General features: G+C 39.8%; 2 protein-coding genes across 2 annotated transcripts; one reads left to right on the forward strand and one right to left on the reverse strand.

Annotated features, from left to right (window-relative positions):
* Positions 1 to 6,377: 6,377 nt before the first annotated feature.
* On the forward strand, positions 6,378 to 28,203 carry kcnk10a (potassium channel, subfamily K, member 10a; the record flags this gene model as incomplete). The annotated part of the gene is made up of 7 exons (XM_081378424.1): positions 6,378 to 6,432; positions 8,426 to 8,808; positions 16,685 to 16,802; positions 18,111 to 18,271; positions 19,593 to 19,785; positions 26,418 to 26,560; positions 27,547 to 28,203. 7 exons carry the CDS (start codon positions 6,378 to 6,380, stop codon positions 28,201 to 28,203), a joined length of 1,710 nt encoding a protein of 569 aa, XP_081234550.1.
* Positions 28,204 to 54,241: 26,038 nt separating this feature from the next.
* On the reverse strand, positions 54,242 to 56,452 carry LOC308698471 (B2 bradykinin receptor). Its single transcript, XM_081378568.1, has 2 exons — positions 56,367 to 56,452; positions 54,242 to 55,759 (listed from the first exon to the last, which is right to left on the reverse strand). Exon 2 carries the CDS (start codon positions 55,750 to 55,752, stop codon positions 54,688 to 54,690), a length of 1,065 nt encoding a protein of 354 aa, XP_081234694.1. The 5' UTR covers positions 55,753 to 55,759; positions 56,367 to 56,452; the 3' UTR covers positions 54,242 to 54,687.
* Positions 56,453 to 72,089: the final 15,637 nt, after the last annotated feature.

A 72,089-nucleotide genomic window follows, 5' to 3' on the forward strand; every position in this document is an offset into this window, starting at 1 on the left:
CTTTGTTCTGTTCTGAAGTCTGAGTTTATGTCAAAGTTCTAGTTAATTTAATAAAAACACCGTTGCACTTGGATCCTGCTTCTTGCTTCCTGCTCTGCATCGTAACAGAATAACTCACCAAAAATGGATCCAGCAACTGTGAGTAACCAGGCCCTAAGGAGATTCCTTGCTACTCTTTTTCAAGATGGCCAGCCCATGGAAAGGTATGTGAAGGACTTCTGGGCTTGCTGCCATTTAGCGTCACTAGATGACGTCCAGCTCATGGATCTGTTCTGGAGCGGTCTGGACGAGGATATTGCTCAAATGATGCCAGAGGACTATACCGGCTGGACGCTAGAAAGGTATATTGACCTGGCCCTTTTCCTGAGTAATTCGTCATTTGCTGTGGGCATGGAGGAGAAGCTTCGTGAACCCGCAGTATCTCTTCAGCCTGTTCTTCACGTCACGCCAGCCATCAAGCTAGTCACCGGATCGGTCTATTATCGTCCAGGACTGGTATCCAGTGTGGCCGATTCCCCGCTGAGGTCAGTACGTGTTGCCATAAGGGCCATCGTGCAGGAGTCTTGTCCTGCCGAGACTATCCTGCATAAATCATGTTTCACCGAGACCTTCCTGCCTGAGTATCTTCCTGCCGAGCCTGCACTTCACGCCAGTCCAGCCGAGCCTGCACTTCACGGCAGTCCAGTCAAGCCTGCACTTCACGCCAATCCAGAGCTGTGTTCACCGCTGGTCCTGCCTAGCACCGAGCCTTCACCGCTGGTCCTGCCCAGCACAGAGCCTTCACCGCTGGTCCTGCCCAGCACAGAGCCTTCACCGCTGGTCCTGCCCAGCACAGAGCCTTCACCGCTGGTCCTGCCCAGCACAGAGCCTTCACCGCTGGTCCTGCCCAGCACAGAGCCTTCACCGCTGGTCCTGCCCAGCACAGAGCCTTCACCGCTGGTCCTGCCCAGCACAGAGCCTTCACCGCTGGTCCTGCCCAGCACAGAGCCTTCACCGCTGGTCCTGCCCAGCACAGAGCCTTCACCGCTGGTCCTGCCCAGCACAGAGCCTTCACCGCTGGTCCTGCCCAGCACAGAGCCTTCACCGCTGGTCCTGCCCAGCACAGAGCCTTCACCGCTGGTCCTGCCCAGCACAGAGCCTTCACCGCTGGTCCTGCCCAGCACAGAGCCTTCACCGCTGGTCCTGCCCAGCACAGAGCCTTCACCGCTGGTCCTGCCCAGCACAGAGCCTTCACCGCTGGTCCTGCCCAGCACAGAGCCTTCACCGCTGGTCCTGCCCAGCACAGAGCCTTCACCGCTGGTCCTGCCCAGCACAGAGCCTTCACCGCTGGTCCTGCCCAGCACAGAGCCTTCACCGCTGGTCCTGCCCAGCACCGAGCCTTCACCGCTGGTCCTGCCCAGCACCGAGCCTTCACCGCTGGTCCTGCCCAGCACCGAGCCTTCACCGCTGGTCCTGCCCAGCACCGAGCCTTCACCGCTGGTCCTGCCCAGCACCGAGCCTTCACCGCTGGTCCTGCCCAGCACCGAGCCTTCACCGCTGGTCCTGCCCAGCACCGAGCCTTCACCGCTGGTCCTGCCCAGCACCGAGCCTTCACCGCTGGTCCTGCCCAGCACCGAGCCCTCACCGCTGGTCCTGCCCAGCACCGAGCCCTCACCGCTGGATCTGCCCAGCACCGAGCCCTCACCGCTGGATCTGCCCAGCACCGAGCCCTCACCGCTGGATCTGCCCAGCACCGAGCCCTCACCGCTGGATCTGCCCAGCACCGAGCCCTCACCGCTGGATCTGCCCAGCACCGAGCCCTCACCGCTGGATCTGCCCAGCACCGAGCCCTCACCGCTGGATCTGCCCAGCACCGAGCCCTCTTCCCCGCTGGTTCCGTCCAGCTCAGAGTCTTCAGAGCCCTCTTCCCCGCTGGTTCCGCCCAGCTCAGAGCCCTCAGAGTCTTCTTCCCCGCTGGTTCCGCCCAGCTCAGAGCCCTCTTCCCCGCTGGTTCCGTCCAGCTCAGAGTCTTCAGAGTCTTCTTCCCCGCTGGTTCCGCCCAGCTCAGAGTTTTCTTCGCCGCTGGTTCCGCCCAGCTCAGAGTTTTCTTCGCCGCTGGTTCCGCCCAGCTCAGAGCCCTCTTCCCCGCTGGTTCCGCCCAGCTCAGAGTTTTCTTCGCCGCTGGTTCCGCCCAGCTCAGAGCCCGGGACTTTACCCAAGTATTTTTTGGGGGGGGGGCCAAAGGACTCCGTCCTGGCCACTCGAGGGTTCGTCTGCGCCCTGGCCGCCTGAAGGTTCGTCTCCTCCCTGGCCGCCTGAAGGGTCGTCTCTGCCCTGGTTGCCTGCACAGCCTGCGCCTCCATGGCCGTCTGCACAGTCTGCTCTGTCCTGGCCGTCTGCATGTCCTGCTCCACCCTTGTCGCCCACGCTCCACGGCCCAGGCCCGCCTTGCCTATATCCTGTTCCCGGTTCCCAGTGCGGGCCTGACCCTCCGCCCCTCCCCCAAGACCGCCTCCGCTTCACCGCCCTCCTGAACTTTTTGTTTTTTATGGGCGTCGGGAGCCGCCCATAGGGGGGGGGGCTATGTCACGGTGTGGGTTTTGTGTCTTGTTCTTGTCTGTCATGTGTTCCCCTGTCTTTGCATGTTTAGCTTTCCCCTGTTATGTTGATTAGTCTTCCCAGGTGTTTCTTATTTACCACACCCCCTTGTTATCTTGTTTAGCTTGGTTGTCTGTGTATTTAAGCCCTGTGTGTTAGTTCAGTCATTGTGAGTTATTGATGTTGTGAGGTTGCATGTTCTTTGTTCTGTTCTGAAGTCTGAGTTTATGTCAAAGTTCTAGTTAATTTAATAAAAACACCGTTGCACTTGGATCCTGCTTCTTGCTTCCTGCTCTGCATCGTAACAATTATGAGGAAATTAAACAGTTTTTTGACCTTTGATGCATGTAAACCTTTTGTAGGAGACTCCAAAACAACATTAAGAAACTTTAAAATAGCATAATAGGGGTTAAGTTATTAGCTAATAGTTATTAGTTAAGTTATTAGTTAATAGCATAAGTTATTCCTTAATGTGTAAAATGTTTACTACTGAGTGCAGCTTTAACAGTTCTTATTTTATTTAAACTACTGAGTGCAGCTTTAACAGTTCTTATTTTTTATAAACATTTTAAATTTTTAACTTTTAATTTCATCAGAAGATATGACTCATGCAATTACATCTAGATTAAGTTTCATTTGTAGTTATCCTTTTCCATGTTTCAGGTAAACATGAGCATAAACATAAGCACCTCAGCCATTTTGAGGAATTACTAGAAGCTCTCTGTTTCTCCATGGGATGGCAGCAAACATGGTATTACTACAGAGGAACAGAGATTTCCAGAGATCCTTTGATATATACCATAAGAGCTAGCAAACCACTTAGCAGTAACATTCCTCAATCACTAGTCTAGTGTGTGGTCATGTATATGACAATCCCCCACTTGAACATATATCACCATATCCAATCATTCATATCCCTCTAACTGTCCTTAGAGCTGCAGTATGAATATAAACACCACAAATGAAACAAGATTTAAAATAAACAACAAAAACAACAACAAAAAAAAAAAAACTTAGATTTATCATGGCAAAGAAGACATTAACAAATCGTGACAAGAGGTACCAAGGATAATAGACGTCGCCCTGCCAGGTCACACATATTCATCTTGTCTTATTTCAGGTGTTTGCCATCAAGTTTTGATCATATATGATTACGATTTATATATATATATATTTTAATGTTGCTCTAAATGCATGTTACACCTTTTAAAGGGATGGTCAACTTGATCATCTTTTTATTCATTAAGTGTACTGTTTTTGAACAATAGAATGTACTTTTATTTATTTTATTTTTTTTTTTTACAGCCATTTTCTTAAATCTTAAATTGTACTCGGAACACAATCTAAGTTCTTGCACTTTATTTAAAATATCCTAAATTAGGATATTTTACTTTAATTTAATGTTTTTTTTTTTTTTTTTTTTTTTTTTGGTGGCTGCCAGTCATTTGACCTTTTTGTTTGTTTGTTTGTTTGTTTGTTTTACAATTTTTTATCTCTTTTTTTTTTTTTTTTTTTTTTTTTTACAGTGAATGCGTTTGATCATAATAATCCAGGAAGTACCTGTGAAGTGACACTGTTTTTCTGTAAAACATTTAATGATTTTTAATCTTTTATTTAATATAATATTAATATTAATTATAATAATTTATATTTTATAATTAATAATTTATTATTATTAATTACAATTATTAATTAATTTTAATCATTAATATTATAATTTATTTAAATAAGGATATTTTACTTTATGATGTTGTGACAAATATATATCTATAATAAATGTATGTGAGCTTTTTGGTCTATATTTTGATGTGTGTGTATCTTCATTTTTCATTATTCTATCATCTGTTTTTGGATAGTAATAACAGTAAATTATACATAATTGCAAGTAACTAACTAATTAACTCTAAACCAACCCCTAACTGTAACGCTAAGTACATGTAGTTAATTAATATTACTCAGTACTTAAAATAAATATAAAAAAATATATAAATATATATAAAATTAATAACTATTTAAAAATGTTAATCATATTTCAAAATATTGTTATACTTCAAGATCCATTCCCATATTGGCCATGTATTGAGCACTGAGTATTTATTATGTAAGATGATGACTTCATATTTGTTTTCAGTGCTGTAATGCCGAATGAACAGATGGAGTCAGTGCTTTACAAGTTTTCCTCTCCTGTTTCCAGGATAATCTTATGTTGTCATGGAAGCAGTTGCATTTCTGCCTGCATGGATAAGAAGCTTGACTGTTCACAATCTACCAGGCTGTAAAAATGACACTACTCTTGGCTGAACTTCATAGCATACAGCATGAATATTCTCTGGCTACACACCACCAAATGGCGCAACAGTGCAGTATATCGGGTGAGGTAAGAGAGGCATCAGGCTATAGCTGGAGTCTTATGTGTTGTGACTCCATAATGCTATGGCAAGCTGTTTTAGCATTTATTCTTTTAAACTAGCCAGTATTCATTTTTGTTACTAGAACTTTTTATATACAGTATATATATATATATATATATATATATATATATATATATATATATATATATATATATATATATATATATATTACTAAAAATAAATCCTTATCGGCTTTCAAAACAGAGTGCATACATATGGGTTTATTCCTTGCGCTGTTTTTATTTTAGATCATTTCCTGGATTAATGCCCAAAATTCCTCTGAAAATAAACACACAACGTCCAATGTTAAAAAAGCAGCATATACTCATGAAACATTAAGTCAGAAATTCAAATCAAAATCAAACCAACTGTAAACTTGGCATATAAATAAATAATAAATCAAACTTAAATAAATCAGCTAAATAAAAATCACATGCACTGCATAAAGCTGATGTTGACCCGTGGCTTTGAAGCCAACATTTTTAAATGATTGGTTAAAAAGCCCATAGTTAAATTCACCATTGTGTTGGTGTTATTCACTTGAGGTGCCAAATACTTTTTCCTGTAGCCTATAGGAAGACTGACCATTTTTTTTAAACTAAAAGCAAAATACAACAACAGTAATTTAAATAACAAAAATCTTATTGTAATATGTAATATCTTACTTTACTGTACACGTTACAGCAATTATTTATCATGCTCCCACAATTAATTGCATAAAATACAGCAATACTGTAAAAAAAAAAAAAAGAAAAAAAAAAGAAAAACAGTAACTAATTGAAAATATTTACTTTTAACTTTTACAGTGTATGTTATGGGAAACAGAGGATTTTCCAGCTGCCAATGTGAAATAGAGTGCCGATTAAAACATTTAGGTAAAAGGGTAAAAGTAGGATTACTTTTTATTAATTAAAAATAAACACTAATAACATAAAACTGAAACAACAAGCCAGTCTATAAATGTTAAACCGGCTTGCCACATACTGCGGCTATAGAGAAAAGCCTTCTCGATGTATAGTCCATTTGCGAAGCGCTCACAGGATGCCCCCAACCGCGCGTGGACTTCTGCTGCACCTTCACCGTCCACCTCACACACAAAGAGTCTCTGACGCGCGGGAAATGGTGCAATTGGCAAAAGGCGGAGTGATCTGGAACTCTTAAGTGCCATGAAGAGACAGAGGCAGATTCATCCCAGTCAAGCAGCACATCCCTCTACACGCCTGAAGATGAAGATGATCTCATGCTTGCGCCCCTTTACCTCCCTGTCTCGTTTAAAAACAATGTCTTCAAGGAAATTCGCTGCATGATTCCACAATTACGCAGTATCTCCTGAATTATCGCCTTTCTTCATCAAACGAGATCATTTCATGAATTAAACTGCAACCCAAAATGAAATTTCCAACGGAAAACCCAAGGAAACCAGGGAACTGGAACCCTCCACCAGGTAGGTATACATTTCGTTTCCAAAATGCATTTCCATTGCGATATTGTTCATGCCGCATTTTAGACAGAAGTTATAATAAGCATAATGAAGCATCCACGCGCTCTGGCAGCCAGTTGTCATGTAGAGGGATTTAAGAACCCAACTGATTCAATCAAAAGCACTTTAACCAGGATGCGCAAAATGATGATGGAGTAGCCTACCAATGGGTGAGGTATTGACTGTGATCAGTTTGTTCTGCATTGTCAAAGGTTTAACGTCTCTAATAATGGATTTCATTCTGCCCATCTCAGTTTATCAGTGGACACCTTCATTAATATTCACATCCACGCGTGTCAATCACAACATTGCTTCATGCTCTAGGTCTTCCCCACAAGATAAATCACAATCACGACGTGACCGAGAGACCTGTATGGTTGATGTTTGCTGCGATAGTTTAGCAGGATGGAAGAGGAAGAAATAATAGAGACGTATAAGAAAATAACCTGCGATCTTAAACAGAGGCTCGTCATTACGTGTCTAGTCTGCGAGTACTATGCAGAGATACGAGCTATGCATAATGAAACGCGGGGGACACGCGCATTACCTAATCTACTATACCCCCCCCCCCCCAAAAAAAAAATCTCACATATTTACGAAACGGCGTTTATATAATTATCCGCGTTTCAGATAAATGTCATACAAAGTTATAAACATAGTTATGACCTTTCTGAAAAATTTGAATTAGTCAGACTTATTAAAAGTGTTAATTTTCACGTAATAATTTGCCCTGAATGTTTAGGGGAGAAAAATCAGAAGGTATAGGGTCAAAGTAGCTTGTAAACAACCGATCGGATTGTCAGTGAATTATTGCGGTCATCCTGCAGGGATTGTCCACATAAACAGCGGTGCACATCATATTGCAGCCGAAAGCATTGCCTGACTACAAGAAAGTTGAGGGGAAATTATTTGATGCTTACTCTTCATATGTGCTTCGTGTGATTAATGCATTTTTTGGTTTATTGATTCAATTTAATTTATTTACAGTACCACCTCCACAAGATGATTTTAGATTATTTATTTTATTTTATTTTATTTTTTAATATGCATATTAGCAGTATTCTTATGTTTTTACCTGTTTAATGTGTTAGTGAATGTAGTCGGTCGTAAACAGTATAGCTTTGTTGCTCCACCCTGGTGCTGCCTCTGCTTTCTACTGTAATGGGTTTTCAGAAACCGAACAGAAGTGTGTGTGCAGGCATGTGTGTATGTGTGGGTATGCAGCACTGATAATGAACACAAGAGGAAAGCAAACCCTAAACTCAAAAAGTAAATTATATTTGATTCTAATTTTTGGTTCTTGAATAGGCTAATTTTTCCAGTGGATAAATGACAATGTAAATCATTGGTCAGGTAAATCGCAGGTCTGTTTGGATAGGGTGATGGACAGCAGGGAAAATAAAATAAAATAAAATACAAAAATAAATCATCATATAACAGTGCTTTTGGGATAGCAAATAGCATAGATTTATCAGCTTTTAAAAATGGATCAACATATTTTGTTGATCCTGGAATAACATTTCTGTCTGAAAATCTAAGTTTGTACAAACATTTTTGTTCACTGTGTACTTGGTATTCAATGTCAAATCTGTGTGAACGTCATTTCACCAAGTAGCCTACAGCATGTTCCTGGATCGCTGTCTATGTTGATCCTGGAACAACATTCCAATCAACCAATCAGATGTGAGGGACAATTTTACAGTTTATCAAGTTTAGGCTTACTACCAGGGTTAGGTGCTTCTACATGAGTGTTGTTCACCTATATTTCCCTCTGATTTTAGGGACAACTTATGGGTAGGATTAGGTTTAGGGGTAGGGATAGGATGAGGACTAAATTTTCGGACAGAAATTTTACTTGGCAAAATCACGATGCTGTGAAATCTGAGTCCTAAAGCAAAACCAGTTGAGAATCTTTGCTGTAAATTACATAACAGAATATTGTCTTTCTTTCCAACAGTGCCAGTGCAGACCAACCTGGTGCCGCCAAAGAATGTCCAACCAGGGATGTTGCAGTCCAGTTTGGTGCAGGCCAGTGTGGCCACCATGCAGAACCCCATGGGGTGCTCATTACCCCGCCTTTCTGTCTCCCGACCTGCTAGTATGGTGGCCAGCATGGAAGCGGTGGCGGACGGCTCAGCCCTCCTCACAGTCATGAAGTGGAAGACTGTCCTAGCCGTGTTTGTGGTGGTGGTAGCGTACCTGGTCGCTGGCGGTCTGGTGTTCAGAGCCCTGGAGCAGCCCTTCGAGAGCAACCAAAAAGACACCATCACTTTGAAGAAGTCCGCCTTCCTGCAGAAACATCCCTGCGTGACCCCCCTTGAGCTGGAAGAGCTCATCAAGGTAAAACTGTTGCTTGTCTGTAGTAGAGCTCAGGCATCCCTAGTGGGATCTCAGATCTAGTGTAACAATATAGCTTCATCGATCTGTCTGACATGTGAGCTTCACTCATGCAATAGACCGGGGCACAGCGGTTGGACAATGCTAAATGGAGCAACCGACGAAAATAAATGTAAAGATATCAGAGCGGACTGATTTATGACAGCAAGACGTTGAAGTGTTTGATGAATAGTGCCCATGATGGCAGTAATCAATCTGTTTTGCAGCACTGAAGCAATGTGCAAAGTCCGTTCTGGTCTTTAATGGTTCCCACTTACCGAGCCTACTTTAACACGACTTTTCAGGAATGTGCTCAGCAATAAAACAGCAGAGATTTATGGGGGAAACATTGCAAACCCTGCAACCTTTCAATCTCTGAATCCTGAGTAATATATTTTTATCAGGTCTATGATGTGATGTCTAATGGTGTAACAAAAAAGATTTTTCATTCCTGCAAAGCTGATTTATGATTGACTTTCCCCCTCTCACATCAAGGGTTCAAGGTTTTGCTGATTAGCATGAACCCATTTGCCCCTGCTGGTAGATGATGTAACTACATCCCCTTGGCTGCAAAGAGCATCTTTCTCCTTAGTCCAAGTATTCTTACCAAAAAAACATTTTCAAGTAGTATTTAAATTGCAAATCTTTATTAATATTTACTTAATCTTAATATTTATTAATATTTACCAGTCTGTTTCTTTTTCGGAGTCTCTTAAAAGCATTTTCCCTGTCTGCTGTCTTTGACATCACAGCTTAGGATAGAGAAAAGCTCCTTAAAAGTAGTCCTTAAAGTCCCCCTGTGGTGAAAATCAAGCTTTTAATGTTGTTTATGTCTATGTGCTGTTTTTAATATGCTTTAAGTCAAACCATGTACAAATTTATAAGTCAACACCATTGCTGAGTATGTTTTCCTTAAAACTGCAATGAACCAAAGACAGTCTCAAAAACACGGTTTGAAATCACTGGTGTTTCTGACGTCACAAACTACCATGTAACCAATCACGTCAATGTGTGGATCTTTGAGCTGGTGTGAGCGAGTGGAGGTGGGGCTAATTTGCATATTCATAGAACCACATATACTAAATGAGGCAAGGGTGTACAGTTACATTCAAGCTATCTTAAGGCATAAAAAAAACATTTAAATATGTCATTTTGGTAATCAAAGTTGAGTTTTAAGGGATGAAATTATTGACTACAGGGGGACTTTAAAAGTTCTGTGCCTTATTTCAAGTCTTCTGGTGACATATGATTGTGACGGTTGTTGCTTAAGTTAAGAGACACACAAAAACAAATATGTTGTCATCACAGACTCCACGCGATCACGTTGAAATTACATTCCGGATCTGCAGTGAAATCATGATCACCCCACCTGGTCCCCCCAAGCCGTGGGCTCAGGACAAAAGGTCAAGTTGTCCTCCCTTTTCAGCAGCCCAGTCTGTATGCATTTCCTTCTTCTGTGGAACACAAAAAATTATTTTCGAAGAATGTTGTAAACCAAACAACATTGAAGCTTATTGACTTCTATTATATATATATATATATATATATATATATATATATATATATATATATATATATATATATATATATATATATATATATATATATATATATATATATATATATATATATATATATATATATATATTATATATATTTTTTTTTCTTTCTTTTTTTTTCTCAAACTATTTTCTTCTGTTCCACAGAAAAAAAAAAAAAAAAGCCACACTGTTTCAGAATGAAATGAGGCTGAATAAATGAAGACAGAATTTTCATTTTGGGTAAACTATTGTCACGCGTTGCTGCAGTGAAGCACACGTCTCGCATATGACCAAAATCCAATAATCCAGAACAAGAATATTCAGGAGAACTAGCAACACTGAACAATGAACAGAAAGAGCTCAAGGCTTAAGTACTCAGGGAGGGTAATCAACTGAACAGAAACGTGTGTGGAACTAATTAACAAAAAAGAAACTAACTAGGGAACACAGGCAGGCAAAACAGGTACAGAACACAGTGAAAATAAAACCAACATTGATTTAAGCAAAGCTATTGTATGCCTTCTGAAGACCCAACACACTCTCATGGCAGTTCTTAAATATTTTTACGTTTTGGTGAATTCATACAATCTCATTTGTACTTTGAATGAATGTTAGGATTAGGGATAAGATAAGGGTTGGACCTTCATGCTTAGTTTATTTATTTTTTTAATTAAATCAATTTCTTACACTCCCTACTTACACATGCCTATTTAATATTTTATTATAGTAAAGGTGGGGGGATACTTGTCCATGTAATCTGTTTATAGCTTGGTTTACAAGGATCAGGTTTTGCTGCTTGACAGAAGCAGTTTATTTGTCTTGCAATGCGTCACCTTTTGCTAGTCCTGAGGTTTTCAGGGACCAGTGCTCACACTGCTCCTCATAAAACAAGGAAAATGGCGCCCAAGTGCAGAGACCTTCCAGATATTGACTCTGGTTCTGTTCCAATACCAAGTGAGCTGCCTACATAGACAGCATTGTAAGGCATCATAGGCACCCTCACAAAGGAAAGCCTGTTCTAAAGGATATGTTCTTCCTGGCAAATGCTAAAGCATTTGATATATGTGACCCTGGACCACACAACCAGTCACATGGATCAATTTTTGAAAGTTATACATCTTCTGAAAGTGGATTAAATAAGCTTTCCATTGATGTATGGTTTGTAAGGATACGACGCTATTTGGCCGAGATACAACTATTTGATAATCTGGAATCTGAGGGTGCAAAAAAAATCGAAACATTGAGAAAATCACCTTTAAAGGTGTCCATTTATGTTTGCGATTGTTGCTGCATTCACTCACAAAAAATAAATGTTTTATATATTTACGGTAGGAAATTTACAAAATATCTTCATGGAACATGATCTTTACTTAATATCCTAATGATTTTTGGCATAAAAGAAAAATCAATAATTTTGACCCATACAATGTATTGTTGGCAATTGCCACAAATATACCTGTGCGACTTGTGACTGGTTTTGTGATCCAGGGTCACATATATCAATTAATTAATAATTAAATGTCCGGTGAGTTGCGTTAAAAGATTAATGCTCGGGTTTGAACATAATGTACCATCTTCACTAAACCCTATTCTAAAAATGAACCGATAGTGTTAACAAAAGCAAACGTGAGATAAAAACACACTTGCTGAAGCAACCATGGCATTTTAGCTTGAGGTGACAAACAATGAGTTGTACCAAACAAGTTTATTATATCAGCCATACATATGGAGCTGTTTATTTGAGACAAATGTCAAATTGTATTAGTTTCTTAATCATGCACTATGGTAAAAGTGTTTTGAGGTCATAACTTGCAAATAAGGTGCAAATAACTGCCGGGAAATACGTCTTTATTAATTGACAATCTGCCCTTGTAACCATAATTTGTGTCGAAGGGAAACAAGTTGCTGGTGTTTTACTGCCACTGGTGTTCATTTCAGCTGGAAACTGCAATGAATTTAATGTACGTTTTTGGAGTTTTGAAAAATGGTAGACATTTTTCCAATGACATACTACTTGTCTTGTAGTCTACATGGTAAACATATTTAAAAACTAGCTCATCAAGTTAGCATTTTGATTGTACAACCCCAAACACAAAAAATCTTAATTCATTATCGGATTTACTGGAATCCATTAACAAGTCCTAAGATATTTTGGTCACACTTTAGATTAGGGTCCAATTCTCATTATTAACTAACTATAAACTATGACTTTTGCCTCAATAAACTCCTAATAACTGCTTATGGTAGTTGTTGAGTTTAGGTATTGGGTAGGGATCGTATGATTCAGGGATGTAGAATATGGTCGTGCAGAGTAAGGCATTAATATTTGCTTTATAAGAACCAATAAACAACCAAAAGGCTAGTAATAGGCATGCTAATAACTAACTAGTTACTAGTGAGAATTGGACTTTAAACTAAAGTGTTATTTTAAAAGTTATTTTCCGATATTTTCATACAATTCAGATCAGCGTCTGAAACAATATTTACGATACAAGCAGCTGCAATACTCTGTCAATGTCTAACTATTCTGCCACTTTTTATTATTCACTCCACGGGTTACGATACCAACACTGACTGTGAAATAAAGTGCTCCCGCTGGAAGACCATTTGTTTAAGTACACATTCTAAATTCAGGAATTCTGATTGTCTTGAGTAGTCAATGTTGTTGTGCAGTTCTGGTCTGGTTTGATTTTGGCTCTAAAATGCTAAGGATTTTTTTTTTCTCTCTCTGGATGTCCTTGAGATTAGAAGCCAAATTAAAGGACCAGAGTCTTATTTGATAGATGAGTGATGATAATCATCCAGCTCCGCAGATAAAGAACAATCAAGTCTTAAAAGCATCTGTTGGGGAATCTTGATCTTTTTGCACTAATGGGGCTCCATCAGGAGTATGGGCAGGGGAAAACGTGAAGCCCGCCCATCGCAGTGCTCACTGGAATGACTGAGGCGGGGAGGTTAAAAACCATAATTGAATCAATAACCTGAAACCCTAATTTAATCTAGAACCAGCAGCATTTGAAAGCTTTGTAACAAAGCACCATTTCAAAATAGCCTCACTGACTCCAGAAGAGAATGAGAGAGGCGTATATGACATCGGCTTCTGCTGTTGAATGTTGTTGGAATGCTGAAAGACAAAGAAAATGGAAAACAGATATGCAGCAAGAGATGTAACTTGTGGTTTTGCTGATTATGAATGCTGCAAAGCGTCGATGATTCAGGCTAGCGGCGTTTGGATTAGCTGAATGTAAGCTGTTGCTTTCGCTCAGCTCGGGCTGCGAGCTGTGCATATGTACTGCAATCTGGCAGTGATGTAACTGGAGGTGAAGAATTTGAAGAAATGCCAAAGCACTTATTCGAGCTGTGCATCAGACAGAGCATGAACACTGAAAAGGTGTTTTCAGCTAAAATGGCCAGGAGGTGTTCAAGCATTGGTGGACTGTATGTTCTCTGTCTGGTCTGCAGCTCTAGGAATTGCTTTGGCATTTGCTAAGATTCTTCACCTCCAGTTACATAACTCTACTTGCAGAGAAAATTAAATAAAATATTCAATTACATTTGCCTTTATACTGTAATTTCTCCTACTTACTACACCTCTGATACTGACCAAAAAAACAGAATTACATCTTTTATCCAAATGGCTTGAAATTGTTCACTACTAGAATCAAACAAACAATATAAACATATAAATGATATATAGGAACGATTTGGAAGGGAAATACTCACGGAACCTTTTAAGAAATGTACTGTAACGGTACATTTCCCCCTAAAACCAAAAGACTAAAAATAATAACAAAGAAATAAAATAAATAAATACATAAATAAATTAATACATATTTTTTAATGATGATGCATATAACACTATAAATACTTGAGAATGAGACTTTATATTTTGTTTAGAGTTATGAGAACTGGAATTTCTTTTTTTTTTTTTTTTTTTTTTTTACGTTTGGGGTAAAATATCTTATGGATAAATAATATCCTTAGTGAATCTCATGATGTCCAAGTCATGTTTTACAACAAAAATCTGAAGAAAACAATATTCATATACTGTATTTGAAAGAGATATTTGGCTAAATTAGGCTTTTTGGTAACTATGTTTTACAACTGGGACCTGTATAAACTCTGTTGACATTGTATGTTTCAGCTGATTTGTTAATGTAATCACCAAAGGGTATAAGAGATAAAACTGAAAAAAATAAAATAAAAAATATATTTTCAATCAATTGCAAAAGACCATGTATATGGTCTTATAGAATCTTATAGCTAGAAAAAACTAGATAGCTCATGATACTCAGGTCAGTATTTACAGCTTATATGGTTTACTTCTGTCACAATGACTCATGGTGAGATTGAAAGCTTCCAGACACTATCATCTGAGCACCTGCTGTCTGCTGTAAAAATGCATTTATGTTTCTTTGATATCATGTTCTTACCACCATAAAAGTGGTATAACATCTCCATGTAGGGCACACAGAACAAATATACAAGTCACCCTTGCAAGCAGATGGAATAAAATTATATTCAGATCAGTTCAGTGGTGAATTTGAAGAAGAGTTGGTGTCGCACAGACAGATGGAATTCAAATGTGTGCTTTCTAGCAGTCTGTGTTGAGGTAAAACCCATTTGTGGTAAACGGTCGGGAACATCATATTATAAGAGAAAATTGATCTCTTCGAAGAGCATCCATCCAAGGGACAGCAGTTTCCATTTTTGGACTGAGAAAAAATCTCAAGCTGATTGATTGCTATTCTTTATTATTCATAAAGAGCGTAACTTAGGTCTGTAAAATAATTTTGATCAGCAAATCTGCTAAATTTCCATTATTTTCTCTTGCATGAGGCTCTGCTTTTGGCTCAAACTTGGTATTACGCATCCAGTCTAGACCGAGAAATTTCTGCCCTTGTGTACCTGCCCTTCATCTGCTCACAGGCTCGTTTCTCACACCTGAGCCGCTTCCTGTTGATCTCAGTATAGTTCTTCCATCTGCTCTCCAGGTTTCCTGTTGAGCCGAGTGACCGTTTTCTGATCCGCCCTCTCAGTTCCTCGCTGTTAATGATACATCTGATCATCATAGGATCATTAATGCTAGACGGCTCATTTGAATCATCTCCTCAGTTGGATGCCTTGACCATGACAAACTATGGAAAACTGCAGTTTGCGTGACAAAGGAGGATTTATGTATTGTTTGTTCTGTGAAATTCTTCCAGACATCACTAGAATATCTGAGGCAACATGTATTATGCATTATGCATTATGTCCTATTTGATTTATGGGCTTTTTTGGAAAAATACTACCTCTACCTACATACATTACAATTGAATTCAAAAATGTATTTCCACACAATTCCATGCACCATACAATGTTATGACCTCAAAACACCTTTACCATGGTGCATGATTTGTAAACTAATACATTTTTTATGTTTGCATCACATAAACAGCTCCAAATGTTTGACTTTCTGTTTGTACTGTAGTAAACTTGCACGGTAGCTCACCTGATAAAAGCATTGCATTTGGGATGTGGAGCTTTTAGTGTCACTCACTGGATATTTTGCTTTGAAAGTATCATGAAGTGTGCAAGAAGCAATGTGATATTGTGCAGATATGTTGCCACTGCAAGTTTTTCCAAAGAGCTTGGGTTGCTATATTATTAGGGGTTCAATCACAAAGTGCTGAAAACCTATTGTAAATATTATTATTATTATTATTATTAGATAAATAACTTTAACTTATTTTAATCTAAAGGTCCTTGCACCGAAATTTTGGCACATTAAAACCAATTTACAACCTCATGTTGTGTCAATCACGTTTACACACTTCCTCCAAAACTTTCAACTGTCATAAAAAAAATCAGATCGGGTTTGATTTTCTGCGTTTTTCACACCCGTAGCAAGCATTCGGAGCTACTGAATGATGAATACGAAAAAACGCATACGAAAATTTTGGACTGTGTGCAAGGACCTTAAATCTTTTTGACAACTGTGAGAGAGCTGTCTCTAAATGTATGGGTTATTATTTTTGAGATTGGTTTATAAATTGCACATAAGAGCTTAAAAGCCTTACAGTGTTTTGCCATTTTAAAGTAAATACTTCATAATTCCTTAAAAATGCATTCAATATCAGTATGGATTTTAGAGTTTCAGTCCATTTAGATGTTGAAATGATTTGTTTACTCCAGCCTGATACCAATTTTGAATTTCATTACGACATTAAATGATCTGTCACTGGAATGGACTATTAATCATTTGAAAGACGTGCTGCTTATGCATTGACTTTAATTCCAGTCTTATCTCTTCCCAGCACTCTGTAGATGCAGTGAACGCTGGAGTCAGTCCTATCGGAGACACATCATACAACTCCAGTCACTGGGACTTGGGGAGTTCCTTTTTCTTCGCTGGAACTGTGATAACAACAATAGGTAACACCTAGACATACCTAAATACATTTCAAACTGCGATAACACTTTATTTTGATGGTCCCATTTGAACAATCTGTTGACTAAAAGTAACTTTGCAACTACAAGTCAACTAACTCTCATTCGAGTGTTAGAACACTGTCTGATTAATATCTGTTAACTCTTTATTGTGATTCTCCCCAACAGACATTCTACTGACTATAAGTAACTTTGCAAGTACATTCTAACCCTAACAGTCTACTAATACTACAAACACTTTAATGAGAGTTAGTAGACATAGATACAATGTTACTTATAGTGAACAGAATGTGTTAAAGTGACCATCAAAATAAAGCGAAACCCAAACGGCTACGATAAGGAACAAGACTTCTACAAACCACATTAATATGCAAAGCTTGACAAATACAAGGCATTTGCTCATGTCATACATTTATAGTCTCACTTTCAGTCATTATGCTAGACCCTATAACCACCGATCAATTTTTATTAATTTTTTTCTCCGCCAACCCCACTTATATGCCATGTGTGAAACTGCACCAGCTTCAGCCGTCAAACCAATTGAAACTATTCATGCTTTGGGAGCAAGTCATTGATTTTAGCTATAGTCCAATAAGATAAAATAAATTGATAGAAAATTTGTAAATACAGGCTATATGAAACACCACAATGCATGTGCATTTTCAAAAATAGATAGACAGGAATGCAAAGGGAGGCAGTGTTTCACCATTTGCACTCCATTGGAGGTCTAAAGTAATACACTTGAAGTCCATAAGCTGCTCGCTGTGTTACCTGCCAGAGCCTGTGATTGATTACTTAAAGAAGCTGTTGTGCAATGCAGGTGAGTATTGAAATGCTGACATGACTCTCAATGTCATTTCTCATTGGCTCAGCCATCCAGTGGGCAGTGGACAAAGACATAAACAAGATTAGTTTTTACACTTCAGTTGCTGAACCTTCAAACATGCTCTCAGTAGACACATTTTGATCCATGGGCAATTTCCTATAATGCACGTTAAACCTAAAAAGTATTAAATTAACAGACTGATTTGGACTGCCTTAATCTGCCATAATAAGAAGACGTTTATGACTCATTTATTGGATTTTTATGTAGTTTGCAGAGGCTTGGAACTAAATATCCATCTAATTAGTCAATAAATTCCTCTTTCTGTAAGCCCCCTACCATTATATGACATTTTTTATTGCACTATATCCTTCATATGTCATATTGAATATATTTAACCTAACATCCTAATGCTACTGTCCTCTTCAGCTGTGTCTTAATTTACACCATTACTCTCTTGTCTTTTTAAGGTTATGGCAACATCGCTCCAAGCACAGAGGGTGGGAAGATTTTCTGCATCCTTTATGCAATATTTGGCATCCCACTCTTTGGCTTTCTACTGGCTGGTGTTGGTGATCAGCTAGGGACTATTTTTGTGAAGAGCATCGCTAAAGTGGAGAAAATGTTCAGGGTAAGTGAATTGTTGTGCACAAAACTAGTGTTTCTTTCCTAGGTTATCGAAAACAAGGTTAAGTTAAGTTAAGTTAAGTTAAGTTAAGTTAAGTTAAGTTAAGTTAAGTTAAGTTAAGTTAAGTTAAGTTAAGTTAAGTTAAGTTAAGTTAAGTGGATAGACACACAGTCTGTTCAATGGACTTTGTGGTAAGGCACATGCCTGAAGGCTGGAAAACAATACACAAATTTTGCCCAGATTTTTTTCCGATTTGTAATCAAGACGAGTCATCGCTTCTTAACAAAAGTCAGAAAGTTTTGGGCAGTAGGAGCTTAACAGAAAATGAATGATGAGCACAGATTTTTTTAGCTTCAGACTATGATTTCATTCAGTAGGAGGACATCAAACATGCTATACAGTATATGTATGATATTTGATATTTTGAGCCATTTTGCATAGCTAAATGACTTTTATTTTTCTTTGTTACCACAACTTTTCCGCCATGGTTTCCGCCAGTTTACATCTTGCAATTCTGACTTTTATTCTCAGGATTGCATTTACAAATATGTCTCAGAAATTACAGAAATTACATAGATTATAATTAGATTATATATATAATATATATTATATATAATATAGATTATTAGTATATAAAATAGATTAAAGAAATCATTACTTGACCAATACAGAAATTAATAGACCTAAACTCAGGAATGGAATTGTAATTTACAGGTATTGTTGTATATTGTTGTATTGTTGTAAGTTATTGTAAGACCTGAAAGATTATATGCGGTATTTGTATACCTATTTAAGTTGTAATAATATTATTTTGTGAAATAAGGGGCAGGATTAAATAAGCTATTTCAAGCAAATTGAACTAACAATGTATTTTTATCTTCCAATGTAAAATATATTTACCCTGACAATTAGCACGTCAAGTATTATGTTTATCATATTAGAGTATGCAAGGTCACTCCTTTTCATCAGTTCCTGGGAGGCATTAGTCAGGACTATGTTTGTGTTAGGTTAGTCAGTGTCTGCACAGCAGAGGTAAAGGCCTAATAAACAGAGAACTGTGGCTCCTGATGCCAGCAGGCTCCAGTATCTGCAGTACGGGTTGAGATCACACCTCATTACAGCTAATCAATCTCCTTCAGATCATCATTAGACCCTTCAGAGAGCTAATGAACACATGCCACCTTCAAAAAGTCACGAAATGTCTTCTCATGCCACATGTGGCCACTGCTGGCAATGAAGTCGTGCTGTTTGCGTGACTAAGAATGGCTCTTGTACTGTGGTGCTTCATGTTGATATTGCTTTTTGTCTATTTCACCCCTCCCAGCGCAAACACAATCAAATAAGCCAGACCAAGATCCGAGTGGCCTCTACGTTGCTCTTCATCCTGGCTGGCTGCATCCTCTTCGTCACCATACCAGCCGTCATCTTCAAGCACATTGAAGGATGGACCGGGCTGGATGCAATCTATTTTGTGGTGATCACCCTGACGACTGTTGGGATCGGAGATTACGTTGCAGGTACTAGCGAAATTTACTTTAAATGAATGTGAAAAAACACTTCTCACACTTGTTTATTTAATTTGTCCACCAATAATGCCTAACTAACATATGTAGATTTCTGTCATTTTTGTCAAGTCTTGAAACTTCCTACCACAGTTTTATTTCCAGTACACCTGAAATTATGTATTAATCTTAACGACATATTTGAAGAAATATATATATATATTCAAATTTAAATAATGAAATTACAGATTACTTTGTCTAGCTAAGGCTAATTTCTTAGCTAGCATTTTAAGTGTCTTAAAATTTTAAGTGTCCTTGATTGGAAATGACGCATAATAATATTTTGTTCATGAATGATATATAAGCAAAGTAAATACACCTTGATTTCTCAGTATTTCTTCACATTCAATGTCTCAGATTTCATCTCATGCCCTTCACATTTCAACAAAATCTGTAGTGGAAATCATAACACAACTGACAGACAGTTCTAAGTTTAAAAAAATGAATAGAAATCACACAATAAATATTCAAGTTAAATATTCAAATATTTAATGCAAGTTATTATAGAAGAATAAAACGTCTTCAGCATGCGCTAGTGGTAAACAAATAGAACAAGATGAATCACACTTTGGCAATTGTGGTTTTTATGTGCGCTGAAAAAAAGAGGAGCAAGCGAAAGAGGAGAATATGGATGCGGTCCTGGCTAGGGAAAATAGGGCAAACTCGGCATGCTAATTTTGCAAATGGCCCTTAAAGTAAGTAGTTTTAAGTTTTAGCGGCATGTCGCATTGATCAATACGTCATTTCATGTTGCATTTTTATTGGCTAGTCAGTAAACGTAAGTCGTTGCTGTCACGTTTTGGGTTCCCCTTCGAGGGAACTCGCACTGCGTCGTCATCGTGACGACACTAGGGGAACGCCCTTAGCGTAGAGCATCTGAAGCATGAATGAAATCTGTCCAATCCTGATTGGTGCTGCATCATGACGTAGTAGATGACGGCATAACCGGAAGATACAAAGGGACGCCGGCACAAACACACGTTACTGTAGCTTTTTGCTCTTCAGCTAAAGCGCTCTGTGTGATTTGTCTGTCTTATTTATTGTTGTCTGTCTTTATAACAGTTGCACAAGCATATATAATGGCAAGCGAGCAGTTTAGAAGGTGTGTGCATCCGTGTCTGCATTATTTGTCAGGCTCGGACACACACCAGCTGTGTGTGTATTGCCTCGGCGTGCAGCACGCTAGGGCGGCTCTCGAGGGAGCCGCCTGTAGCGAGTGTGAAAAGCTGCCGCACAGAGTGTTGCGCTCACGGCTGGCCGTGTTTGATGAGCACGGCCAGGGTTCTGGGCCTGCTGTTGCCGAGGCAGTGTGGCGCCGCAGATCGTGGGGCTCACAAATGGATCTCTCAGGGGGACACGGGACTGCTCCGGCATCTTCCCAGTCCTCTTCTGAGGATTCAGATGTTCTCCCGCCCCATGTGGAAGCCCGCGAAGCGGCTTCTTCCCGCGAGGCGGAGGACCCGATGTTACAATTGTCTGGCTCTGAGGAGTCAGATGATTTAAACATCGAGGTGGGTGATGTGGAGCTCGATAATCCACCACTTCACACACCCGCTCAAGAGGAGCTGGTGGAGGTTTTGACCCGCGCTGTGGCCAAGCTTAACATTGATTGGCCACAAGAGGAATTACAAGTCCAGCCGCCAAGTAAGCTGGATGAGAGATTTTATAAACGCAGGTCTCAACCTCCACGCCGGGGTCTTACGTTTTTTCCTGACTTGCACAATGAGTTGTGTCTCTCCGTCTCTTTGCATCACCAAGGAGACGGCCCGTGCCATCGGCCGCTCCATGGCTGGTCTGGTGTGTGTGGAGAGACATTTATGGCTGAATTTGTCGGGGATGAAGGAGAGAGAGAAACATTTTCTCCTAGACTCCCCGATTTCACCTTCTGGCCTCTTCGGTGGCGCGGTTGATACCGTCGTCAGAAGGTTTCAGGAGGTGAAAAAGCAGTCGGTGGCCTTCCAACAGTACCTCCCTCGCCGCTCTGGCTCCTCGAGGAAGGCTGTCTCTAAGGGGCAGCCTCGGCCGCCTGCCAGCTCCTCGCACCGACAGGTGCAAAAAGAGAGTGTCGCCACCCGCAGCCCTCCCGAGGGAGCTTGGCAAAGGAGGCGGCGCTCTCGAGGCAAGTCTTCTGAGCCTAAGGTCGATCTGAGGATCGTCCTTCAGGCAAAGAAGGCTTCCTCCAAGCGGTCCTAGTTGCGGCCGGACCGCTGAGAGCTGTCCCCCCCGGGGTGGAGCGATCGAGGTCGCCTCTCTCCCGGAGCTCTCGGGAAATCAGTGCTGCGTACGCACGCCGCTCCAGCCGCCTCTACAAAGACCTGCGGCTGGGCAGCGAACGCGTCCGCCCACCGAAAATCGTTCTCGACTGCTCCCTGCCGAACAGCCGCTTCAGGGGATCAGGAACGAGTCTCGGGTAACACCCGAGGCCAGCCTCAAGAGGCTGGTTCCCTTAGTAGATTATCTCGGCGCATGGTCATGCCTTCCGAATATATCTGCGTGAGCCCTGCGTACTGTAGAACTGGGTTACAGACTGCAGTTCAGCTCCCCTCCCCCGAAGCTCAATGGGGTGGTCTGGACTGCCCAGAGCAGGTTCGGCTTATGGAACAGGAAGTTCAGTCCCTGTTGGTCAAGGAGGCCATAGAACGTGTTCCTCTGCCAGACAGGGAGTCCGGGTTCTACAGCCGGTACTTCATAGTTCCCAAAAAGGATGGGGGATTGTGTCCAATAATAGATCTCAGGCACTTGAATCGTTCTCTGAGGAGATTCAGGTTCAAGATGCTCACAATTCCAGCCATCGTGAGTCAGATCCAGTTCGAGGACTGGTTCGTCATGATAGATCTGAAGGACGCATACCTCCATATATCCATCCTTCCATGTCACAGGAAGTTCCTGAGGTTCGCTTTCGGGGGTGAAGCGTACCAATATCGGGTTCTTCCCTTTGGCCTAGCTCTCTCCCCTCGCACCTTCACCAAGTGCATGGATGCAGCGGGCGATGGTCTCCAGAGTGAAGCTAGGCCACAACCTCACTGTGAAGCAGTTTCAGAGACTGCTGGGGCTCATGGCAGCAGCGTCCAGCGTCATACCTTTTGGCCTGCTACACATGAGACCCCTACAGTGGTGGTTGAGAGCCAAGGGGTTTTCCCCGAGGGGAAATCCGTTCCGTATGATCAGGGTAACGCGCAGATGCCTTCGTTCCCTTGTCATATGGAGGAAACCTTGGTTCCTGTCCCAGGGACTGGTGTTGGGAGCATCATGTTGCCGGAAAACCGTTTCAACAGATGCCTCCCTTACTGGTTGGGGCGCGGTCATGGACGGCGGCTTTGCGAGCGTTCTGTGGGAGACACGGCATTCTTCCTGGCACATCAACTGCCTGGAAATGCTGGCGGTCTACAAAGCTCTGAGGAGCTTTTTTCCGGACCTCCGCGGCCAACATGTTCTGATACGCTCGGACAACACATCTGTAGTCGCGTATCTGAATCATCAGGGGGGTCTGAGGTAGCGCCCTCTATGCAGACTGGCACACCAGATCCTTTTGTGGTCCCAGGGGAAACTGTCGTCTCTCAGAGCGATGTATGTCCTCGGGGAACAAAATCAGGGAGCAGACGTCCTATCGAGACAGGGGCTGAGGCCCGGGGAGTGGCGACTCCACCCCTAGGTGGTGGAAGCCATGTGCGTGAGATTCGGCCCAGTGGAAGTGGATCTGTTCGCGTCTCAAGAGACGTCCCACTGTCCACTGTGGTTCTCTCTCAGGCATCCAGCTCCGCTGGGGCTGGATGCTATGATGCAGACGTGGCCGAGGCTGCGACTGTACGCATTTCCCCCGATCGCTCTGCTCCCGGGAGTCTTGGAGCGGGTCCGCCGGGAGGGGATCAGCCTACTTTTAGGAGCACCCCGCTGGCCGACCCGGGTATAGTTCTCGGACATTGTAGCACTGCTGGACGGCCTCCCGTGGCAGGTCCCTCTGAGGAGGGATCTGCTGTCGCAGGCAGGGGGCACAATATTGCACCCCCAGCCAGAGCTGTGGAACCTCTGGGTCTGGCCCCTGAGGGGGCTCGGTACCTAGAGGCTGGCCTGTCAGCAGGTGTTGTCGAGACCCTACTTAGCTCCAGGGCTCCTTCTACCAGGAGACTGTACAGCCTGAAATGGAATGTGTTTTCCACTTGGTGTAGAGGTGGACCCAGTTAACTGCCCAGTGGCTTCAGTGCTGGAGTTCCTCCAAGATTGTTTCTTTGCCGGTCTTACCCCATCCACACTTAAGGTGCATGTGGCTGCCATTGGGGCTTTCCACTCGCCTATAGGTGATGGGCCCTTGGGAAAGCACCATCTGGTTGTACGTTTCCTCCGTGGGGCTCGGAGGATGAGGCCTGCGGCTTGCTCCAAAGTCCCAACTTGGGACCTGGCGGTGGTACTTGAAGGGTTGGCTGAGGCCCCCTTCGAGCCACTGGAGTCGGCTGAGGCAAAGAACCTGACCTTCAAGGTGGTCTTTCTCCTTGCTATCACCTCTCTGAGGAGAGTGGGGGATCTCCAGGCCTTGGCTATAACGCCGACTTGCCTGGAGTTTGCCCCTGGCGGAGTTAAGGCCATCTTACATCCTAGACCGGGCTATGTGCCCAAGGTTCCTTCTAATGTGGCACGGTCAGTGGTTCTTCAGGCCTTCCATCCTCCACCTCACGTGACGGCGGAAGAGGGGAGACTTCACCTGCTCTGCCCAGTCAGAGCCCTGAGAGTGTACTTGGAGAAGTCTTCTCAGTGGAGGAAGTCAGACCAGGTGTGCTTTGGTTCACCCAAGAAAGGGCTGCCTGCATCTAAACAGACAATCAGCAATTGGATTGTCCAGGCTATAGCCACGGCTTATCAGGTGCGCAATTTGCCTTCACCTAAGGCCGTGAGGGCACATTCCACCAGGGGCATGGCCTCCTCGGTGGCCCTCCTTTATGGCGTCTCGCTTCAGGAGATCTGCGAGGCGGCCGGGTGGGCCACCCCGCACACCTTCATACGTTTCTACAGTCTGCAACTCCCTGTGACGCCTGGCGCCAGAGTGCTCGCGTCCTAAGTGTGCCTGGTCTCCCAGCTTCACACTAGGGCGGGCGTGATTACGGTGTGGCATAGTGGGCATTACGTTCCCCTAGTGTCGTCATGACGACGACGCAGTGCGAGTTCCCTCGAAGGGGAACGTCTCGGGTTACGACTGTAACCATTGTTCCCCGAGAAGGGAACGAGACACTGCGTCTCGTCGCCACACCTATCACGGGCAGAGCGCTTGCTTCATCGCAAAGGAGCTAACGTGTGTTTGTGCCGGCGTCCCTTTGTATCTCCCTGTTATGCCATCATCTACTTCGTCATGACGCAGCACCAATCAGGATTGGACAGATTTCATTCATGCTTCAGATGCGCAAAGCTTAGGGTGTTCCCCTAGTGTCGTCACGACGACAACGCAGTGTCTCGTTCCCTTCTCGGGGAACAAGGGTTACAGTCGTAACCCGAGACGTTTTGTTTGTTGTTCTTGTCATTGTCATGTTTCTGTCTTGTCATGTGATTCCTGTTTGTCATGTGATCCTGCCATGTGTCTTGTCACTGGTTAATCGTCTGATCATTGTTCACAGGTGTTCCTTGTCTTGTAATTAGTCTGTATATTTAAGCCCTAATGTTTGCCCTGTGTCTTTGTTGAGTATTGAATGTTTCTTGTTGATGTTCTTGTTTTGAGTTTCCAGTTCCCAGTTTCATGCCTTTGTTTTGTTTATCACGTTTTGTTAATAAATTGCATTTGGGTTCTCACTTCAACTTGCCTCCAGTGGACTAAATCATTACAGTATCAGCAAACACACTGTGAGATGATACATTTCTAACACTATCAGAAAATTATCTAAGGTTATCTTTGGTCGGAAGACCGTGACGATGGCTATTTTTTAACCTCTCACTGTACGACGTAGGAGCGCAATTTAGGAGCCGCGACCACAGAAATCACCACAATTGGTCATCTTGTGTCCGGGACAGCCCAAAATCCTAAAACAAATCTATACTGGCCATTTGGAAATTAGCAAATGAGGAAAGCATGATTAAAAAGTGACCTTGATTCGGTTAGTCTAAATAAACTAATTATCAAAATAATAATATCATTTTTTTTTAATTGTAAGAAAAATCAACAAAAATTGGGACAAAAATGAGCAGAAGTGAAATAAAAACTTGAATATGAGTTTAATCTTATTTTAAATACATATTTAAATCACATTTATTCTCATTTACTGTAGATCCCTGTCATGGGACAGTTGCAATGGCTTTTGGTTTGCTTTGGTAGGCAAAACGAACTTTACTTATGAAGTTGATTCCATTATAGACTGTTTCAATTACTACCCGAATAAAGCACACACCATATAAAAGCATTTTACTGTCTTTTTGAAAGTGTTTGTACTTCCAGACACCATGAATTGTCAAGAAAAAACTGAGCTAGCCTGATTGCTGTTGTCAGGAAAATAGCTTATGAATTTGGCAGGAGGTTTTGATGCATGTCTCAAAAACATCCTTGTAAGTTTAAAAGACAATCAAATACTTGCATCTCTGAAATGAAAGTGTCATTTATTTATCTCTTCCAGGAGGCAATAGAAGAATAGAGTACCGTAAATGGTACAGGCCGCTGGTGTGGTTCTGGATCCTAGTTGGACTGGCGTACTTTGCTGCAGTTCTAAGCATGATTGGAGACTGGCTGAGGGTGCTCTCTAAAAAGACAAAAATGGAGGTGAGACTTATAGTAGCATTGCATTACCTTAATTATTCCAGCTAAGCTTTTCTACTTCCATGTATGATGTAATGATTAATGTTGTGATGCTTATAGCTTAATTTATACAAAAAAACAATGAAAATGCAATTTATACATACAATAACTTTAATACGGCTCTTATGTAATGTTTTTAAGTTCTGTATTATAATTCATTTAGGTATGTTTAGGAGCATAAAGGCAAACATATCAGGGTGATACAACTTTCCTGATATCATAATTAATTAAAAATAATAATTAATAATATGATTTTTTTTGTAATACCGGTAATAAAAGCAAAACTATTTCACTTTTTTAATATATATATATATATATATATATATATATATATATATATATATATATATATATATATATATATATATATAAATATATTATATTAGAGAAAACCAAAGTCTTGTGAAGCAAACAACATGCAGAAACATGCATATAAAAATAATAAAACAAATAATGATATCATAGATTATTTAATACAGAGGACCTTAAGGTCAAGGTCAATAAGTCTCTTAATATCCAATAATCTTATGTTTTTAAATCACAAGACTAGCTGACAAAATGTCATGTGGTGCAACCTATCAAAGATGCTGATGTATATTAATAAAAAAAATCATGATTTTTGTAAATGTATTTTTTTGTCTTTTTTTTTTTTTTTTTTAAATACATTTTTGAAAATAATTATTAAGATGTGTACACTCATGTGTGTTTCAGGAAAATATTACTTTTACCTTAATGTGGTACACCACATGAGTTTTTCTTGAATTCTCAGAATTTTTTCAAAACTATATGAAACCAACATGAATAACTAAGAGTACATTTCTAAGAATTTGGCAGGTGTTTCTTTATCACGGACACTAGTATATGTCATTGACCTGTGAAAAATGAAATTAATTATTTGCATGGACAACTAAAGGCTCACAGGTTCATTTACCATTGTTATCTTGTTCAAGGTGGGTGAAATTAAAGCTCACGCCGCAGAGTGGAAGGCCAACGTTCGAGCAGAGCTCCGTGAGACCAGACGTCGACTCAGTGTGGAAGTTCACGACAAACTGCAGAGGGCCGCCACCATTCGCAGCATGGAGCGCAGGCAGCTGGGTTTCGACCAGCGAGCCCATTCTCTAGACATGCTGTCCCCTGAACGTCGAGCTGCCTTCAATAGCCTGGATGCCACCAATTACAAGACATCCTCCCAGGAGAGCATCGACACAAAACTCAACAACCTACGCCTACGAATTGAGCAGAATGAGCATCGACTGAGCGACCCAAGCCAGGCATACTCTGAAGATAACATTTTCAACCGCCTTGGTTCAGTCACAAAACTAGCCAAGAGGAGCAAGAACAAAGAGTTGAGGAAGAACATACCAGACGACGGTCGGAAAGCCTTAGATTCCTTCAGTTGTAATACTCCCACAATGGATGAGGAGAAGAAAGAGGCAGAGGACGAGGAGCTTGAGAAAGAGGTCAACACCAGTCTGACCAACTCACCTCTCTTTGTGGAGAGCCCCAATAAACAAAACGGATTCATGCCTCTACCGCCACAGACCAAAGAGGAAGAAAACGAGACAAAACTTGAAGACAAAGAGTTCCATTTGCAGATGGAGCCCTAGAAGGAACCGCTTTATTTAAGAAATTTAAATAAATAACACATGCCTAAAGTGCCTTGTTTAGCCCTTACCCTGATCTGAGATGTGAGAATCTCAATTTCTGCTGTTCATTTAACTGTTCACTGTGTCCTGATAACTTGATAATGGAAATATGGCGAGTGTAGCACTGGAAGACACTTAGTCCTCTTCTTCAGACCGCTGAGTAATGCTTGTATACTGTAAGTTGGAAAGAATCTCTCCAAAAGTCCTGGACAACGAATGAAACATCTGTAGCAAGCTACAATGGCAGTTCTTTGAAGTGTAACTAAAAGTGCTGCACTTTCAATGTTCTCTCTGCCAGACTGTAATTCAAGGTCATTTATCCAGAAACATAATTGCTTCAACAAAAACTATGTTTGTCAAGATTTCCCACCCATTCTAAATGGAGAAACTAATCTTGAGTCTTGAATCCCCCAAGATCAAAGATGATAAATCTCTTTGAAGATTAAAAAAACATGTTAAATTGTTGACATGTTGTATATGCACGGAGTTCTACTGTCCTGTAATACAAGTGCACCAATATGTGATCCAGATTTATGAAGTTAACCTATAAAATCTCAGGGCTTGTAGTCCTACTGTAGTTGTTCAATTGTACGGTATGTCTGACATACAATTTCCTTGTAATGCTGTTGCTGCACAGTACTGTTTTAATATTGTGAAAGTTTAGGACAATGGGACGTAAGAGAAGCCATAAGGTAGACATGAAAACATCATGTAAAAAAAAGAATGCCTAGTAGAGTTTAATCACGAACCACTGAATTGTTTATCCATTTAATATCCATTTTATTTAATGTAATATTTTACCCCAAAAATTGCTCCAAACCTGCATGACTTTGCAGAACCCAAATGAAGATTTTTTTAATGTTTCAAATGTTTTTTGTCCACACAAAGGTCAATGGGATCCAAAACAACATTGGATGTTGCTAAAAATTTATATTTTTGGGTGAACTATCCCTTCAAGCCGTTGTCTTGACACTTTATTAGTGGTCTGACAGTGGCAATTCCACAACATTAACACATCAACAATGTTAAATAATATCATTTTAAATAACTTGTTTGAATTGAATTCGACTAGACTTTCAATATGTGGATGAAAGACATACGGCATAATTCTGTTTTAGCTTCATAAAAGTTTGGGACGCCGTTCCATTGACAGGACAATATTATTATTATTACTATTTATCTCAATTTATTTTTGCAAGAAACCCTTTGTTGAAAATACTAACTGTACATGTTTCACAAGGTTTTCAAATGTTGCACTTTTTACAAGTTTCTTTCAATGGTTTACAATTATCGTCTCTTCTTTTCCAGAATATTTCTGGACTAGACTTTTAATGCACCACTAAATAATTTTGTTCTAATTGCCTGGGAGCGTCCGACATATTTGCGTGTGTGTATGCGTTTAAACCAAATACCGCTTCGTCTGATGTGATTGTTGTCTTGCTGACTGTATTAATGAAAACTCCCTTCGGCAGAGACACGTATCAGTACCTCATTCCCACCAACTCGTAAACGCACACATACAAACATCTACAGCTGCAACAAAATGCTTGTTGTTAAGAAAATGTTAATTACTCTTTTCATGTTTGCAATAGTCTAGAGCGAATGTAGCGACGGACTGAATATTTGTGATAAGAAAAAAGCTATGAAAATGTACAATATTTTAAAGCATTCAATACAATTTAGAGACACTGATCCCTAAAGCATGCTATTGTGCTAATATGTTATCATGCTATGGTATTGAATGTACCACAAACATGCTTCTTGAGACTTTGAAATGTCCAAGTTTGAGCTCTACTTCGGGCTGCACATGCTAGTGAATTGCTGTTCGCAGTATCTGCAGTATATTGTGCAACCATTACATTCAATGTAGTGAGTGCCTTTTTGAAATAAACACAGATGAACACAAATCTATGTTTATTTTTCTGTTTTCTAAATGTCCTGAGGCAGTGTCATTATCAAATATCTATAGTTTCCTCACTCAAAGGTAAACTTGAAACATAAGAATTCACAAAAAACATCAACAAATGAAAGAACACTCAATGTGCTAAAAATCTTGAGGTGACATTCACTTTCAAATGTGTTTCCAGGTGTAAAATCATTCTGCATTACAATAGCAAATATTGTGCAACCTAGATGGGGAAGAGATGCCTCTTGTAATATGTCTTGAATGAAAATTAGCCAGACTACAACAGACATTGATCTAAATGCTCAATAACAGGTAAATAAAAAAATAAAAATAAAATAAAAATAAATATTTGATTGGCTAAATTGTTCACACTGCCCTTCAGAGCCGTAACTGTAAGATAAATTTCAATTTGATTGCAGATCGCCGCTTACATTATTGAGCAATGGGAAGTAGCTCTTCTCAAAATTACCGACCTTGACATCTGAGTCAATAATAGTGAAGAAGCTGTAAATGGAGGTAAATGTAGAAGTAATCTCCTTTGGGAACATCTTGAAGGTTTTATGTGTGTGCACGCACATTGTGTGTGTGTGTGTGTGTGTGTGTGTGTGTGTGTGTGTGTGTGTGTGTGTGTGTGTGTGTGTGTGTGTGTGTGTGTGTGTGTGTGTGTGTGTGTGTGTGTGTTTGGCTCCATTAATGCGCATCTTATCAGGGCTGAGGTTCAAATGTTATCCCATTTTTTTTTTTCAGTTAATGTAGTCCATAAAACAACACTATAAATTGCATATACATTTGAGAACATTTTTCTTTATTTGTTCTATTTCATCAATGAATCAATCAATCAAGATAATTATGTGGAAATGGATGAATAAAATGTTAATTTCACAAAATTACTGTACTTATCTAAATTACCCTTGTCATTATCTGGAAGATGGAGAGGTAAATTTAAAGTAAAATTTTAAGATGATACACATTTATTGACATCCCTCGGTTTGAAAAAAAAAAGAACAAAACATGTAGCTATTATGGTTACAAGAATACACTTGTAAGAGAGAGTCTATAGGGAAACTGTACACCACCAGAATATGTATAGCCTACATATAAATAGTTCATCAAATTTATAGCCTTTTTTTTACGTGGCCCAGTAGTGCACAACAAAAGCAAACATAAGTTCACAACACAACGAAATGAATCCACAACACAACGGAAATGAGCCACAACACAACGGAAATAAGCCACAACACAACCGAAAATGTACAACACAACGAAATAAAGTCGCAACGGAAATGCTACCGACCACTAGAGGGCTCTCGGAGTTCGGTAAAGTTAGTGTTCCTTGCCATTGTTCTATAGAGTCGACAATCTTAATATATCAATACCACGATTAGTTTTTACAGAATGTAAATGTAACCATTGTATATCAACATAAAAAATACTTCAAAATCACCTACATGAATTATAGCTGCGTATTTATAGGCCTACTGGAGAATGCTTTGACGCTCCTCCACAGCGCATCACTAAGGGAACGTCTGGCAATTCCACCAAGTGGTTAAAATGTTTAATTTATTATAATATAATTTGATAAATAAAAATAAAAAAACATTTGGTGAACTGCAGAATTACAGGAAGGTATTGGCACAATTTCACCTGTAATAAGTCAGTCTGGTCACAAACCTACCAAAAAAAAAAAAAAAAAAAACTTTAGGTAAATTACAGTAGGCCTAATGTTTTTATAAAAAGAAAAAAAAAATGTGTACTGTGCATATAGGGAGCTACTGGCACAATTTCACCTGTTGTAAGTCAGTCTGGTTAATAGGAACTACAACCTATGAACAGTGACGTGCGGTGATGTCTTAAAGAGGCTAGGCACTGAGTTATGAAAGCCAGATTACCTGATTTATTGTTTAGGCTAATACAATAACAGTAAACGTTACGCACAAGCAGGATGTATATCGTGTATTCTCACAGTCTCTCTCTCTCTCTCGCACACACACACACAGACACACACACACACACACACACACATACATACATACATACACGCACGTCGCACACACACAAGCGCGGCACAGGCACACACCGGTAGTTAATCAAGTCAAGTCAAGTTTATTTATATAGCGCTTTTCACAACACAGGCTGTATCAAAGCAGCTTCACAGCAATAAATTAGAACAATACATCAATGTTTGTTTCTAGTGGAACGTCTACGTTTGGTAATGCTGATCAATAGTATCGTTGATTGATTAATTAAATTAAATATCCCCAACTGAGCAAGCCAAAGGCAACAGTGGCAAGGAACCGAAAAACTCCATCAGGTGACCTAATGGAGAAAAAAAAACCTTGGGAGAACCCGGGCTCAGTCGGGGGCCAGTTCTCCTCTGGCGTTTATATGCTAGAGGTCGGATTTAACTGTAAGATTAAAAGTATTATATGAATGCCTGGCTGAAGAGATGCATCTTTAATCTAGTTTTAAACTGGGAGAGCGAGTCTGAGCAACGAACAGTATCCGGAAGACTATTCCAGAGTTTTGGTGCTAAATGTGAAAATGCTCTCCCTCCTTTGGTGGATCTGGATATCCTAGGTATGACCAAAAGCCTCGAATTTAGTGACCTTAAAGAGCGCGATGGATTATAGGGCGATAGAAGATCCGTTAAATAGACTGGAGCTAAGCCGTTTAGGGCTTTATAAGTCAGTAGCAATACTTTGTAATTAATACGGGACTTTATAGGTAACCAATGTAGTGATGATAAAATCGGTGTTATATGATCATATTTTCTTGATCTAGTTAGAACTCTAGCGGCGGCATTTTGGACTAACTGTAGCTTGTTTACTGAGGATGCAGGACAACCGGCTAATAACGCATTACAGTAATCTAGTCTCGAAGTCATGAATGCATGAACTAACTTTTCTGCATCAGAAACTGATAGCATGTTACGTAGCTTAGCAATGTTTCTAAGGTGGAAAAAGGCTGTTCTTGTTACATATGAAATATGATTTTCAAAAGACAGGTTGCAGTCTAATATAACACCCAGGTCTTTTACTGTAGAGGATGAAGTAACAGGACATCCTACTATGTTAAAGTTGTATTGTGAGAGGTTTTGTGGGTGGTTTTTTGAACCGATAAGTAGTACCTCTGTCTTGTCTGGATTTAATAAAAGAAAATTACGCGTCATCCAATCTTTTATATCTTTAACACACTCTGTCAATTTGGATAATTTAGCGTTTTCATCCGGCCGTGATGAAATATAGATTTGAGTGTCATCAGCATAACAATGGAAACTAATTCCATGTTTCCTTATAATATTTCCAAGTGGCAGCATATATATTGAGAATAATAGAGGGCCTAACACAGATCCCTGCGGCACTCCATAGTTTACTGGAGTTATGATAGATTTTTCTCCATTTAAATAAACAAAATGGTAGCGGTCAGATAAATACGATCTAAACCAGCTTAATGCTTGTCCTTGAACACCAGTATAATTTTGTAATCGATCTAAGAGTATTGTATGATCTATAGTATCGAACGCAGCACTAAGATCAAGTAAAACTAATATTGAGATACAGCCTTGGTCAGAAGCTAAAAGTAAATCATTTGTGATTTTAACGAGCGCAGTTTCAGTGCTATGATGCGGCCTGAACCCAGACTGAAACTTTTCACAGACGTCATTTTCTTGTAAGAAAGAGCCCAGTTGAGCGGACACAACTTTTTCTAGTATTTTAGACATAAAAGGTAGATTTGAAATGGGTCTATAATTTACTAGATTATTCGGATCTAATTGTGGTTTCTTAATGAGAGGTTTTATAACTGCCAGTTTAAATGTTTTTGGAACATAACCTAAAGATAATGACGAGTTAATAATATTGAGGAGAGGCTCTTCCACTACAGGTAACACTTCTTTCAATAGTTTAGTTGGTATAGGATCTAGTAAACATGTTGTTGTTTTAGATGAAGTAAAAAGTTTATTTAACTCTTTTTTTTCTATAGTTGTAAAGCACTGTAATTGTTCTTGCGGGGTGATAATTGAAGCTGAATTATAAGGCGCGATTGAGGATTGAACGTTTACAATTGTGGTTCTGATGTTTTCTATTTTCTCAGTGAAGAACTTCATAAAATCATTACTACTAAACTGTAATGGAATATTTTGTTCAGGAGTCATCTGTTTATTTGTTAGTCTCGCCACAGTGTTAAATAAGAACTTAGGATTGTTATGGTTGTTTTATATTAGTTTGCGGAGATGCTCAGCCCTGGCCGCTTTTAGGGCCTTTTTATAACGTGACATACTGTCTTTCCATGCGATTCTAAAGACCTCTAAGTTAGTTTGTTTCCATTTACGCCCTAAATTACGGGTTTCTCTCTTTAGAACACGCGTAGTATTGTTGTACCATGGTGCTTTACTTTTCTCTCTGACCTTTTTTAATCTAATGGGCGCAACAATATCCAATGATCCAGAGAGAATGGTGCTCATAGTGCTAGTTAATTCCTCAAGTTCATCTGTTTGTTTGGGTTCACTGAGCAGCTGAGACAGATCCAATAAGCTATTTGAAAAATGATCTATGGTGGATGGAAGGATTGTTCTGCCTAATCGATAACGCGGCGCAGCATGATATATTACAGGAGTACGTAATATGCAAGTTACCATGTAATGGTCAGTGACATCGTCACTTTGTTGAACGATATCTATATCGCTTGGATCGGTTCCATGTGATATAATTAAATCCAGTGTATGATTAAATCGATGAGTTGGTCCGGTAACGTTTTGCTTGACCCCAAAGGAGTTTAATAAATCTGTAAACGCAGCCCCTAACGCATCATTTTGATTATCTACATGGATATTAAAGTCTCCAACAATTAATGCTTTATCGAAGTTAACTAATAGGTCTGAGAGAAGATCTGCAAACTCTTTTAGGAAATCAGCGTAAGGCCCAGGCGGTCTATATACGGTAGCCAAGGCTAGAGATAATAGGGATGTTTTTTGAACATCTAAGAGCGTAACATTTAGTACAAGTACTTCAAATGAAATAAACTTATAACCCGTTTTCTGAGTAACATTGAGAAAATCTCTATAGATTGTTGCAACACCGCCGCCACGACCATTCAGACGGGGCTCGTGCTTATAGGAGTATCCTGATGGAGTAGACTCATTTAGACCGAAATAATCATTTGGTTTAAGCCAGGTTTCAGTAAGGCAAAGTACATCGAAGCTATTATCTGTGACTATTTCATTTACAATAACTGCCTTAGGTGTGAGTGATCTAATGTTTAGAAGACCTAGCTTTAGAAATTGTTTTTGATTACCAATAGCAACATTTTCTGGTTTAATAACAATTAGATTTTTTCTAGATCCTGCAGTAGATTTATTATTTGATCTCACTAAACGAGGAATAGACACAGTTTCTATGCAATGTTGTACACTATTTATATCAGTTAAATTGGTGCAGCAGAGACTATGATTTGGACTTTTGGTTACTAGTCAAAAGGTATTTAACATTTTGGAGATGTTATCTGACAGAAGATCCGATCCGAATCTGCTTGGGTGTAAGCCATCAGCACGGTAAAGCCTAGGACGCTCCCAAAACAGATTCCAATTATTTACAAAGAGCAGTTTCTGCTCATTGCACCATGACATTAACCATTCATTTAGCGCGAATAATCTACTAAACTTTTCATGACCTAGTCGGTACGTGGGAAGCGGTCCTGACACAATAATCGTTATATCAGGCGATGTGCTGCGTACCGTATCGATCAGATTCCTGAAGTCTTTCTTCAGAACCTCCGTCTGGCGCAGTCTGATGTCTGCCCCTCCCGCGTGCAGGACCACAGTTCCGACGCGCTCGTTCAGAATCTCGGGAACGTGAGCAGCGATTTCAGAAATGCGAGCACCAGGAAAGCAGTGATTATGCACCTTACTTTTATTTAACGTAGCGTGTACGTGTCGAACGATGGAATCGCCGATGATCACAGCATCGCATTCTGTTTCGCGAAGAGGGGAGAAACGGTTTTGTGTGGATATCTCGAAAACCGGGAGGGTCGGAGAGAGTTTTCTTGGTCTAGACCTGGCTCGCGTCTTCCGCTGTGGAACTATCCAGGCTTCGTGATGGCATGTTGGAGCCGGGGTGAACGAGACCATGGCTGATCGCGACCTCGACGTTCGGGACCGATGTTGAGGAACGCACGGAGTAGACGAGGTCGGAGTCATCGGGTTAGTAACGTTAGTCTCTGATTTGTGTGCCTCGGCGCGCGATGTTTCAAGAGCTAACCGCCGGTCTATCAGCTCGGCTTTTCTCACTAAAAGGTCGTGGATCTGTTTCTCAACAGCTTCCAGCTCAGACTGCACCGCGTGCAGCTCAAATGTGTCCTCACCTGCACCAAAAGGTAAACTACTTACATTTGATATATTCGCCATTTTAACAGATGGACAGTAAGTTAAGTTAGCAACGACGCTACCAGTGATGCTATCAATATTAATACTAATTTATGGCTTAAGTCTTGGATATAATCCGTCTTTTTACGGGTACGGGTGTAGAGTAGACGCACGATAGGCGAGAGAAAAAAGAAATGTTTGTTTGTAAATGAGTGCGGAGAAGACGCGTTCAGCCGTGATCCACGGATGTAACCTATAAGAGTATCCAGCGTTGGATCACTAGGCTTGAGACACGTCTGCTCAACAATCCGCGTTGTAACTATGAGGTGAGAAAAATAGAAAATGTTCGTTGTAAGTGAGTTTAAAGAGAAATCAAGAATTATAAATCAATCGATGGAGCTCCAAAGACAACAACGCGCTCAGACGCGACGCATGCGCATTCGAAACAGGAAGTCGCCGTAGTTAATGTCCACTCCAGCATCAGAATGCAACCATTCTTAATCCTTATTGTTGCACAGCGGCCAAAAGTAAAAGTAAAATCACACACTGCTCAATTGAATATGAAGGCAAATGGCTTGCATTAATTCAACCACATTTATCAATTCAATATTAAGCCCAAAATAGTTTTTGACTCACCAATCGGTAGATTATTTGTAGCCTACATAAAATTCATCCTCCGCTCTTTCCTCGTGAAGACGTCGATCACAGATAGTAAAACTCGTCTTTACGGGCCTTCAGTTTGCAAAGTCTCTGGCTCTCAATTTAAAATTTTTAACTCTGTGATCACGGCCGGTGCTGTCATTTTGACTTTGAATTTGGCGCGGGGATTAGGCATGTAGGCTAGCTGTGGTGTAACGTTAATGACGTTAGCTGCGCAAATGTCCAGTAATATCTCGATTTTAATTGGTCCATGTCTGATATGTTACAGAGATGTTACTGGCATACCATATTTACGTACAAAGGCACAGCAGATTTGTGCTTTTTGCCGTACATATTAAAGAATACAAGATTGAAGTGTGCATGCGCAACATGGGTTTTCCGCTTGTCGTCTGCAATGAATGGACAGTAAAAGCACTGCTTATTCTACGATTTGTTTTTAGCGCAATTTTCCAACGGACAAAATTGCGATTGTTAACTCATGATTTCTGTTCTGTCTGTGCGCACCAATCTTGCACTTCTATCTCCTCCTCAACCAGACCACAGAGACTTCGGGTTTTTGGCATTATGTTAAGGAAGGTCTAATCTCGGAAAAAAAAAAAAAAAAAAAAAATTTACTATCTCTTAGTGTTGTGATCCCATGACGTCAGAAAATTGCGCTAAAACACTCACTGAGTTTTTATTACTTGTTTATTTGATTATGCGTAACTGCTACATTTATCATCATAACGTCTAAATAATTGGAATAACACACATATTGCATATATAAATCACAAGAATAAACAGTAAAAATACAAATAAGTTTATTATTTAATAAACATTTTTATTTTTGAATTTTGGCAGGGTAGGCAGTGCCTAGTTTGCCTACCCAGACCGCATGTCACTGCCTATGAAACATGATAAAAGAAAAAAAAAAGTTTTATAATATTACAGAAATTTCCTAAAAACCTTGTTTACCGTAATGAAGGGAGGCATTGGGAAAAAATCAGCTGTAGTAAGTCAGTCTACTACCAATACAATCAAGCTTTGGATTTAGAATGTCTGTTTTTGAATGTTAAAAGTCATTTTAATTAATACAAATTATACGTTTTAACAACTTGAAAGAATTGGCGGACGTTCCCTTAGGGATCATGCGCTGGTAGCGCATAAAGCATTCTAGAGAATAAATGTGCAGCTATAATGCATGTAGGTGATTTTGAATTAATAAATGTCGATATACAATGGTTAGCTACATACTGTTAAAACAAATAGTGCTGTTGTTATTTTTTTTTTAGACTCAGTGGCATGGAAAACTAACTTTATCGCGCTCCGAGAGCCCTCTAGTGGTCGGGAGCATTTCCGTTGTGTTGCGACTTTATTTCATTGTGTTGTACATTTTCGGTTGTGTTGTGGCTTATTTCCGTTGTGTTGTGGATTCATTTTGTTGTGTTGTGAACTTATGTTTGCTTTTTAAATTTCGTTGTGTTGTGCACTACCATACTTTTTCACTTAAAAAAGATAGTGTTGGCAAGACTAGTGTGTAGTGTGTGATCACTACCAACCTTTTCTGTTATACCCAATTTCTCAATTTACATTATGACCATGTAAACCATAATAACCATAAATTAATGCAAGTTGTTGCTCCTCAAATGGATGATTTATGTGTGATTTAAATGTGTTTTGATTATTTGTGTGTAAATAAAAATAAGATCATCACCTTTAAGCTAACACACTTAAATCTTCCAGTACACTTGTCCCACTTAATTTAAGCATTAAACCTATTTTATTAACCTTCCTGTTAAGATTGCATTTTGTACAACACAGATTTCTACAGCTTTACACCTCTTAACATCCTTTATATTTTCTCACAAGCAAGTTTCACACACTCGCAAGAACATCTCTACACCACAATGCAATTAAAAAGTGTTCAAAACGTACCAAATTATTCTGTACTGCAGTAAATCCACACATGACAGCAGCTAGTTGAGTGCTTATATGACTAGTGGCATGTCCTGACTTTTTGGCCCATGTGGAGTAAAGGCTCATTCAAGGGTGACATCTGTGCCTGGCTCCTTGTATAGACAACAACACAAATAGAGTTTTGCAGCTCGAGTAGAAAGTGTTCACTAGGATGGCGTTTGTCTTCTTCATGTAACACCGATTTGGCCGACCCGAGTATGGTTTTCAGACCATCAGCCCTCATAGACGGTCTCCTGTGGAGTTTCCAGCCAGGATTGACCTTTTATCACAGGCCAGGAGCATTGTAGGCCTACTGTATACCACCCCAGGCCAGAGATGTGGAAACCTTGGGTCTGTCCCCCTAGGGGGATCAGTTCCTAAATGCAGGTCTCTCCACTGAGGTGGTAGAGACCATTCTCAATTCTAGTGATCCCTCCATGAGGAAAATGTACACCTTAAAGTGGAGAGTATTCACTTTATAGTGCAGGAAACGCAGGTTGGACTCAGTTAACTGCCCAGTGGCTTCAGTGCTGGAGTTTCTTCAAGACCGTCGTTTTTCTGCTAGTCTTTCCCTATCCACACTTTTGGATCCACAACCATTGCGGCTTTCCACGCACCATTAAGTGGTGGATCTCTGGGGAACCACCACTTGGTAACACTTTTCCTTTATGGTACTCTGAGGATGAGGCCCGTGGCTCAAGTTAGAGTCCCGACTTGGTATCTAGACGTGACACTGGAAAGGTTGTCCTTGGCACACTTCGAGCCCTTGGACATGGCATTTGATAAATACATCGCTTTAAAGATGTTGTTTCTATTAGCAATTACATCACTCAAGAGATTGGGATATCTGCAGGCCCTGTCAGTTGCCTCCTCCTGCTTAAAGTTTGCCCCGGGCAGGATCAAAGTTATTCTCCACCCGAGGCCGGGTTATGTGCCTAAGGTACCCACTAATGCGGCCGGGTCAACAGTCCTTCAGGCCTTTCATCCTCCTCCTCATGTGTTGGCAGAGCAGCAGAAGCTAAATTTACCTTGCCCTGTCCGAGCTCTCAAGGTCTACATTCGTAAGACCTCTCGTTGGAGGAAATCTGACCAACTGCTGGTATGCTTCGGGTCAGGTTGTCTCCAAGATTGGAGTTGCCACTAAAAAAATAATCAGCAGGTTGATTGTGGAGGCTATTACTATGGCTTTATTACTATTGCTTTATGAGGTGCGCTTGTCTCTCTTCACCTCTTCGAGTCAGGGCACATTCCACCCAGAGTATTGCTTTCTTCAGAGAGTTATTGTCAGGGGCATCCCTCCAGGAAGTTTGTGATGCAGCAGGTTGGTCCTCTCCGCACACATTTATAAGGTTTTACAGCCTGGACCTTCTGGTCACTCCAGGGTCTAAAGTTATTTTGTCCTGAGTGGTGCCGGGACAGCTTCACACCAGGACAGGAATTAATCAGCATGGCGTAGTGGGTATTTCATTCCCCAAAGTGTCATCTGGGGCACAGCACAAGTTCCCTGGAAAGGGAAAATCTCAGGTTAAGCATAGCCTGAAAGGTGAACAAGACGCTGCATCCTCATGCCATACTTCCTGCATGCCTGGGAGTGGCTTGCTTCAGCCAATCAAAAGCTAATGCTGTCTTCCCTTTTTAGCTTCTGCCTTACGCCTGCACACACCACAAGGTGACACAGCACCAATCAATATTGGACTAGTTGCACACTTCACGCTGAAGGTGTTCCCCAAAGCGTCTTCTGCGACACAGCATCTCGTTCCCCTTTCAGGGAACCATGGTAACATACATATCCTTCCTGAGAAGTCTAATTGGGTGCATTTAAAAGTTTACAGACATTATTTGATTTATCTAGGATTATATAAAAGCTTCTCTCACAGACAGGTGCAAGACACTCGTCTCAGTGGCATGTAAAGGTGAGCTCTCACATTAGAGCTGGAATCACACCTGTCACAGTACGGTACGGATGTGGCCTGAAGAACAGATGAGCTCTTGGCAAGGGCAACAACTCTGGTGTCACACGCTGAATCTGGCTCGAAATCAGCTGGGTCACAGCAGGAACTTCCCTCTCCAGACTGTAAGTCGACAAATTGATGATACTGATGATTGTAAGCTAAAACTACTCTTTAATGATTCTTAGATCACAATAAATAAATACATAAATAAATAATTACTTTATCATTGCAGTTTGTTTTGTTTACTTTAATATATTAAGCTGTAAGAACTGTTTTTTTTTATTATAATTCTAATTATTATTTAACAAAGCATAGTAGGTGAGTTAAATTAATGCATTTTTTTTGTTCAAAAAAGGCCTCAACAGAAAAGGGGTTAATGGTTAATTCCAATTTATGCTTTTTTCACCATGCAATGAGGTATGAGTAATTCATATCTGTGCATTATTTGACTGTATTTCAGTTACACTGTTGTTGTTGATTTTGCTGTCTTATTGTGATGTCAGGATGCACTTGTACCTCTAAAATAACTAAATAGTTGATTGTTAACACTGTTGCGTTTCATTCACCAAAGGTCCTTGTTTGGGTATATTTCATTGTTGTACCTCAAAAAACCTGGTTTAAAAGAAATATGAAATGAAGAACATAATATTGGTCAGTTTAAAGACATGTAAATGAAAATAGCAATTTGCTATAATCTACATTAGGTCATTGTTACATGGCAAAATCTGTTGTTGCAAGATTTTAAGTGTAACATTTTAAACTGAGTCAAGAACATACAGTAGATGATTCATCTCAGGAAAGCTTTTCCCTCAAACATCCCATTTTTACAGTGCATTTTCCTGTCTAAAACATCAATTCTTCCAACAAATAAATAATTTAACTGACAGTGCAGATGCTTTTTGGACGGATTGGGGTCAGAGAGGCAGGAAAGAAAAGTTCTGCCTGAGCGAGGCTGGTGGTCAGCTGAGGTTCATGTCGGTTTGTTTGTTCTTGTTGCTTTTATGCACTGAATGCACTGCTCTGATTTTCCTTCATCTTTTGTATCAGTCCTGGGGGATGTTGTTCATAGTCACAGTTTATGACTGCAGCAGATCTGAAAGCAAACACTACAAGGCAAGCCCACCTGGATTTCACCAAGAATCACTAGCCCGTTCCATAGTACTGTAGTATCAGATATTAAATGTGCTATGATGCTACTTTATAATCTACAGGTCAGGGTCCTGAATAAACATAATTTTTTTTTTATGTAAACATGTTAGAAGAGCTATGACATAAAATTAAGAAGAATTGTGGATGAATATATGGACTATTTATATGAACTATGATTATATGAACTATAGTCTAGAACTTTACATGCAGTATGTTAATCAATACATCAAAATGAGTGTAGTTCTTAGAGAAAGACAAAATATGAAAAAAGCATAATGATTTAAAATGTACTTAAAAGTAATGTTAAAAGTGTATGTTAAAGCTGCAGTCCGTAACTTTTTTGGGTTAAAAATTATACAAAATAAATTTGAGCAAGTACATAACCAGCCAGTGTTCAAAACTATGTGTTTGCCTTAGCTCGATTCAAAACGGTAAGCTTGTAATAATGTTTTTAATTCCAGTGGTACTAGTGGATTTACGCGGGAAATTTGAGCATGTCTTTGTGTCATTACGTCACATCTCTACACATAAAGAAGGTGTCCTGGCTAGTAGTGGCTTTTTTTCTGACAATTAGAAATTAGACTGCACAGAAATGGAAACTGGTAGAATCTGTGATTCTGTAAGACAGTATCCACACCGGCGCGGTGACTGACAGCCACTCATTCTCCTCAAAACATTGGATTCATCCGCGCTGTGCCGTGCCAAGGCACAACCCACGTAAAGCTGATAATTTGGCAAATAACTGCAATTGCAGACAAAGAGGAAAAACTACAGACTGCAGCTTTAAGAAACATAGTTATGAAAGTTTACTCTCTTTAGGTACACTTAAGTGGTCTTTTATTAATATATTATCAGAAAGTATATATATATTTTTTATGTACTTAAGATTTGAAATACACTACAAGTGCACATTCAATAAAATGAAGAAGACTTTTTCTCAAGAAGAAAATTTAGGTCTGTATTTATTAATTTTTTTAGCTTGCAGTCAAGTTCACATTTGACTCATATGCCAGAGCAGCTGTATGTGTTCATCAAAAGAAGGAAAGCCATGCAGGTTTTAAACGACATGAGGGTGAGACTGAAGTCAGCTGGATCCGGGCCGTATCCAGATCAGATTGTGGACCTGCGCCTGGACACTACCACAACACATCCCTGAAGTACCAGCCTCATCAGCAATGTGAAGGCCTTATGGACACCTCAACAAACTCGTCTCCAAACTGGCATGATGACTCCAACCTTCAACTAGATGGAACTGGACCTGTAATGCTGCCTGAATCACATCATACACTGTGCGTTCGTTGGCCTGAAGAGACCTGGCCCCCGACTGAGCCTGGTTTCTCCCAAAGTTTTTTTCTCCATTCTGTCACCTGATGGAGTTTTAGTTCATTGCCACTGTTGCCTTGGCTTTTGGCTTGCTTAGTTGGGTACATTTAATTTTCAACAATATTATTAATCTGCCTTACATCAGGTGGACGATGATGCAATTTTCTTCTAGAAACAAACTTTGTTGTATTATTTTCATGTTATCACTGTGAAGCTGCTTTGATACAATCTGTATTGTAAAAAACGCTATATAAATAAAGGTGACTTGACTTGAGAAAATGAAGATGGGTTTTCTTTTTTTTTTGGGGGGGGGGGGGTCTATCCCTTTAACTCCTGTGTAAACCAGTAAAGTGCGCCACACAAAAACAAACACAGAGGACATCAGTTTCTGAAGAATACAGAGGTGTGATGTGATGCAGTTGGGTTGTCATAGTAACTGTTATCTCTTTGAAAATCATGTAAATTTCAGCCAACTGAGAGAAAGAGAGAGAGACTGAGGAAGACTTTGTGCGAGACACCACACAGTGCCGATAAACCACCTGAAATGCTCTTCACACAAGATGTTTATTTTTATGTCTCTTAAGTTATGCAGCTGCACCTTGAATGCTAATGTGTTAATGTATCATAATGAGCTATGAATATATTTAAACACAGTTTAATGGAGCATAATCTTACTTCAAAGATCACACACATTCGCTTAAATCTTTATTTACATACATCCACTGGATTTTAAATAAATAGTTTTCAGGTCAATATCACTTTACGTTTTCTCTTTAAAGGCCCCCTGAAGTGCCTTGAAACGTGCAGCTTTGTATGATGCGTTGACATCATTTCCACTGAAACAAGAAGCTAAGGCGGGACATATTGAATGGGTCCTCTGCCTTTTCAAATAGCCAATAGCGTTTAGTTTACCGCACAGACTGCGAGTCGTACTTGACAGCACCATGGAAATTAATCAGAGGGCTGATACGCTGGATTTAATAGTAACATTAGAGGTGTGAATAAATTCTCGCCATTTAATTCTGAAAACGGAATAAAACTCAAGCGTTTGAGCAACGGAACACACATCTCCAACCCATATTGCTCTGTGACTTGACAACGGTAGTGATGTCCAGTTCGTGAATGAATCATTCTTTTGAACCAGTTCTTTTTTTGTGAATCGGTCAAACCAGTTCACCAAATCGAACTCCATTTTAGCGGAAGTGAGAGACTGAGTAAGTTTTGAATGCTCATATCTCCTAAATGCAAGTTTTGTCATTGTTTTGGAACACACCAGTTTATTTATAGCCTTAAGGCTAACATATTCATCCTAAAAGCTAAAAAACTTAAATTTTGATTTCAGGGGGCCTTTTGCATTGCTTCTCATTTTATACACTTCTAAGCATGTAATGCTTGTTTCCTAGGGTGAAACTGGGCAATACAAAAGGTGCTAGGTAACGTAGCATACTGACTCCATAGACTCCCTCCATCTGAGTCACTGAGTTAAATTCCATTTTCCAAGGAAATGTCCCGAAGAAAATCGCTAAAGTCTTATAAGTTTGCGACAATCATTTTGCGCCGGACTGCTTAACAAACGAGGGTCTTCAAAAAGGTTGCTTCTGATAGATGGGTCAATACCATCGCTTTGAGTGCAAACTTCAGATCCAGACAAAGTAAGTACCACATGTCATTGTATTGAGTCCTTCCAAATTGACTTTCTGAAAGAGCTTGTTGGCTGCTGTATCTAATGTTCCTAATCTGCCATTGTCTCTGCTTGTTTTCACTGATGCTGCCCTCATGTGCTATCAAATTTATCATAAACACATGTTTCTTAGATAAAAATTGCACATGAACCCCCTTTGAAGTCGCCCACTTGAATGCAACAAGCTCGTAATCGCAACTTCAGAAGTGGGAATTATGAAATTTCTGATAGCATGTGAAGGCATCAGGAGACCAGAGCTAAAGTATGTAATTATTTTTTTCCCACCATGCTCAACGTCTACGTAATTCATATGTACATTCACAGTACAGTCATATGTATGAACATATAAGGCTGAATACCGCCACTGACAGTTTCTGACATTTTCAGTGCGTGAGATTGTCCTGTTTCTTTGTTGCCGGCATGCCAAAGAATCAACTCTTGAAGCTCCACCCTCTTCTTGAAAGGGGGCCAGATGGCAGAATGCCAGTCTGTCAGTCAAGTCCGAATCAAGATGCAACCCACAGCAGCGCGCTATGGCAAGGAAGTAAAAAATAAAAAGTAAATAAATGACTTTTGAGTGATTCCTTACAAAACGGCACATCAAATATGCCAAACACGGAAGCTTGAATATGTGACGAGCCAGAACAGACCTCACTGGTTCTCGTGTGTCAGAATGGGTTGCATTCGACTCTAAAAAGAGTCTAAATATGGAACAGCACACTAGAAGTGATTTAGTCATCTAGCAAACCTTGACGAGCACATGCAGAGCTGCCTGCTAGTTTGTCATGAGACTTCTTGGCTCGTTCTCCAGCCAATTAAGCTTGTACGGACCAAACAGGAAGATAAAGATGTTTATCAGGGAGTTGCTTCTTTCCTTATGTCACACTCAAGGCTTCCATCATTAGTGTAGCTGATTCCAGAACAGCCTTGTGTGGCCATTTCTTTGTTTATTTAATAAAGTGTTGTTGTATATTAGAATCATACACACATGGCAGTAAAGTACATGATTTGCACCAATTAATGAAGTCAAGAGCAATCAAACATCCTCACCAATGTCAATGTTATCTATTTACAAGTTACAGTATATCCACAATTTTCATTTGCATTATAAAGGAGATTAAAACAATTCTGTGAACGTGTGGATGTTTTATTACATTTTTCTTTGGCTTTAATCAGACAAATAAATGGCATCTAAATACAGTAGATTTAATAACAAGGGAAAGTGAGTCTGTTTTAAAGAGAAAATCTAGTAAAAAAAAAAAAATAGACAAGAAAAAATCTTCAAAGGGGAGAGTGCCGTCATCAGCAGGATGAACAGACGGAGGTTGAGGACTTTGCTAATGAGCCAAGTGCCCAAACGCAATGGGGTGTATGACGGAGGACAGAGGGAAGGAGGGATGAAGAGCCAGTAGAGAGTGCAATTGGTTCTAGAGTATGAATAGTCTATGTGAACAAGTTATTGCTGGAGAGATGTGGAGAACTTCTCTGGCCACACGTTTGATGTAGATTGTATGAAAGTGACAGAGCCAGATGTGGAAAATCATAAAAACATGCTAGTGCAGTACATGAATGAACATGAATGAATGGAAGCATTTGCCAAATGCATAAATATTTTCACATTTTATCATAGGCTAATTATTGTGCATACAGTCCTATAAGGAAGTATATTATACTTAAAACAAAAACAAAAAAAAATCCATTGGAAATGGTGGAAAATCTAAAATAAATGGTGGCCAGTCATAGCTTCTAAAAACAGAGAAAGATGTAAATTTTAACCTAAAATCATTATTTTGGAAAATGTCCATATCCATTTCTCAACTAAAGAAAAACTGTTGAATTATTCAGTATTTTCTGTGAAACTTGATATGATTGTCATATGTTTGCAGATGGATTTTAAACATCATATATGCATGTTTGGAGAATTATGTTTGGGGTAAATAATCATTTTCATATACAGTTAGAATTGAAGTTCAAAGATTTGGTACAGAATTAATGGATCAGTTTACCTAAAAATTGTGTCATTTGATCATCCCCAAGTCATTCTATCACATCCATGGAACACAAAAGGAGAGATTTAGCAGAATGTCCAGACAGCTCTAGGACTGCCAACCCCAAAAAACAACATAAAAAGCACCATAAAAGTAGTTTTTAGAGAAAGAAGACAGCCCTTTTCATTACTTTCGGTAATTTTGAAATTGGGCGAGTTATCCAAAATATAAGGATCTGAAGTTTCACTACTGCATGTTTCAGGATTGATGGGACAGTGCCTTGAGGTAGGCTACTATTTATTATTGTTAACACAAAAGGTTCAACTAAACTACACAACTTCACTGGGGTGTGAGCAGATTGTACAAAAACTTATGAATGAGATTGTACAAACTCATATGAAGTTGTCACCAATTCTCCAAAAACGTTGTCATGAGAGTGTGTCGAAAATTCATACTCATTTGAAAGAGGCAGAGTAATGTCAGCGTGTGGTTGAAGCAAGGTCAAATAAAAAGGCTGGATTTAAATGAAGCAGTTCATATTTATTTATAAACAAAAAAGGCATATAATGCATATAACCCTGGAACAGAACAACCAACATAATCAGATGAAAATACAATAGATAAAATAGACACAAACGAAACACAGAACATCCCTTACAAGTAAATTATGACAGAAATTAGATTTCTGGGTGAACAATTCCTTTAATTTATCGCATTCGTGAATCCCATGCACTGCATCCGAAATCGAATACCTCCCTACTATATAGTATGTGCCAACTAGTAGTAGGTAGGATAGATATCTGAATAGGCCTATATTCAAAACAATAGGCAAAAAGTAGCCAGATGCATCACTTTTTGTTCAAGGTCTTGTATTGGCCAGCACTCTGTCTCCTCCAGCACATCCCAAAGCTCTGTGCCAATGATGAAAATGTGAAAATGATTCTTCATGCTCCCTCCAAACCAATATTTCACAATCTTGATATTGTCATCCTGGAATATGGCCATGATGTGTCTTCTCTACATGGTTGTTTGAGAAATGAAAAGCTAATCACTCCATCAATTAGGATGAGAAGAACTGTTGCCGACTTTTTTTTTCTGGTCAGGCATATAGAACATACTTTTTTTAAAATCAGTGAAGTAAGTCTCAAAGCAAATGTAAAGTTTGCGATTTCAGATGCAGTGATGGACTGTTAGACATAAACGTTTTGTAAGAGCAAGCGGTCATGTGCATTGTTCAGGTTTCATTTAAACCCTCCCTTCAGATACAAGGTGTTGCTGTTGTCTTAAACACACATTCAATGTGTTACATCAACAAGCTTGTACATTCCCTGCTGCCTCTGTAGAGGAACATCCACAGTGTTGATTAGGCTTTTGGAAAACAGGATGTTTCATTAGCGCTGTTGTTGTCACCCTGTTTGTGATGCATGATTCTTATTACTGGAAGATTAAGAGCCATTTACCCTGTGAGTGCTGTGAGGTTATGAGTTGTTCTCTCTTTCTGCTTGATCTTGCTCCATCCAGAGGCTTATGTTCCCAGCTGCCTCTGTCGCTTGGGGGCTCCACGAGTTCCCGAATGTGATTCATGCTCAGCGACAGCGACAGTGACAGTGACACAAACAAAAGCCAGAAATGAGAGCTGATTGGATGAGTATTATTAACCTTGCATGGATCTGCAGTACCTGGGGGAAGAATAAGAGTTCAGGGAACATCTACAACATCTCAGTCAAGTGGAGAGTAAAGAATGAAAGTGAAGAGAAAAGAAATATAAATCAAGAACATTGTGTTACACTGTTTATCTGTGATTTAGTTTTTGAGTAATTTTAGGGCAGCATAAAAAAAAAATAATAAAAAAAATTGGACAAAATGTTCAGAGATGGAGGAATACATTATACAGTTTATCATCATTGATTCAATAAATGTCTGGGCTGTAGTTACCGTGGTAACGTGCTGGAGTCTAGATCAGTTATGAGCGTGGATGAATCAAACAAACAAAAATGGATGATTCACACATGAATCAAATAAACTTCAAAGTAAACTTGTGTTCTGCAAACTGCAGCAATATAATAACCATCATTATTGTCAAGTGTGTGTGTGTGTGTGTATATATATATATATATATTTATTTAAAACACTTTTTTTTGTAACTCTGTTTGAGGTGGCACATTTTTGTTTTTAAGATGTGGCCATATAAATGTGCATTTATATATTATTTTCAGCATATAAATGCAGAGCAGAGCTGGCATTTTCGGTTCATTCCTATGGGATCTGAGCAACACGCTCACGCAGAGGCTTGTGGGATTGACAGTGGACTGGAGAATGCATTGGCTTTGGAGTGTGTCCAAAAGTTGAGAAATGCTCAACTTTATGTAAATGAGGAGTAGAAAACGGAAAGCGGCTGCCAACCGTTGTCATGTGCAGGTTTGTCATCACCATTTAAAAATATGCTTGTGCTGGAGTTTCTGTTGGGCTTACTGGATTTAGCAAGTTGGATGCTTTCATTGTGATACTGCCAGGTTAATGAAAGTTTATTAAATGTACACATTTTCTTGGCCTATATTGGCTATGATTTAAAAAAAAAAAAAAAACACTTGCTACAGATGTGAAGTTTTGCAGTGTGATACTTTTGGTGAACAGACATTTTCTTCTCTGGGTTTAACAAAAATGTCTTTCAGTTTAATATCTGGGCCACCACCTATGATGCATTGACCACAATTGTGTTATTACAGTGTTATTACTCAGTATAAATCAGTAAACTGTCAAGACAGATTAAGAAATTTCTCAAAAATGGCTGCATTTGCAAAACTTGCATGAATGTAAAATGTTCATTTCTAGTAGTTAAAATTGCAATAGGCCTAATTATAAAATGCACTTAACTACCAATAGCACTTATTTTACAGTCTTGTTTCGCATGAACATACTATGTACTTATTGTAGTAATGACACTAACCAGGTACTAACCCTAAACCTACCCCTAAACCTTAACTTAACCCATTTAGTTAACTTAGAAACTTACTTAGTTTTGTGGTGACTGTAAGTACATTGAAAGTGCGTACTGTATTTGATTATCTAATTATTATTTGTTGTGTTTCTTATTGCCACAATAACTAACTGATAAATGCAGTAGTGCTAAAATTATTCAAGAAAACATGTATAATTTGACCATTTAAATGTGATGCAATAGCGCAAAAAGTCCTATGAGCACTATAGGTGGTGATATATCAGGCTGTAATCTCAGGCTGTGTTTGATTACAAAGATACAGGGGAAAGGAAAGGAATGCTAGGAAAATGGGATGACGTCAGTGGCTCTACTGGAGTCGGACAGATTATCTGACACCGTTTGGCTGATTCATGACGATAGATGTGGCCTTCCGCTTTCTCTGGGCCAACTGCTGTTCTTTTACTCACTTCCAAATTGGGTTACGATTGATTGCTCATGATGCATTTCTATGCGGTGTATTTCCTCTAACAAATACAGTGGACACACACATTAATGAATGACTCATTTTCACCAGTGACTGGATGATAAAAGTGCTGTTGCGTAAATTCAAGTAATAAGCCCTCTGCTTGAGCTCTGTCCTCCCTTACCAGGATATAATTGAATGTATTTGGTTACTTGGAGCTGCCATTAAAGATGTTTTGAAGTCAGATTGTCTTACCTGTTTACAGGTACAATGGTAACTTGCCCATTAGAGGTCTTTTGAAAACTATTTCATGTATTTAGCTTTATGATGTAATTGCAGACTCCTGTTCTTATAAGTAAAAGCTGAAAGTGTCTGAGGTTTGTTATTGTCTGTGGTGATCTTTCTTTGTCTTTATATTCCAGATAAGATTGTGTAATGTTTTTGAAGACATCACTGTGTTAGTATTTTGTTCTAAATGGTCTCAGAGGAGAGAGAGATTTATTATTTTTTTTTATGTGTCACTTTGCAAACTACAGAAGCATAATACTCAATGATTATGTAAATACCATTGTGAACATTTTTTTCCTTAAAATGTTTGTGTCATAACTGCAAATTTTTTAAATCACTGTACAGTATGTCCTTTTGAATTATACAGTCAAGTTCAAAAGTCTAAGACGGCTATTTTACAAATACATTGATTTCGTTACAAATTACATTATCAGAATAACAATTTGAGTGAATTACTTATTCATCTGCATTTACATTTAATTCTAGATTTTTTTGTGGTTTTAGATATATAGTCCACACTATAAACATTAACACAACTAAAACATTTTCAAGAGACACTATGATGGCATTTAAAGGTAAGTTTATGAAAATTAAAGGATCAAAAGTGTATGTATTGCTTGTGGAAGAAGTCACACAGAATGTGTTGTCTTGCACTGACCTCTAGTGGTCAACATCACACACCTCTTTTTCCAGTTTAAAACCATTTAAATAAACAGACAATGTGAATATGATATCATACTCATATCAGTATTCTAGACTCTAGAGTATGCCTCTGTGGGAAGTTTGTCTTTTAAATGTAACCCATTAATGCAATGTAATTAGCATGCAGTAAATGACAAACAACAGAGTGAGGTTTCAACTTGATTACTGAAGCATCCAGATGTCATTTACCCCTCCAAACATAGTGTAACACAGTTGAAAAGACATTATCTAGCCAACTGATCAAGTATCTTCAGTGTCCTAAGGGATTTTAGACAGGGGAAAAAACAGCAGGTCTAACATGCTAACGGCTAATGAGGAAGTCAGATTGCTAATTCATATAACACAGTTTAGATGGAATACTCATCTTCATGTGTGTCATATGTATTCATATCATACAGAAGAAAGAAAGTCTCTATCTGCAGGTTTGTTTGCTGACCTTTTGGCCTGTTGATAGTTGATACTGTACAGATGGATATTTAGCATTAAGCTTATAGCCAAACATTTATTTCTCATCCAAACTTTTGTCTTGTGTCATCTCTAAAACTTTTATAAGTAACAGCTAACACAAAGGAGTATAGAAGCATGCCAATACTTTAACAGTGATTATCTTCCTGAATAGCTTGTTAATAAGTACATGGGCACTGTTGTTTTACTGTGAATAAAGCACTGCACTCTCTCTGTGGTGAAAGCAGAGGGACAGTGTTGCCCTTTCAGCTTAGAATTCAGAGGAGAAAGGACCTCTATAATTACTCAGTGACCTTTCCATACTGGAGGCTAGATATCTTTCATCACATTGACTACTGTAATCAATGTACACAACTCACAGCACAAACCCAACTGAAAAAGGCTACAGACTCCCCAGTGGCTGTGACAGCATCACACAAGACACACAAAAAAGATGTGTGCCTAAAAAAGATGTGTGCCTAATTGTATTGAATGTGCACTTGAAGTATATATCAAATCTTGTTAAAAGTATATTTAAAAAAAAAAAAAAAAAAAAACTGTCCTTGCACGTAATATATAATAGCCCTACAAATTAAATAAAAAGCCACTTAAAAGAGTTCATTTTCATGACTGTTTCTTAACACACTTAAGTACACAAAGTACACTTTGTAATAATGTCAAATTAAAAGTGTTTTTGTTTTTTTTTTGGATACGCTTTATACACTTATTTTGAGTTGACTAATATACTAAAGCACATGTAAAGCATTTGATTTGAATTTTAACTGTTATTCAATATTGTAGTAAATCATCATCTTTACAAATGTGTAACTACAAACATATTTAAATACATGACACAAGCTTCAATAGAAATTACATTAAATTATATTTTATTTTACCATAAATGCTTTGTCAGTACACCCGGCAGTACAAGTAATTATGACATTACACAGAAACTTATGTAAAAAACATCCGAAGTTCAATTTTATTCAATATAAATGTAAACTATAATACATTTTCCTTTAATTGCAAATAACAAGTTTATTATAATAAATACTTATATTTATAAATTAATCATAATTAAGGTCTGAAAACATATTTAATTTGCACTTAAGGATTCTTTTAAAATCATATTTATTCTGTGAGTATATTCTTTTTAAAAGTATGCTAAGTCTACTACTGTACTGTGTCACAAGCGAGTAACTGCAACATTCATGATAACTGTCTAATATGTCTAGATAATGAGATATTTAAATGTTGAGTCAGCTTAGTCAGACAAATGAGGAGATAGGAAACCTTGTGCTTCAGTTCATGTGATTCACTAAAACAATTGACTCACTTCTGTAAAGACCACCAGTGATTCTCAACTGGTTTTGTTTCAAGATCCAGATTTTATATTTATTAAAAAGTGAGCCAACACAGTACCAGAAATGGGAAATAGTATAGTGTAGTAGTGTATTTATTTATTTTAAGAAAGGAGGCCTGTCATGCAGCCTAAAATGATTTGATCTCCACACGGAGAAGTCTGTCTTAGGGAACATGTTTGCCAATAGACATAACCCACAATGACAATGCTCATACTGTATCTGTACTAAGTGAAACATACAATTCATTTATTAACCATAACCATACAAAGTACAGCATTCCGAAAAAGAAATGAATGTTCCTATCAGAGAAATGTCTGAAAAGGGTATATGGCAGGCCCTTTTTCCAAGTGATGTGCTTCTAAATAATCCCCGGTTCCTCACTGCTCTGTCCTCCATGAGCCGAATATCGATCGAGCACCATCATGAAGGATATATCAATTTACTAAACCCACTACAAGGCAAGGAAGCTTCCAGAGGAGACTAGAGAACTACAATAAGAAGCATACTGTAAGTGTATCCTTCCCTGGTGTCTTTTTTTATGTGTTCAATCATTCTTTACACTTCTTGATTACTTAACATAAAAGTTCTAATTTGAATTTTTTTAATCAACCATAAATTTCACATATCATCAGTATATCTTACTTTATTCAAAATATCTTGTTTAACCAGCTACATCAACATAACAGCACAGCAAAATATCAAAGCAGTACAACGTTTTATTACAGTATTTAAATTCAGTATTTTAATATTTTTTTATTATTATAACACAAATACAGTGATATTATAAATATACATTAAATATATACATTATATGTTCAAAGGCAGCTTTGGCTTTGAATATACTCCTTGGTTTTCTTTTAAAAAACAATAAATAAACTTTTGTGGTAATTAAATTTGCTTTAGTGAAAATTTAACGTTACAGTAAGCAACAGGAAATGATTAACAATAAAACACGCTCTTTCAGTTTACTAATAATATTAAAACCAAACATACTGTACGTCAGTCCACGGATGTTCAGTTATACCTTTACAAAAGTTTTTTTTCAAAGTATTTTAGTGCAAAATCATTGTTGACGTGACACTTGAATATTCCACCAATTCCTCCATCCTCGCATCTCATTCTTTCCACACCTCAGCTAAGTCGGAAAGAATGGATGTGAGGAAAGGTAAATGAGATTGCACAATCAAACAAATCAGAGGTAAATATGTTTCTCCTGGGATCCGAACCTTGAACATGATGTTTCTTGCCCAGTCCTCCATTTGAGCTTCTTTGTATCCTCATAGTGACCTACACACTATATGAGGTGTGAGGGAACAGCTCTCAGTGCCAGCGGTGTTATTCTGTTGTCTCTGGGACTGTCACCACACTTGCTAATAACAGTAACGTTTGTGAGCACAGAGGATTTGCTCTTCCATCCAGGATGCAAAAGTCTCCAAAAAACTCCTTGAGCTCTCTTTCGGAAGTGACTCCCTACAATGACATACAAGAAAGGGTTTATTGAGCTATTGCTATACGCTATATAAGAAGCCAGTTGGTTGCCTATTTGCAATATGTCCTCCCAGAGGCACCCAGGAAGGAGCTGAAAGTAGTCGAGAGTGTTTAGGAACCGCACTAGCTGAAAGGGTGTCCAGCACAGGAAAAATACCACGAGGACCGTCAGAACCAACTGAGCGGCCTTCCTCCCTCTCTGCACCCTTGGTTGAATCACCAGGCCACGATTTTTAAGCGCCTTGACTATGTGAAAGGTGCAAAATGAAATGATCGGCAGGGGAACCAGGAATCCAATCAAGTTGGTCGTAAGGTTCCGTTGGAGCACCCAGGCCGGATGAGGGTACACTAGGTAGCAAGCTTCCACCCCTAAGAATTGAACGAAATTTACTCTTCGGAAAAGCAAGGCTGGGAGGCTGAGGGTGAATCCAACCACCCAAATCATCGCACAGATACGCTTGGCCCATTTGGGGCATCTCAGTCTACTAGGATTCATGGGTTTGGCCAAGGCGAGGTAGCGGTCCACGCTGACCAGCACTAGGAAGAGCACGCTGCAGTAGTAGTTCATCGAGATGGCGGTGTTGACCACCTTGCAGAGCAGTTGACCAAAGTCCCACTGATAGTCTTGGGCGATGGTGACCGCCCAGAAGGGCAAACAGAGGACCATTACGAGGTCTGCAGCTGCCAGGTTGCCCAGATACACATCAGCTACGCTGCACGACTTCCGCTGGAGGCAGAATACGCAGAGGACCAGACTGTTGCCCACCACTCCCAGGATACTGATAAGAGCCAGAAAGGGAGGCTGGAGAGAAGACAGCCATATCCAGGCAACTGTGTCGTTGCAGAAGAGGTTTGATGAATTTAGTTCCATTGGGACACTGTGAAAAAGATGTTGTTGTTTTTTACTTTGAAACCATTTTCACTCAGAAATTGGAATAGTTATTACAAAGAAATGGCAAGTAACATTTAACTAAACATGACATTTTTAAGTAGAACGACTAAAATGGTATTTTCTTGTAAAATGGATGACAATAATCTACAGTGTAAATTTATGTTGAGGATAATCACAAAACCCTGCTGTTTATTCCTGAATTGGTTAAGTTTAAAGTTTCCTTCCTGTTTGTCAAATAAAAAAAAAAATTCTAGGAATGAAGGGGAGTCATTTATTGGAACTGATCCATCTAACTGAGCAAAACCTGGAAATTCCTAGTATCTTCAGTAGGCTATGTTACATTCTTACACATTTTCGGAATATTATCAAAATGTGTTAAAATAGTTGATCTCAAGTTTGTATTCTGACTGATAATGTTTCATATCCATATATCAGATAATTAAATTGAATTATTCAATAACAAAGTCTCTTTCCAACATTAGCATAACCTGTTACTGTGATTAGTGATAAAGTTATTGATGTAACTTGTACTGTTTGAAAATAACCATTAATTTATTATTAAAGTCCCAGTGACTTGTAAGAATCTCACCTACCTTTCATGTTAAGTGACAGCTCCAGATTGTAGATCCAGAGTCACTATCCGTTCACTTCCGATGTGTTGTCTGGCTGAATCTCCTCCAACAAGACAATGGTGAGATCAGACAGGCTCTCTTATAAACGCATAATGAGGCTGTCGTCACTGGAAGCCTGGATCTGTTCTCACTTTCCATTTGTCATGCTCTGGCTGTCTTTCGTGTGAGTAAAACACTTGCACACAACTGTTATGAAGCTGATATGAAGATAAACATTGTGACTCAAGCTGCCTTTATAACAAATCTTCAGCTCATGACACAGCAACTGTAGATAAACCAGATATTATGGTGGTATTCCAGAACGATTTCACAATATGGGGTTACATGTCTTCCAGATGCCTGTCCATTTTTACTACATTTTTTTAAATTCTTTCCCGTAAACCAAATAAACACAAATTTAGGTTGGCAACACATTAATCTTGAAAACCCAAAAAGGCCAAACAATATAAAGTGTTTCTCCTTGACCCATGGAAATGGCTATTCGATTTTGAGTATTGAAAATAAAAAACGGTTCCAGTCTCTACTCTTTCACCTCAATTCTAATGTTCACTATGAACTCAGAAGACAAAAAGATGACATTTAAGCTTAACTGTCAAAAATGGTTGAGGCAAGGATCATATAGAGGCTGGATCTAAACACAGCCATTAATTAATAAACACTCAAATCAAAATAAACTCAAGAGATTACAATACAAACACGCAGCAAAAGAACAAAAATTAAACATTGAAGAGATCGGATAATGCACATTTCAAACTCAAAGCAATGAAGCAAAAAAACAGGTGGGGTAAATTACTCAAACAATGAATAACCATAAAAACATTTTTTGGACCATATTTTGGTCATTCATTTACTGTACATGAAATCACCGTTTTGGCGGACTGACAGTGCAAGCTTTTGAAATTGGTTTTCAAAGTGCACGTTTTTGAAAATAATACCATTCTCGTATCCGTCTAAACAACAAAAACGCAAATTTGTGAAAATGGTGACGTCATGCTCATGCATATTACATGTTCAGTCTATAGGCGCATAGTGTTTCTTTACAAAGTGACATCGCCATCTACTGGCCTGGCATGAATAATAAACAGTGTTTATAGTCGTTTTTACAGATATGTGTGAAAGGGGGGCATTTTTACATCGTTTACGCCTGTGCACAAAAAAAAGCAAAGGAAAACCGTTTCCGTTATTAGTACATCATTGTCATGTAAACTTAGCCTTAGAGTCCATGAGAAACTAAACTCAAAATTAAGTATAATGTTACATTAATATTATTTAATTCCATTCGAATATGAACAAAAGATTAAAGAACGAAAATATATGAAAAAAGTACAAATCTAAAAATTACATTTGCTTTTGTTAAGCCTTAAACCTCGGGTCTTTAGTGATCCTGAAAATCATTCACTTATGTTAGAAGGTTAGGTTAGACATAAACCTTCTTAGTATTCCACAATTAATTCATTATAAACATAGCAAGAAAAATAAATATAAAAGAATGCTTGTTTCCCCCTTTTTTTTTTTTTTTTAAACATTGTATATTGTCGCTAACGACCCGAGGTGTGTAACAGTGTAAGTATAATTTTTCTGCACAACAATTAATAATCTTTGATGACTGAATAAGTGCAATTTACCTTTATTCCACAAGGTGTTAATGTCTGATAAACAATGATGAAGTGACGTTTCACTCATAGTTACTGCAGGCAGAAAACAAAAGAATAGGAAGTTTCATCAGCAAAACTTCAAATGACTCAGTGATTTACTGCAGAGCAAGTACTGAACACAATCAAATATTAGTGTCACTGTCACTTGATGGTGGATCTGGTGAAGAAACTGTCAGCAATCAAAATATTGATTTTGAAAATGCTGAAAATGATAGTTTTACAAATATTTTTCAGATTGCAAATATGAGCCAGATGCTGCATATACTGGGAAATGAGCTCTGATGAGGACAGTGATGATGGTATAAAACATCTGTTCAAACTGAAACCTTCCAAGCTCCAAAAGGTAACAAAAAAATCCTCATTCTATTCTTCTGTAATTGTAATAATTGCAATTGTTTCATCAGGAGAGTTTTATATTGTCGCGACAGGTAGAGATCCAGATATAGTTAGATATAGATCTGGGTCCCTAAAGACCCGAATATGTAATAATGATTGGCGAAACATTCATGAATTTAAGGGTTAAATGTATATTTGAATGTCCAGTTGCTACTAATCTGTGAAGTATCATATAATTTAACAGAACCGCCATGGGGTAAATTTGACCATTATTCAAATGTACATAACATATTTTCAATACAATATCCCAGACATTGACCCCTGGTGGTTAAAGTGTTAATGATATTTTCATATAAAGTAATTATTTAGCAGTAAAAACTGTAAAATTGGTCAAAGAGTAGGGGGAAATAAATAATTGTATTTTTCTTCAAAAAGGAATTACTGTGAACTGTACTGTATATCTTAAGTACACTGCTGTCTAATTATTTATAATCTCATTATTATTACGTTTTCAAACAAATTTAACTTTTTAAAATTAGACAAATGGTCTGTACATAGAGTTTTGTTAGTAGTTGAGTAAGAAAATATTCTTCTTCTTCTTCTTCTTCTTCTTCTTCTTCTTCTTCTTCTTCTTATTATTATTATTATTATCATCATCAATAACAATAACAACCATCATCATTATTATCTATTATCATAATAATAATATTATTATTATTATTTATTTTTGGGGGGGATCAATGCGCAGCAAAATTGCAGGCTTACTTTATTCATAAAAGCAGGTCACGCAGACAGTCCGTGCCGTGATCAGCACTTCCCGCTCTCACCTGAGATGGATTGCTTAATTAAAGCTGGTGGCAGTAAGACTTTGTTGGGAGGCTCAGAGGAGGTCATGGGTGGAGGTGGGCAGGAAGCCATCTGTATCTGTTATCTGGATCCCTCATCAAGGCAGTCGCCACTTTTTACAGTTCCAAACAATTCCTTGTGAAATTATGCTTTTCTGTCTGCATTCTTCCATACACTCGAACAGTGAATAAGCAGAGTTTATAAAGTTAAATATTTTTTCTTCAAGAAGCAAGATGACATTTCATGACCTAAACAAAGCTGGTGCATTAAGAGGAAATTATGAAAAAGAGATCATGTTTAGATCATGAAATGCCAAACTCTTGAAGAAAAATGAATATTTAACTTTATAAACATAAAGAGAAAGAGAGAGAATGAGAGTGCCAAAAGCCTCACTAAAACTGATTTCTTGCCATGAACAATCTAGTTCATAGCTATTACTGTACGCAGAAAATTAAAATCCTACAGCTGTTTAAATTTTCCTACTGCTTTCAACAGTCTTCTGAGAGTTACTGGATAGTGTCATGGCTGATAGTCAAATGTCTGGTATGTGGATAACACAGCAGCGCCAGACAGCAAGAAATGGTGAACCTGAATAGCATGAGGCCCAAAGAAGGGTTATTTTGCAAATCAATATTACTATGGAAACAAGACATAGTATTACATGACTGCTAGTTCCGGTCTATGACTGGCCCGAACAATGTTTCAGAGAACTGATGTGTAACTGAGATGCTTTACTTTCACTTCAGTGGCTTGTGTTCACAATTATATCCTAATTTTTGATTTATGTATTTATTTATTTTGTTTAATTTGAATTGCTTGCTCTGCCTACATAAGCTATGTTAGGGTTTATCTTTCTAACAGTATTTACAATTGATAGTCAAGATAAATAAAATAAATGCATATCAAATCAAATATACTGTATATAACATGTTTGTTCTATTTTGGCTTATTTTCAATATATTTTAGGGGCTGTTTACCCAACACCGCTTTCAACTAAAAACGTAAAACTTTTTCATCGTTCATTTCACCTGTCGTTCAGTTCATTATCTCATTTAGTCTGTGTATTTATACTCCGTTTTGTTCAGTTCTTGGTACTGTCTTGTCTGTGTTATGTGGTTTCCTGTTCTCAAGCATGGATTTATTTAATTTTCTTATTGGAGACTTGAAAACTTTTAAATAAGCTTCATGTGTTATATAAATGTATACATAATGCAGCAGCTGTATCAAGCAGTACTTTTACATCAGCAGTCTAAATTATTAATTATAATATTTTTACTTCTTGACTAATTTATTATATGATAAGCAATATTTGCTATTACGTTATATTGTTATATGCTAATCATTTGTTAAAATTATATTGGTTGCACTTTATTTTGATGTTCCACTTTAGACATTCTGACTATAAGTAACTTTGCAACTACATGTCAACTAACTCTCATTAGAGTAGTAGTAGACTGTAGATTGTTAGGGTTTGGATTAGTTGAATTAGTGACATGTAGTTGATTGGGCGACCATGAAAATAAAGTGTTAGCAGATATTAAGCAGACAGTCTAATAATACTATAATAACTGTTGGTTGACATGTGGTTGCAAAGTTACTTATAGTTAGCAGTCTAAAGTGAACCACTGGAATAAAGTGTATTAATGTTAAAACTGTAATATTAAACAAATAGTTTTTGACCTTCTGAATTTTGAATTTGTTGAATAATATTTAGGACAAAATAAAATATATAGAAACAATTAAACTAATTATTCAAATAAATAATTTAAAGTAAAAATATTTAAATAGTAAAAATAAAATAATAATATAGCATTGATGTGTGCTCGTTTTAAAACATTTGTATTCTGTGCATCATCTGTTTGAATTAGAGAAACAGAAGACTTGTTATTTAACAAAGCGACAAACTAAACAGAGCTAATCAGCGTGACATATATGAGCACTGTAAATTGATGTTCCAAAATATTACACACAGACCAGCAATATCCGTTCAGGACAATCTGTCCACAAGACGTCTGAGTTATTCCTCAAGAGACCAATCAGTAGAGTTAACAGACTCCTAATCATCAAATCTTACTGTCCAGAACATGGAAAACATGGCGCAGGAGCGCATAAGATGACATTTCATACATCTGTAACATTGGAAATTTCTCTAAAACAAATAAAGCAGATCCAGGCTTGGTGTGGCATATCTAATTATATGGGTTTGAGTCCCAATTTCATCATCATGTCTTGGGAAAACAAGGAGGGGACACCGTGCTGGGAAACAACATATGAAGATCGATTGTGTGAGGTTAAATTGTCCTCTATGTATTTTTTTCAGAACTGCCAAGTTAATACTTATGTTTTCTTTTTTTGCATGTTACACTTTTCCAATTTTTGTGTTTCATTATTTCATTTGTTATTTAATTGTTTTACTACTTAAATTGCTAAAATACTATAAAATAAATAATTTAACATTATAGTATGTTTAACGTTTAACTTTTGATGATTTAATATTTCAAATAAATGTATTCTTCTCAAATCATTGTCAATAATCAGTAGATTCCCTTTATCTGTAACGTGTTATACATGCACGAAAAATACTTAAAGAGAAAACACTAGGATATAGATATAGTAACATTCACATAAACAATACTGAACATTAAACGGCTGAACTGAAATACACCTGGGAGCAATGGAAAAGAGAATAGGTGTAGAACTAATTAACAACTATGGAAACAAACAAGGAATTAGAACCTAGGCATATGGGCACAGGGAAAACCAAACTGAATTCACAATGAACTGAAGAATTAAACATAACTGTGACATTGTCCTCACTACGGTTGTATTTATTTATACCATGTATGTCCACAAGACCATTTGTGCATCCAATATCGAATGCTTCCCTAAATAGTATGTCAAAAGCAGTACGCCAAAAGCGTAGTATGTCCGAATACATAGTATTTGAAAAACATTATTCGAAAAGTCCCTGGATGACCTTCTACTTCCACAGAGATTCTGAAGTGCACATTTGATGGACTTTATACTTTGCCATGAGGCCACGAGAGAGGATTTATGAAGGTAACTGATGCTGGTAGGTCAGGTGACAGTAACAACATGGCAGATGTAGTACGTTCTAATTCCACTCTACCCACATTCATACTATATAGAACATACTTTGTTAACGGTCATGAAGTAAATTCAAATGTAGTACCTACTCAGACAGTAGGCGATTTCACAGCGCATGAGTGCAAATGAAGTGTGCCATTCGTCACTCTCACACAGAGATGGAGATCTCTCACTGGAGATCGCGCTGCACACACACAGAAACAGGAGCACAGAAACGTGTTGTTAACACTGCCCCGCAACTTTTATGAATAAATTAACTTCGCTACTGAATCGCTACATGGTCTGTAATGTCACTGTTTTTGAAGTAATTAAACACATAGCTTCTTTGCTGGTAGAGACGCTGTACATATGTAGGTAATTCACACGCACATCTCTCTCTGTTTCTCTCTCTCTCTCTCTCTCTCTCTCTCTCTCTCTCTCAATAGGCAAATTAATTCAAATTAATGTTATAATTAAACCAAATAAATGTAAACTTTCTGCACTACTTTACCTCTGTGTCTGACTTAAAGAGATCTAACGAGTGCTAGGTGACAAAAATAACTGCCAATTTAACCATTCCAGTCAAATAGTGCGCTGTTAACATCAGCGACAGCTTTAACTTGTCAATGCTGGCAAATGACCATGGTATAAGTGGGATAATCTAGCTGCTGTGCTTAAACAATTTGAATGCATTTATTCTTTGCCGATTATGCCCCTTTTTACAAGATGTAATATAAGTCTCAGCTATCCCCAGAATGTGTCTGTGAAGTTTCAGCTCAAAATACCCCATATATGATTTATTATACCATAATCGTAAATACCCATTTTGAGTGGAAGGGAAAACATGCTGTTTTCGTGTGTTTATCTTTAAATGCAAATGAGTTGCTGCTTTCACCCCGCTTTCCAGGAGAGTGCAGAGCCTGTACAAAAAACAACAACAAAAAAACAAAACAACAACAACAACCTAAAACATCTTTTTGATTTTGAACAGCTATAATAAATTATCTGTGGGGTATTTTTGAGCTGGGCGTAATAGGTCCCCTTTAAGGTTTGTGTCAGTACTGAAAAATTACATGAAAATGACTACGAAAAATAAACTTACAATATTCACTGGAGTTAATTGTGTGACAAGTTATTCTCCTCAACTTCTGGAGTTTGCTCTGGTTGTTTGCTTAATGTCAGTTCCCTTTCGAGGGAACTCGCGCTGCATCGAGAATTGACACTTTGGGGAACGCCTTCAGCGTGACGCGTCTGAAGCCTGTATGGAACTAGTCCAATCTTGATTGGTGTTGCGTCATGACGTCACTCGTGACATTGCATGTGACGGTGATGCGGAAGCTATAAAAGGACGCTTCTGTGGTCAGCTTCTGTTCTTCAGCAAGTGTTCTGTGTGACTGTGTGTCTTATTTGGTGTTGTACTATCAATCAAAAAACTCTATATATCTATATTATGGCGAGCAGAGAGAAGCAATACAGGCAGTGTGCGTCCCCTTGCCCATGCTACTTGAGTGAGGGTGATACACACATGCTTTGTGTTTTTTGTCTGGGAGTGGAGCAGCGCTCGAGGATGCTGTCTGTGCTAACTGTGATCAAATGCCCCTGAGAACTCTCCTCTCCCGCCTGAGCCTGTTCAGTGAATCAGGCTAGGCACATGCTCCCTGTGGATCAGGTCCCGCGTCTGTCGAGGCAGTGCGACACTTGCATTCATGGGGATCGCAGATGGAGTTCAACATTCAGCATTCAACATTCAGCGGCCAGCTACATCGGTCCCGCTCACGGATCGGAAGCCCGCTCTGCGGCTTCTTCCACCCGTGAAGAGGACCCGATGCTCGAACTATCTGGTTCCGAGGAGTGGGATAATTTGAGCATCGAGGCAGGAGAATGTGAGGACTCACCACCCCATTCTCCTGCCTTTGAGGAGCTGCTGGAGGTTGTGACCAGGGCAGTGGCTAAGTTAAACATTGATTGGCCACCAGAAAAGCAGGAAGCTACTAGAAAAAGCAAACTCTATGAGCGCTTCCTATAAGCCCAGTCACAGCCTTCGCGACGGAGCCTCCCATTTTTCACCGATCTCGACACCTCGGTGGTTCGGACATCGTGGAACAAGCCCTTCTCTTCACGACTATCGAGCCCCAATATTCATATCTATGCTTCCATTATGGGTTCGAAAGAGAAGGGCTATGGGACGATGCCATGGATTGAAAAGACGTTTGCATCCCATCTCTCGCCCGATGCTGCATCGTCCCTAAGAGCTCCGGCGCTTCCCTCCAATCCCTGCAGTACAACATCGGCCTTGGTTGGGAAGGCATATATGGTGGCAGGTCGGGCTGGTGCATGCCTGCACATGATGGGGCTTCTGCAGGAATACCAGGCCGACCTCCTCAAAGAGGTGGATGACAGTGGGGAGGTCGCCCTCGACGACATAAAAGAAATGCGTCGAGCGGTCGACTTGTCTCTCCGGGCTACCAAGGAGATGGCCCATGCCATTGGCCGCTTCATGGCAGCTTTGGTAGCTACGGAGAGGGGGCAGTCCCACGAGGCAGCCGCCAGCTCCTCATAACTGCAGCAGCAGAAGGAGAGTGTTGCCTCTCGTGCTCCCCCACAAAAGGCCTGGAGCCAGAGGCAACACCCTCAGCCGAAGTCTTCCAAGCCGAAGGCAGATCTGAGGATTGTCATTCAAGCGAGGAAGGCTTCGGCAAAGAGGTCCTGACGCGATGCGCAGGCCTCTGAGGAAAAGGGGCACAGTGGAAAAGGGGTACAGAATTCAGTTCGAGTATCGTCCACCAAAGTTCAGCGGGGTTGTGCACACGCTGGTCAGCCCCGAGCAGGGTCAGGTCATGGAACAAGAAGTTCAGTCCCTCTTAACAAAGGAAGCCATAGAACAGGTTCCTCAAGAGAGGGAGACCGGGTTCTACAGCCGGTACTTCATAGTTCCCAAGAAGGATGGGGGGTTACGTCCTATTATTGATCTTAGGGTATTGAACCAGTCTCTGAGGAGATTCAGGTTCAAAATGCTAACTACAGTATACCTATTATCGTGAGTCAGATCAGGTCCAAGGACTGGTTTGTCACGATAGATCTAAAAGACGCTTACTTCCACATATTCATTCTTTCCCAACACAGGAAGTTTCTAAGGTTCACTTTTGGGGGGAAAGCGTATCAGTACAGAGTTCTTCCATTCGGCCTAGCACTGTCACCTCGCACCTTCGCTAAATGCATGGATGCTGCTCTTGCTCCTTTGAGACTTCAAGGCATTCGCATCCTCAACTACAGCGACGACTGGCTCATTCTGGCACAGTCAGAGGAGATGGCAGTTCAACATCGAGATGTTGTTCTGAATCATTTAAGGTGCTTGGGATTAAGACTCCATGTCAAGAAGAGTTCATTAATTCCTCTACAGATAACTATTTTCAAGGGGGTAGTATGGGACTCAGTCACGATACGGGGACAGTTGTCTCCTGCTCGTATAAACACCATCTTGACCACAGTAACCAGTATCAAGCTAGGCCAGGCCATCACTGTCAAACACTTTCAAAGGGTTTTGGGTCTCCTGGCAGCAGCATCCAACGTGATTCCATTTGGCCTGCTGTATATGAGGGCCCTGCAGTGGTGGCTCAGGACCAGAGGGTTTTCCCCAATGGGGAACGCATTTCGCACGATCAAAGTAATGCGCAGATGCCTTCGTTCTTTGATCATGTGGAAGAAACCCGTGGTTCCTGTCCCAAGGTCCTGTGTTGGGGGCACCGTGTCAGAGAAATTTTTTTACCACGGATGCATCCCTCACAGGCTGGTGTGCGGTCATGGAATGCCGCTACACCAGGGATCTTTGGAAGTACCATCATCTTTCATGGCACATCAATTGCCTGGAGATGTTGGCAGTATTTCTGGCCCTCAGACATTTCCTTCCGGACCTCAGAGGCCATCATGTTCTAGTGCGAACAGACAATACATCGGTGGTCTCATATATAAATCGACAGGGGGGCCTGAGATCGCGCCCTCTATGCAGATTGGCACATCAGGTTCTCCTGTGGTCCCAGGGCAAACTTCTCTCAGTCAGAGCAATGTTTATTCCCGGGGACAAGAATGTGGGACCAGACATCCTGTCTAGGCAGGAGCTGAGGCCCGGGGAATGGAGACTCCACCTCGAGACGGTGGAGTTTGGTCAGGCGGAAGTGGATCTGTTCGCCTCTCACAGTCCGCTCTGGTTCTTCCTCACACATCCAGCTCCTCTGGGACTGGATGGCATAGTGCATGTGTGGCCGAGGCTACGCCTGTACGCATTTCCCCCGATAGCTCTGCTCCCAGGGGTTCTAGAGAGGGTCCGGCGGTACGGGATCAGCTTGCTCCTAGTAGCCCCGTACTGGCTGGCCCGAGTATGGTTTTCGGACATCATGGCTCTTCTAGCAGGCCCTCCGTGGCAAATCCCGATCAGGAGGGACCTTCTTTCTCAGGCCGAGGGCACAATATTTCACCCTCGGCCAGAGCTGTGGAAGCTGTGGGTCTGGCCCCTGAGGGGGACCAACTCGTAAATGCTGGTCTCTCAACTGAGGTTGTTGAAACCATCTTAAACTCTAGAGCCCCCTCCACGAGGAAACTGTATGCATTAAAATGGAATGTATTCAACTTATGGTGCAGAGAACATCAGTTGGACCCAGTTAACTGCCCAGTGACTTCAGTGCTGGAGTTCCTCCAGAATCGCTTCTCTGAAGGGCTCTCCCCATCCATGCTTAAGGTCTATGTGGCGGCTGTGGCTGCCTTCCACATGCCTCTAAGGGTGGGCACCTTGGGGAGACACCCACCTATAGTTCATTGCCTTCATGGAACTAGGAGGATGAGGCCTGTCATCCAGCCCAGGGTCCCCAAGTGGGACCTGGCAGTGGTTCTTGAGGGGTTATCCCTGGCACCCTTTGAACCCTTGGATGTGGTGTTTGAGAAATTTGTATCTTTAAAGGTAGCCTTCCTGCTCGCTATTACGTCCCTAAAAAGAGTCGGGGACCTGCAGGCGCTATCCGTTGCTCCCTCTTGCCTCGAGTTCGCTCCTGGCAGAGTAAGGGCCATTCTCCACCCTGGACCTGGCTATATGCCTAAGGTGCCAACAAATGTGGCACGATCTATAATTCTTCAGGCATTCCATCCTCCACCGCATGTGTCGGATGAGCAAGCTAAGCTACTTTTATTATGCCCGGTCCGAGCCCTGGAGGCCTTTGTACAAAGAACCTCGGGCTGGAGGAAGTCAGACCAGCTACTCGTGTGTTTTGGTCACCTAAGAAGGGTTCCCCTGCTTCAAAGAAAACTATCAGCAGATGGATAGTAGAAACTATTTCTTCAGCTTATGAGGCGCGCAGCTTGCCTTCGCCTCTTCTGATAAGAGCCGAGTAAACCAGAGGAGTGGCTTCCTCTAAAGCTCTGCTAGCAGGAGTTTCCCTTCAAGAGGTCTGTGATGCCGCAGGCTGGGCCTCCCCACACACCTTCATAAAACATTACAGTCTGGATCTGCCCTCTACACCGGGTTCACAAGTTCTCTCGTCTTGAGTGTTCCAGATTGCTTCACACCAGGTCATATACACTCACCTAAAGGATTATTAGGAACACCATACTAATACTGTGTTTGACCCCCTTTCGCCTTCAGAACTGCCTTAATTATACGTGGCATTGATTCAACAAGGTGCTGAAAGCATTCTTTAGAAATGTTGGCCCATATTGATAGGATAGCATCTTGCAGTTGATGGAGATTTGTGGGATGCACATCCAGGGCACGAAGCTTCCGTTCCACCACATCCCAAAAATGTTCTATTGGGTTGAGATCTGGTGACTGTGGGGGCCATTTTAGTACAGTGAACTCATTGTCATGTTCAAGAAACCAATTTGAAATGATTCAAGCTTTGTGACATGGTGCATTATCCTGCTGGAAGTAGCCACCAGAGGATGGGTACATGGTGGTCATAAAGGGATGGACATGGTCAGAAACAATGCTCAGGTAGGCTGTGGCATTTAAACGATGCCCAATTGGCACTAAGGGGCATAAAGTGTGCCAAGAAAACAACCCCCACACCATTACACCACCACCACCAGCCTGCACAGTGGTAACAAGGCATGATGGATCCATGTTCTCATTCTGTTTACGCCAAATTCTGACTCTACCATCTGAATGTCTCAACAGAAATCGAGACTCATCAGACCAGGCAACATTTTTCCAGTCTTCAACTGTCCAATTTTGGTGAGCTCGTGCAAATTGTAGCCTCTTTTTCCTATTTGTAGTGGAGATGAGTGGTACCCGGTGGGGTCTTCTGCTGTTGTAACTCATCCGCCTCAAGGTTGTGCGTTTTGTGGCTTCACAAATGCTTTGCTGCATACCTCGGTTGTAACGAGTGGTTATTTCAGTCAAAGTTGCTCTTCTATCAGCTTGAATCAGTCGGCCCATTCTCCTCTGACCTCTAGCATCAACAAGGCATTTTCGCCCACAGGACTGCCGCATACTGGATGTTTTTCGCTTTTCACATCATTCTTTGTAAACCCTAGAAATGGTTGTGCGTGAAAATCCCTGTAACTGAGCAGATTGTGAAATACTCAGACCGGCCCATCTGGCACCAACAACCATGCCACGCTCAAAATTGCTTAAATCACCTTTCTTTCCCATTCTGACATTCAGTTTGGAGTTCAGGAGATTGTCTTGACCAGGACCACACCCCTAAATGCATTGAAGCAACTGCTATGTGATTGGTTGATTATATAATTGCATTAATGAGAAATTGAACAGGTGTTCCTAATAATCCTTTAGGTGAGTGTATCTCTCAGTGTGGCGCAGTGGGCATTTTGTTCCCCAAAATGTCGATTCTCGACGCAGCATGAGTTCCCTCAAAAGGGAACGTCTCGGGTTACGTCTGTAACCCTCGTTCCCTGAGAAGGCAACGAGACGCTGCGTCCCTAGGCCACACTTCTCGCACTCCTGAGAACGACTTGCTTCGACCAATCAGAAGCTGACACTGTTATGATCCGGTGTCCTTTTATAGATTCCGCATCACCGTTACATGCGACATCATGAGTGACATCATGACGCAACACCAATCAAGATTGGACTAGTTCCATACAGGCTTCAGACACGTCACGCTGAAGGCTTTCGATTCTCGTCGTAACCAGAGACGTTAATCTCTTCTGTCCAAGTTAGTGTCTGTTGGCCAGAATAAGCAGTGAAGTAGCCCGGGACTAATGCCACTAGTCCAAAAGTTTAGATCAGTGGTTCTCAACTAGAGGGCCGGGGCCCACTAGGGGAGCTCAAGATGACAGATAATTTACACAAATACAAGACAAAAATGCAAAAATTCATTATGTAAGGGCTAATCCTTTTCAAACTTTCTTTAGCCCGTTGAGGTTAGCAGAGGAGTCTCTCCCGATTCACATATCCACATAAGCACGCACGGAGATGCAGTCATAACAAAAAGCCGCGATTTATTGATTACAATCTCCGGTTTACTTTCAAGCAAAAAAATATCAAATTAAACTTTACAAACAAAACAAATATTGCTGTGAGCATCGATACAATAGTATGCGATTAAAGAAAACTGTTGCTCTCCACACTCTAACCTGTCCACCAAACAATTGTAATCCACATTTAAGACCTGCACATTCGCGCCGTAATGACGTGTCAAGGAGGAGGAGCAAGTCCATTCACGTGAACAGATTAGTCCAAAAATTAAACATAAAAGAAAGATAGAAATTAGTGAATTAAACAATTTGAATTAAACAAATAATCTCAATTTTAGTAGTGCACAAAAAATTCTAAATATGGCTCCTACATCCTGGCCCCTAATTGTTAATGCCAAAAGCAGAACAATTACCAAGCATAATAATTTGAACGGAGCCAAAACACACATCTAATACAAGTCTTGCCATATTTTCGATACACCAAACCAAATGTCAATTCATATTGCATTTATCAAAACAATAAATTGCATTCCATTTATCAATGTCAATACATTGTCATATTTAACTTCCTTCTCTCTTTTTTATATCATCCCCATGAAACCCCCCCACAGTCTATGCCATACATGCATTTAATGCACAATCCATAGGGAAGGAGATGAAGAGTCCAAGGGGTGTAAATGTGGTGCGAAATATGAAAAGTCCATGTATGTGCACATTTTTGAGTGTATATGTGGTGCGAAATTGAAAAGTCCATGTATGTAAAGATATGAACTGGTGTGTGTGAGCACGCATGGCTATGTACAGGTTTGTCAGAATATGTGAAAGCGTGCATATTGAACAGAATATAGAATGCTGACATTGCATTTGTCAAACTCTTAAGCTGATTCTTCAGCTTCCAGGAGCAAGCAAAGTTTGGTGATGGGTCTTTGTAGAACAGCAGTTCTAGTCTTCAGTATGACACTGCGGACAAGACCCTTGGGCCCTGGCAGGGTCTTCATCACACGACCAAGGGGCCACGAGTTCCTTGGTGCTGTTTGGTCTACTATGACTACTATGTCATTTACCTTGAAGTTTCTCTTGGTATTGACCCATTTTTGCCGTTGCTGCATCAATGAATGATATTCAGTGGTCCATCGTTGCCAGAAAAGGTCTGCAAGGTATTGGACCTGTTTCCATCGCTTTCTAGCATACAAGTCATCCTTATTGAAGAGTCCAGGTGGCAAGAGAGGTTTGGATTTCAACTGCAGAAGGTGATTCAGTGTTAGGGGTTCAAGATCATTTGTATCACCTGATACAGTTGTGATGGGCCGATCATTGAGAATGCATTCGACTTCGCAGAAAGCTGTCTGTAACATATCATCATCCAATGTCTGTTGTTTTAAGACAGAAAGCAGTATTTTTTTTGACTAGCTTGATTAATCTCTCCCACACTCCTCCAAAGTGGGGTGCAAATGGTGGATTGAATATCCACCTGACATGATCACTCAGCAAAGCATCTTGAATTTTGCGAAGGTCTATCTGGTTCAAGGTGGCCTCTAATTCCTTCTGTGCACACACAAAATTGGTGCCACGATCAGATCTAATGGTCAGTATTGGTCCTCTCCGACATAAAAAACGTCGAATAGCATTGATACAAGAGTTTGTGTCCAGTGTGCTGGCTACTTCAAGATGAATGGCACGGCTCGCCATGCAGGTAAATATCACTCCCCATCTCTTCACCTGAGAACGGCCTCTTTTGACTTCTATTGGTCCAAAGTAGTCAATACCTACATGTGAGAAAGGTGGTAGATCAGGAGCAACACGTTCCTCTGGTAGGTCAGCCATTTTCTGTTCTCCAGTTTTAGCCTGAATTCGTCTGCAAAAGACACAAGCTTTTATTATCTTTCTCGCAGAGGAATTGGCAGATGGTAGCCAGTATCTCTGACCCAATCTTGAGAGCATGTGATTTCTTCCTGAGTGCCCAACCTTTTGATGAATATCACGCAGGATCAGTTTGGATATGTGCGAGTCTTTGGGAAGGATAATTGGGTTCTTTAGACTCACTGGCATGGCTGCTTTGCTTAGCCTTCCTCCAATCCTCAAAATGCCCTCACCAATGATTGGATCCAATTTGTATATGGAGCTATTTGATTTGATGGGTTTGTGTTCTCTTAAGAGTGTAATCTCAGAGTCAAAGTAGCGCTGTTGTTCATAGCTAATGATGGACATCTCAGCTTCATCCAGATCTTCTGGAGTTAATCCTTGTTGATCAATTTTCCATTTGGAATCTACCATAAGACCTTTGTCTTTCTGATTTCGGAGCATCAAGAGTTTTTTAAGTCTTAGCCACCATGCAATA

The sequence above is a fragment of the Scardinius erythrophthalmus genome (genome assembly GCF_964197995.2).
Source record: "Scardinius erythrophthalmus genome assembly, chromosome: 11".
In the NCBI taxonomy this organism is placed as follows: domain Eukaryota; kingdom Metazoa; phylum Chordata; class Actinopteri; order Cypriniformes; family Leuciscidae; genus Scardinius; species Scardinius erythrophthalmus.

Excerpts from the sequence above, each read along its gene's own strand:
- LOC308698471 (XM_081378568.1), bottom strand. The coding sequence starts at position 55,752 with ATGGAACTAAATTCATCAAACCTCTTCTGCAACGACACAGTTGCCTGG.